The sequence below is a fragment of the Tursiops truncatus genome, chromosome 5 (genome assembly GCF_011762595.2).
Source record: "Tursiops truncatus isolate mTurTru1 chromosome 5, mTurTru1.mat.Y, whole genome shotgun sequence".
In the NCBI taxonomy this organism is placed as follows: domain Eukaryota; kingdom Metazoa; phylum Chordata; class Mammalia; order Artiodactyla; family Delphinidae; genus Tursiops; species Tursiops truncatus.
The window spans coordinates 7,622,162-7,694,250 of record NC_047038.1 but is presented as its reverse complement, the minus strand read 5'-3'; positions in this window follow the sequence as shown (position 1 = coordinate 7,694,250).

The window sequence follows — 72,089 nt, the reverse complement described above, 5'->3', positions numbered from 1 at the left end:
GAGGATCTCAAAAGGCTGCAGTTGGTCAAGGTATAGACCAGATTATATCATCATCTGGAGCTCAAGGTCCTCTTTGAAGCTCTAAATAAGCTTCCTAGTTGTTGGCAGAATTCACTTCTTTTTGGTTGTAAGACTGAGGTCCTTAGCTCCTAAAGGCTGCCCTTCTCCATAAGCAATTCACTATATGGCTGCTTGGTTGTTAGTTTGTTTGTTCATTTGTTTGTTTTCAATTTTTATTGGAGTATATTTGATTTACAATGTTGTGTTAGTTTCTGCTGTAGAGCAAAGTGAATCAGTTATACATATACATATATCCACTTTTTTATTTATTTATTTATTTAATTAATTTATTTTTTTTGCGGTACACGGGCCTCTCACTGTTGTGGCCTCTCCCGTTGCAGAGCACAGGCTCCGGACGCGCAGGCTCAGCGGCCATGGTTCACGGGCCTAGCCGCTCCGCGGCATGTGGGATCTTCCCGGACCGAGGCACGAACCCGTGTCCCCTGCATCGGCAGGCGGACTCTCAACCACTGCGCCACCAGGGAAGCCCCCACTCTTTTTTAGATTCTTTTCCAATATAGGCCATTACAGAGTACTGAGTAGTGTTCCCTGCACTATACAGTACGTCCTTACTAGTTATCTATGCTCTTTTGAGGCCACCTGTTGAGTGGCTCCCTTTTGGAGAACTCAGCTGATTATGCTCAGACCACCCAGGATAATCTCCCTTTTGACTAACATAGAGCTAACAGATTAATAATAACCTTTATTATATCTGAAAAACCTTTTCCATTTTGATATGTAAGATAATCTAAACAAGGGAGTCTCATCCATTACTTCTGCCATACGGTGACCCTAAATCACAAAAATAACACTGGGGCAGAGATCATGGGGCCTACTATGATTCTGTCTGTCACACACAGGTTCCTCATTTTTATTTAACTTCTCTAAATATTTTTTATGAATCTTCTTTGAAACCTATCTTCCTCCACTCATTAAATATCCAAGTTTCTACTGAAGTAATAGGGAATGCTGTCCTCTAACTCAATACTCAGTTCCATACCATTCTCGTATGAGTCTTTGGAATTGTTTACCACTCATACATAAAAGCCTCACAAATTCAAATCAGTGGACTAACTTGTTCTCTGATCTTTAGCCCCAAATTTCTACATTAAAAAAAAAAATACAGAATATGTACAAAACCAATCTATGGCCTTTTTCTCGTCCCCGATTTTGATGATTCTCTACCATCCTATTTCTCAGTGAATGGCTACCAGGTTTTATAAGTCACAAAGTTAGGAATAGTCTTTGACCTGCCTTTGACCTTTTCTCCTATAGAACAAATCTCTAGGTTCTATTGATGTTTCAGCTGTATTTTATAACTCTCCACTTTCTCCATTTGCACTGCCACTAGCCTCTACTTCAGGCTTCCATGCCCTCTTCTCAAACAACAGAAACAGTCTGCTAAGGGGCATAGCTACACTTGCTCTTATTTTTGCAGTTATCTCTTCCTCACATCATCCACAATATTTTTTCCACAATGAAAATATGATCATATATCTCTATGTTTAAAGTTCTTTATCACTTCTCATTGTCATCTGTTTTGGAACCTAAATTTCTTATTTGGTTTCTATATCTAAATACAGGAAGTGTTTTGTCTCTGACTAGTTCTCCAGCCTCAATTTGCTCAGATCTATCACTAGAGGTTGGAAGCCTTATATGCTCAAGGTATTTGAACAAAATCTTTCACCAGCCTTTGTCAATTAAGCAATGAGGATGCAGAAGTGGCCCCAAGGAAGCCAAGAAAAAAGAAAAATAAAGCCGAGTAGAGTCATTAGTAGATGCCCATTGTAGGGAGACAGACTTCACAAGTGGTGGAGACAAGTTATTTCTGGAAAGAATAATAGCCCTCCAAAGTTGACCGTATGCCAATCTCTGCTACCTGTGAATAACAAAAGACACCTTACAGATGTGATTAATTTAAGGACCTTGAGATGGGACGATTACACTGGATTATCTGCATGGCCTTACATAATCAAAAGAGTCCTACTAAAAGTAAGGAAGGAGGGTCAGAGTTAGAGAAGGAGAGGTAATGACAGAGTAGAAGTGAGAGAAAGAGAGAGATAGTGAAGGTGCTGTGCTGCTGGCCTTGAACCTGGGGGAAGGGTTCAAAAACCAAGGAATGCAGGTAACCTCTAGGAGCTGGAAAAAACGCAAGTAAACAGGTACACTTTTAAGCCTCCAGAGGGAGTACAGCCCTGCTGACACCTTGATTTTAGGAATTCTGACTTCTAGAGCTATATTGTTTTAAGCCACTAAATTATGGTAACTTATTACAGTAGCAATAGGAAAGTTATACAGATTTTGGAACCTGAGTTTGGGTTGCCAGTGTAACAAATACTGATTCAACATGAATTAAAAGAAATATAAGGAAAATTAACAAATTTATGTTAGCACATTAGGCGACTTAGATTGGGACACATTTCTAAAAAGGTATGAATCACCGAACTGACTAAAGGTGTTATATGTATATATATACATACAACACTTATAACACTATATCAAACAAGGGAATTTGTTTAGCATTAGTTCTATACTGGAAACTTCTTTTAGAACATTAAACAAAAAACTGATGTATTGAGCAATATAAAATCAGTAGGAAATACATTCTAAATAATGTACACTTTATAAAAAATTACCTTAAATATTCTGTATAGCTTCTTTTCAAAATCCTCAATGAGACCTTAAGCAGATTTCACTGATTTCTGTTCACTTAGTTATTAAGCCTCAGTTGAGTTTAAACACAAAATCTCACACTAGATGATTTGCATCTTATTTTCTCCCCTCTCCAAGGGCATGTTTAAGTTCTAGTTTGGGGACCTGAAGTGGGAACAGTGACTGAACTCCTCTTTTACCCTTTACTTCTAACGCTTGGCAACAAAGTACAAGGAGGCAGTTTGGTTCAGGATATCTCCTTACCTTTCCAATTCTACGTCTAACTCTTCTGTTGATGGGAGCTGGGGAGGACAGTTGGCAGTTTTCAAAAAACTCCGTAACTTCAGTATTACAAACCATCCTCCCTTATGCCCCCATTATATAGATGAGGTTTATGAAAGTTAAGTAAGTTGCCTAAGGTGACATAATTAGTAAGTAGCTGCATAAAGCCTACCTCTATTTGACTCCATACTCAGACTCTAAATAACTAGAGTAAACTGAAAAATGTACAAAAGAATATGAAAACTGTCAACACATATTTATAATACAGCAAGCACACTGATGAGGGAAATAAATTGTAAAACTGGGAGATGCATTTTTATTTATATACTTGAAAGATATTTTATAATAAAAGAATATCCAATGTTAGATGTTATAAATTTAAATAAGTATGTCTATAAAATATTTGGAGCATTGTAAATTATTAGAGCTTCTTTGAAAACAATTTAGCAATGTGTATCAGAAGTCTCAAATAGGTTTTCATCCTTTAATCCAGTAACTCTCCTACTTGTGATAGTTTTAATAACATTTTTAAAAGATATAACATCATATAGGTATTCATTGTAGCATTATATATAACAATGAAAACATAAATGTAAAGAATTAGCAATCATTAATCATACTGTGAAATGTACTATTGCAATAATATTATATAGTGATTAAAAATGATGCTTATAACATTTTAAATGAGGTAGAAATGCTTTTTTTACTTACATAAAATGATGTCAATCTATATCATATGTTTTATTTTCTCAATTATGTAAAAATTTTTAAAATGGACAGAAATTTAACATAGTGTACATATTGTTTCTCAAAAAATGGTTTACATTCTTTTCTTCATATAATTGTGTGCATTTTCTAAAACATTAAATCGCACAGATTGGGAAAGAGCATTACCGCTTTCACTAAAGTTAAAAACAAGACTATTAAACTGACACAAGTTCTGCAGAAGCTAGATTTAGAAAAGATAATTATCTATCCAGCCATGCTACAATGACAGTCTTGAAAAATTTACATTTTTGTCTTCTCCTGTTTCATTCCTTCTCCCCTTTCATCTTAATAGCAAATTCAAAATGAGAGAATTGACTCATTTAGATTAAAAGAATGTTTGAAAAAAAGATGTAAAGTTTCTATAAAGACTAGACTGAGCAATTATTGTGCTAAACAAAACTAAACACAGAGTTTAGGTGAATGTTAGTGCATGAGATAAATGTTAGGCAAGACAATCAGTGCTTTGATTATAATAAGTATTAATATGTGGTAGAGAAAATCTCCCATCTTATTTCCTTCAAATGAGTTATTCAATCTTGCTTGACATTCTCCAAGTCTTTTTATTTTTCAGCTCTTGAAAGGTCCTTTCATTATTTCTTTATCTGTATTCCTAGTGCCTAGCCACAGTATCAAGAACTGTGAAGTATCTGAGATTGTATCTTGTTTGCATGCTTATAAGTTAGCCTGCCATATTTCATAGATGCAGCCAGAAGACATGAGAATTCTGAGTCAGACAAAGAACTTTATTACTTGTTGCACTACCTGCTGTATGAACTTCGTGTTTGCTCTGGCTCCCCAGGGGGCTCCCATGAGGGTGATACAGGTGGACATAGAAGGGTACTGTTCAAGCAGTGCTTTTATGTCCCAGCTGAGAAACTTTAAGCTTAGAAAACCAGTTTTTCATAATGGAGCACAACCACACCTTCCCAATATTTGTCTCAAAGACAGGTGTTTTCTTCATTTTACAACACACAAACAAACCTGCTCTCTGTTCTATATGGAAGCACTGACTCTATCTTCCAAGGATGTTTGCTATACAAATATCCTTGAAATGATAGTCCAGAACAAAAAGTTGTCAGTATATCTTATTGTAAGATGTTCAGAAATGAGAGAAATGCATAGAGAATTCCTTCCCAACATTAAAAACCATGTCTTCATAATTTATATGAATGAAGGAATAAATAATTTAATCTTTGGTTATAGTTAATGACATTTATAAAAATTGATTTAAACATATGTGCAGTTTAGCTTTTTTGGAAAATTCTCATAAATATGCTATTTAAATTCAAACAAGAATTTGGCACACTGTATATCTGAATGGTTAGTATATTTACAATCATTTTTGGACATGTTGCAAAAAGGATTTCTTAGAGCAAAAGTGTCTAACATGATTATGTATCTATTAATGATATAAACCTGATACATCGTTTCTTTTTTTATGCAGTTAGACACAAGCTGCAAAATCAATGCTCCATCCATATGTGAAAATTATACATGAAGTATATTTTTCAATAAGCAATTAAATAATTACTATTTACTGAAAGTACATGAGTAAACTCTAAATGATGACATGCATAAAATATAAAAACTAAATGAATGGTGAAAAAAAGGATAAATTTCCATAGTGCATTTGGGTGATCTGTGCTTATGTGGATGCTTGTTTGTTTGTTTACTTAACACTGTCTTCCTGTTGAGTCTAACTCATTTCACTGATTGGGCAGTGAGTCCCTCACTGACTCTGTTACTAAAAGTCTGAGGTTACTATAATTCACGTCCAGTCATTTTAGCTCTACCAAGCCCTGGTGGTCTCTTCAGTCTGATATGACCCGATAGAGTACTCACCTGAAGCTAATGGAATCACTACTAATCCTCACAATTTCAGTCACATCCTCCATTTGATCCCAGTCTAGACTGTATATCTCATAACCTATGCTGTGTGATCACCCTCTTCTTACCACAGAAACCCCATGGCAGGTTCATTGATTCTTACATCTCCGTGATGTTCTGTATCCAGGACTGGAGAGCGACTGGGAAATTCTGGGACTTTTTGTATTTTACTGGAATTGGTCTGCCTGAGACATGAAGTGCTTTAATTGATCAAATTACCAATTTTACCCTGCTTTTCCTAAAGTTGGTCTATCAAACACTGTAATCTATGTCCCAGAGTCTTTTTTTTTTTTTTTTTTTAGCAGCTTAAACACCACTTTATTATCTTACGGTTTTGTAGGTCTCAATGGGTTTAAAATCAAGGGGTCCACAGAATGGCATTTCTTTTTGGAGGCTTATAGAGATCTGTTTCTTTGCCCTTTCTTTCTTTTTTTTTTTTCTTTTTTTACATCTTTATTGGAGTAGAATTGCTTTACAATGGTGTGTTAGTTTCTGCTTTATAACAAAGTGAATCAGTTATACATATACATATATTCCCATATCTCTTCCCTCTTGCGTCTCCCTCCCTCCCACCTTCCCTATCCCACCCCTCCAGGCGGTCACAAAGCACCGAGCTGATCTCCCTGTGCTATGCGGCTGCTTCCCACTAGCTATCTATTTTACGTTTGGTAGTGTATATATGTCCATGCCTCTCTCTCGGTTTGTCACAGCTTACCCTTTCCCCTCCCCATATCCTCAAGTCCATTCTCTAGTAGGTCTGTGTCTTTCCAGAGTCTTAAGAGGTGGAGACAGAGCATGATTGGTTTTTTTTTGACTTTTATTGATGTCATCTGGGATTTTTCTCCCTCTCTTTCCTACCATGTTTCAATCCATTAAGCACAGAGAATGAGAAGATTGATGACTGCTTTCTTGCGTCCACTCTCTTAACTCTTCTAACAGAAAGGACTCAGACAAATCAACTTTGAGACTCAAATGTGTTTAGGTGGTTGTAAGTAGTTACTTTCCTCTTGAGGGATTAATACCATTTATTCAACAGTGTTGAACAAGGATATTGCCAAATATTTCAAAAGCGTTTTAAAGTTTTTCCAGTTATATTAATGTAACATTTAAATTTTAAGTTACTTTATCATATCATTTGAGACTTAGCAATGGTGATTTCTTTTATAGGTCATATATTTGCATTTCACCATAACTTGGCATTACCTAATAGAGTAACACAGACAAACAAGGAGATGATTTGTTGCAATTTGCTGAGTTTTAGAGTTGAACCTTCTCAAAATTATTATACACTCAGGAATTTATAAATCTTTGTGTAAAATAGAAAGTTATTAAAACTTTATGGAATATCTTTGTCATGTAATGATGATTTAATACGGTTATAGAGAATTATTTAAAATAAATGTTTTCCTCTTCTAAAAAGGTTGCTATTTAATTTTTACAATCACCCTCACCTCATTAAGAAAGCTAATATACTAAATTGGTACAATGTGTTTTAATATGTACTTCTAAAAATCTCAATGCACTGGATCAGGTGATTCACTGGAAATGGTAAGCACTGAGGGCATTATTCCATCATCATAAGGGTTTCCAATTTTGCCATAAAAAATTAAATACCTGCTTGTTTATTATAGTCAGCAGGATCTCCTTTAGTTAATGTCTTAGTGGAAATACTAGAAAATAGTTGTATATTATAATCAGAGAATGAGCTGAAAACTACCTACTTCTATATAAACTCAACTTTGTTCTGCTGAAATGTGGGGCAAAGAAATAAAAAATGGAAAATTCTTATAATAGAAGGAAAATTCTTGCAAAAGCCAGTTTGAAATTTGCTGTACTTGAATTGAGACACCTGTGAAAGTTTAAAAACTCATTTGGTCATGAGTTGGAAGGTCTTGCGGCCTGTACTTCACTTTGGAAGAAAAAATGTTTTAAGAAATTGTATTTTTCAGTGTATATGTATCTTATCTTCTTACGCTCATTCTAAAGCACCAAATGCAATTTAAGTGCAACGAGTCGTCTCTCACCATGTCAAAAATCCAACTATAGTGATTGATATCCTATATCAACTAAATTGAAAAAATTTAGTTATGTGATCCTCTTAGATATAACTTTGGTTAATTAACAATAGAAAATATTTGCATTTTTTAACGTATTCCACACCATCAAAAAGAGTTAGAATCACAACTGCACATCTAAATAAAATATCTAAAGGTGAACACTCATATAATCAATGAACACATTAAAAAACAATAGAGCATCACCAGCATGGCAGAAGTTCCCTTCTTGCTAATGCTGTTGGGGCTAGGTGGACAAAGTTAGTATCTTGCCCTTCAACAAAAAGGGAATCCTGGTAAATTTTATACACTGGGGGCCCAAAACTTGTCACCAAAGGATTAAGGGTACACTTGAAATGAACCTGCTTTCATAGGGACTTAAAACCTAGTTTTAAATCACTTCAACCCTTAAGATGGAATAAAGGTATAAAAAGGCTTTTTTAAAAAAAAATTATTTCTAGTTACTTGAAATACAGGCTTTTCCAAATTGTTTGTCTATTGATGTAAACCCAGATAAATATTTTCCAAATAAATATTATTTTAAAATTAATTCTAACATTTCTTCCTTGTCTGTATCTATAATAGCAAAACAACAAAAAAAGTCATAAATGCCCATCAATGGAGAAATGTTAAATAAATCATGCTTAATTAAACTTTTTAATACTATGCAAGTAACTTCTAAATTCTACATTCAGCAGGCTGAAGGACTTTCCATAATGTATTAGGTAAGAAAAACCAGTTGCAGTGTAATACTGTCGTCCCTTGGTACCTTCCAGGGGATTGGTTCCAGAACACCAACCCAAATATCCCCCCACTCTCCCAAACACCAAAATCCAATGACACTCAAATTTCTCATATAAAATGAGGTAGTATTTGCACATAGCCTAGCACATCTTCCCACATACTTCAAATCATTTCTAGATTATTTATAATACCTAATACAATGTAAATACTATCCAAATAGTTGTAAATGCGATGTAAGTGCTATATAAATTGTTGCCTGTGCAAAGTTTTGCTTTTTGAAACTTTCAAATTCTTTTCTTCCCTGAATAATTTTCATCGCAGTTGGTTGAATCCGCAGATGCAGAACCTGCAGATATGAAGAGCTGACTACATATCTGTAGGTTCACAATGTCTTACTTGCATTTCAAAACCTCTCCGCTACAAAGTTCTGAAAAGTGAATTTTTTCCAACAGTGTAATTTGCTGTAAACTCATTTGGTGATGAAACACAACCTGATCATTACTTGCATCACACCACCCTTCTGAAATCTGAATAAAATTCTTAATCCTGAAACACATATAGTCCCAAGGTTTCCAGATACGCAATTGTGGAACTGAAATATGATTCCTTTATATTTTATAAAATAACCAATAATCCAGAAATATGTATTTCAAAATATTTTGTGCATATATGTATAAAAATAGAAATTATATAAATAGATATATATAATGTTAACATTATTTGCTGTTAAAATTATTTACTTCAGGAATGTTGGAAAGGAGATAGGTAAGGTTAGAGTTTTACATTCTAATTTATAAATATTGCATTATTTCATTAGTTATGATATCTTATATAAATTTTGTAACTTCAGTGTTGTAAATAATAACTTACATGACAACCATTTTCCTTACTATATATTTGATTGAAACAAACAGAATATTTACTTCCGTGAGCCCTAAAAGTTCTGCTAAATCTTGTTCTCAATCTTGTGCCTTCATTGAAAACTTCTTGCAGTAAATTCTACCTGTCTCTCTTTCTTTCTGGCCTCCCTCAGCCATATTTTGGGGTCAATTCCTTTCCAACCAGAAACCTGTTCTCTAATCTCATCTTCCAGAGCTGTCAGTTGTTTATTTCAAAATCATAATTTGTTATATAAAGAATTTAAGTTTTCTTAGTTGAATCCCCACCCATCCATATTATAACTGAGGAGTCATACATTTTATATTAAAAATGAAGCTTAGGGGCTTCCCTGGTGGTGCAGTGGTTGAGAGTCCGCCTGCCGATACAGGGGACGCGGGTTCGTGCCCTGGTCCGGGAAGATCCCACATGCCGCGGAGCGGCTGGGCCCGTGAGCCATGGCCGCTGAGCCTGCGCGTGCGGAGCCTGTGCTCCGCAACGGGAGAGGCCACAGCGGTGGGAGGCCCGCGTACCGAAAAAAAAAAAAAAAAAAAAATGAAGCTTATATATGTTCTCCTGGTCTACTTCTCCTGGGGTATTTTTATAACTATCAATTTGTCAGAAAAAAATATTCTGCATACACATGTATATAAGTTGGATAAGAAAGAAGGAATATAATAAACCATGAGAAACATGTCTCAACATCATTGCACCATAGCAAGAATTATAAATAACCTTAGTAATAGAAGGAGCACAGTAATGGAATGCAATTGAAGCTCACACGACACTACTAATACTATGTAAATATATTTTAAGTGTGTAATTTTTATACTTATTCATATATCAATACTTATGTACTCACATACATCATTTACATATATGTAAATCTCATAAATTACATATGCATGTATCTGAAACATTCAAATAGTAGTTTTATTATTGAATAATCATGTTTTTATAAGTAAACTAGAACTTTAGAAAACTCAGGTTAAAAATGTATATTTACTATTCTAAATAATGAGATTAGTCATAGTTGTATAGTTACCTCATGATTATTTTATATTTTATGTATAAATTTTATTACATAATCACTTATTTGTTAATATTTTAGGTTACTGAAATCTATTGGATGAGTCCTTTTAATCCCCAACATTTGTAAGAGAAGATTTAAAAACCAGGGGAACCCACTGGAGTGTCTTATGTTTGTGAAAATAACTATAATGTGCTGACTGGGAGAGAAAAACAGCTGATCAATTGATACAAAGGCAAGTTCTTCATCATCTTTGACTTCAATCTATGGTAATGTACTCAATTACTAGAATTCAAATAATACTCATTTAAATTAAGTGAATAAATCAAATTTTAATGCCAAACACAGTTAGTTTTTGGATTATTTAAGTTTCTGGTTTATTTAGTTGTTACTCCCTTTTATTAATGTAGAAAAACTTAGATTATTCTATGATTTCTTATTTGAATACTGAATGTGGTATTAAATAGCCGGATAAAGTCTTTGAAATACATTTTGGAAAACCTTTTCCTTTTGGAATCAGATTAACTGTAATTTGAATCTATTTAAAGAATGCCATTAGAGAAACTGTGTATTGTTATAAATGTACATGGATATTTAATTTTTAGTTTTTGTATTAAACACCTAAACATCCTCTAGGCTTGATCCACAAAGATATCTCCTGGAATATTTAGTATTTTGTTAGTGGAAATCAGATTAAATGCTTTATTTTAAATCATGAAGGCCAGATTAAAGTTATTGTTGGCAGCTTTACACAAACCATAAATAGATTCATGGTCTCTGATGGTTAGACAGTCCTACCTACAGCAGCAAAACACTCTAATGAAACACCTGTTGCCTAGAAAAATAGAATCCACCAGGAGGCATGCTCAAATGGAGTTTTCCAAAATGCCTTAATACAAAAATGTATTAAATGTTGTCTTAATTTCCTCAATGATGGACATGCATTTATTTTTAATTGAATAACTGCCCGGACCAGAATTATTCATTTATTTGTCTTATTTGTGATAACCCCTTAAAGAAGCATTAATATGCAGCTTTTATGACTTGAGTTTAGAAATGTTATGTATCTGAACTAAATGACAGTAACAATTGTCACACACAGTGGCCATATATCAAGGAATTGCACTAGCATTAGGTAGAACAGCAGGTCCATTTGTTCAAATGCTCACTGAACATATGAGTGATTTTCTCTAACAAGGTCCCCAGGGAACCAACTTGCATCCATCACTGTCTGCATTCTAACTGGAAGATAACTATTTTAAACTCCTGCTAAAATATGTGATGTTTTAGTATTGAAATCAAGTATATGTCAGGAGCCAGAGAGAAATATACTGTTGGAATGCATACCAGATAAAATTTGATAGAAACCAGTAACTGCTGATCTAATCGGATCTTCATTTTTGTTCTTATGTTTTATGTATTATAAATATACAGTGATTAAAAAACAAGAAACAAAACTCAATAGCATTATTCCTCTCAGGAAATCAGACACTTGGGTTTTCCTCAAACGTGTATATACAATTACAGTTTTTAAGGTTCAAATAGATATAAAACACACACATAATACAATATGTTAAGACTTAGTATTTTGCTGAATTAATTGATTTCTTCAACAGAGTTTTTTCTTTCATGGGGCTTATGCTCTAGATAAGAGGAAAACCTTTAACTGATAAATATTATGGCAGCCCACCCTACAGTGACCCCTAGTGAGTCAGTTTTGTAAAATCCTCTCCCTTTGAATGTGGGAGGCATCTGTGATTTGTGTCTAAAACAATAGAATATGACACAGATGACGATAGATCACCTTTGATTAGGTTGTATTATGTGAAAATTCATGTCAGCATACCAGAACACTAGAGGTTTTCTTTGCTGGCTCTAAAGAAGCAAACTGTCATGTTATGAACTAACCATGGAGAAGGTGGAGAGTGCCACATGGTAGGGGACTGCCATCTGACTCTAGAACCTGAGCAGCCTCCAGTCATAGCCTGCAAGAACGTGGGGACCAGAGGATCCATGGAAAACTTGAGATAGCAAATGCATGTTCTTTAAGCCCTTGAGTTTGTGTAGCTTGTTATTGAGCACAAAAAAAACTAATGCAATATAGATTTATTCATTCAGAATTAATATTGTATATTGGCTTGAGCATCTTGGAGTGGCATTAATGTTCTGAGAGTTTGGCTATAAATCTTGGACTAAATATTTGATGTCAGTCTATGAGGATGAATTGTCAGGACTTCCTTGAATAATGTAAAGGAAGAAGTCCAAAGATTTAGGGAGATGGGCATGTCAAATGTTTAAATTGCTCAGCCATTTCTTAACCATACAAGTCTGAGAGGTACAGCTGGACACTTCCTTCATCAGGGTATTGATAGATGTGGAGTTGAGCATTCTTGGAAAGCTCTGTGATGGCTGCCTTCAAAGTAGATAATGGCAGGGGATATTGACATGGAAACTGGGTGCTCTTGCTTCAACGAGATTATTGGGATTCAAGTAGTACAGAGGTTGGTGGTGATGCTTAACATTCACAGATAATGTGGACTCATTACCACAATAAATCAATGAGAAATGAGTAAATAAAGTATATTGATGGATGGGCAATTTAGTAAGAAATTGCTTGGCATATTTTGATGGATAAATTCTAGGTCTGATGAGCAGAAACCTAATGTGACTTGATGTAGAAGGAATTTATGGCTTCTTAATTGTTTCAGATGCAAGTCTGTTTACATTCTCAGAATCCCTCAATAAAAGGAAAGCTTAGTCTCTTCTGAAATGCAGTCGATAGTCTATACTCTGACTCTTTCCCCAAGCTTCCTTAAAAGTACTTATAACCATTTAACATTGGAGAAAATGGAATGAAATACTTTATTGGAATTAATAGATACTGGCTTTGAAGTGATATTAGTCTCTGGTGATTAACATGTCACCACAATCCAGCAACCACAACAGTGGGTTATGATATGATAAAGGTGTTTTGATAATCCATTGTTGTATAACTCCAAAATATAGTGGCTTACAACAGCAACAATCATTAATCTTATTTTATTCACAAATCTTCAATTTGGGCAAGACCCAGAATTGTCTTGTCTCTGCTTCATGTAGCATCAGTGTGATAAGTTATATAGCTCTACTTGGGCTGGAATAGCCACTTCCAAGATTAGTGACTCACAAGGCTGGTAAATTGGTGCTGGCTCTCAACTACGAGTTTATGTTGGGCAATCTTCCTTAGGTCTCCATACCTTGCTATGTGAGTCTCTCCACAGGGTTTCTTGGGCTTCCTCACAGTGTGATGGCTGGGTTCCATGACCTACTATTATAAAATTACTTAAGAGGAGGAGACAGAGACCAATCTATCAACAGTGGATAGAGAGAGATTGCAAACCTATCCTTGACTGATTTCCCAACTGTTAGAATTCTATAAGATTAGCAATGAGTAATAACTGATAGGATCCCTACCTTATTCTTTTGAACAATTATTTTGGAATGATGAGTTAAGTGGAAACAATCTCAATTCCTACTTCTTCTACCTCCAAGCAAAAATGGTAAGCAAAAAAGGGGTATAATATCAGAAGAAGAATTACAGAGATTATTGTCACAATACAAGACTATTTGCAGGGACTGTATCCTCATTTTATAGTTTACTGCTTTGGGTATTGAAAAAGAAAAATGTGTTATAGAGAATACTGTGTAGTATTTAAATCACAAATAAATACTGGTAATTCAAAAATAGTTTGCATTCAACAACTGAGATCTAGAAAATATACAAATGGAAAATACTTTCTGTCTTAGTTCACTCAGGCTGCTATAACAAAATATCACAGACTGGATAGCTTAAAACAATACAAATTTATTTCTTACAGTTCTGGTGGTTGGAAAGTCCAAGATCAAGGTGCTAAAATGGTCACATTCTGGTGAGAGCCCTCTTCTTGGTTCATAATCACACCTTCTTGCTGTGTCCTCACATGTGGACAGGGCCAGGAGCTCTCTTAAATGCACCAAACCCATTCATGAGGGCTCCACCATCATGACCTAAATGCCTCCCAAAGGGCCCACCTTCTGATACTACCACATTGGGTTTAGGATTTCAACATATGAATTTTGGAGGGACACAAACATTCAGACCACAGCACTTGCTAAACGAAATCTAAGGTTTACAGGATAAATGTTTATGTAAAACTATCATGTAAATATCAGAAACATATTAGCATAATGGAATTAATTAATTATTTAATTCAGAAATAGTTATTGCTTGCATCCATTGTGTTAGAAATACTGTAGAGAGCAAGAGAGAAAAAGTCTTTGCCCTCAAGGAGTTTTTCTTGTAATTGGGAAAGTAAAAAATAAAGAAATATTAATTGCTAGATATTGCATATTCTACCTGGCATCATATTTTAAAAACAAAATTTTCTAATTAAGGAGCTTATATTCCTTTAGGTCTTTTAAGATGGAAGGCAATGGAATAACATAAGAAATTCTCCTCAGAGTATTTTAACACAAAATAAGTACCTGTTCTGCATGTGATTGTCCAGAAATAAAATGTTATGGCTTATCGATATTAAGTGTTTTTATTAAAACACAGTGACATGTATTACATATAGGTTTCCTTGATGATATGCATTTGCTTTTACTTGAATAATGGTTGCAGTGGAGCAGGCCAGAGGGCACAAGGCTTATATTTCAGGAGGCCAGAGATAGAAAAAAAATGAAGAGGCTAATCAAAGATATCCCTTAGCTATACGGTAGCTGACACCACTGTGTTAAAGGCTGCAGAATAAAACCTTTTTGAACATGTGGGTATAATTTAATGATACAGAATAGCACTATTCTGTTCAGCAGAGTTCTTCTGAACAGAAGCTAACAGATTATCAGAGGTTTTCAGTTCTGTGACTACATTATTAAAGTAATGTCATAAATAGGGCTAATTCTTATTGTTTTATTTCACATCCACTATTATACAATTAAAGCAAGCATAAATGCTAATATGTTTATTTTTATCCTTTCCAAAATTCCTTTTTTTGTTTAACCATTTAATTATACATAAAAGTTTTTCTTTTCTGTAGGAGGATAATTTTGAAACAATTTTGGTACGTAAGGAAGTAAAATGTATAATAACAAATATCTTACTTAGTACTTCAATGGATTGTTTTTCCATATATATTTAAATTAACAGGCTTTTTTCAATACCTATCCTTTAAACATTCATAATAACCATGTAAATGCTATTGAATGAGCAAAAATATAAATTCTAAACAATTTTTATCCACACAGGAAAAATTTAAATTATATTCCTACTTATCACTGCTTGCATACAAATCTTCCAACATATCTTACATTCCTCCTCACTTTGAAAATAAAGAAAAAGTGAATTACAATTATTATAGTAACTACTTTCCTTATATTTAAATGCAGAATTCCGAATTAATGACAAGGCCTCAGATTGGTTAGCTGACGTAATGTGCAGAAGTATAGAATGAAAAATCTGCAGCATAATTACTGGCAGTTGAATAATGAATAACTTGTGCACGCTCAAATAAGTCTATTAATGTAACACATAAATTTATGAACATTTATGAGCAATTAATATTCTGAAAGTTAGTGGAACTGGATAAATTATCTTCCCTAAGGTAGAGCTTTTTACATGCTGTGACCAGGTTAACTACTCCTGTCTTCATAGCTTTTATTGTTCTAATAAATATAATTTTTATATTTTTAAATCACAAATGAACTTAGTGTCCATAAATTGAGATATTATATTTTTGTTTGAAACCACAGGCAGTCATCGTATTTAGTATATCTCTGTTACCCATTAGACTAAACTAACTTTAAGTTTCCTTATCGATGATCCTTAATATCCCCAAGGAAAATAATTAGATTCTTAAGATAATATATTTTTGTTTAAAAAAATGCCATCTCAAGGAATTTATACCCTGAGTTGGAGCAATAGCAAAGTAATATACGAGAACACTTTGTTGCTTCAACTCACTGTGTTATTTCTTTGAGATAGAGTTTTTAAACAATAATATTAAGTTTCAGAATCTAATTACACCTTATTTGACAACCCTTAGTTTTCATGGTTGTTTCTGTAAAATATCATAATCATTTTTTAGAATAAAATTTGAATCAGGAAGAACATTCTTGGAATTAGTTTGATTCAATTTTAAATAGTGTTCAGCAACATTTTTAACTATGTCTTCATATGTGAATTTAGGTGAATAGCCCTCCAGAGGACAATTTTATTGATTTCAATTATTTCTAGTAAACTTTATAAAATTCCACCATATTGTAGACTTTATAGGATTTCAAATAAAGGTTTTAAAAGAGATTGGTTCCACTCTTTGATTAAACATGACATAATCTCTATGTAATAGGTTTTTTTTATTTCTTTTTTTTTCTTTTTTTTTTTTTTTTTTCTTTACGCGGGCCTCTCACTGTTGTGGCCTCTCCCATTGTGGAGCACAGGCTCGGGACACGCAGGCTCAGAGGCCATGGCTCATGGGCCCAGCCGCTCTGCGGCATGTGGGATCTTCCCGGACCGGGGCATGAACCTGTGTCCCCTGCATCGGCAGGCGGACTCTCAACCACTGCGCCACCAGGGAAGCCCAGGTTTTATATCTTTGAAACCAATGGTTAATCTCACTTCAAGAGCCATATGAGTTTTATTACCAAAACTACAAATTTATTGGAAATACTGTTTTATTATAAATTTTTCCATTATCATCTAGTAGTAGCAAAGTTTCATCTACTATGAAATGAAAGGCATTGGACACACCACAAGATTTTTGTCTAAATTTCAAATTAACATTTCAGAAAAGTCTCAGTTGAAAAAAATTAGAAAGATCAATATATCATGAATAAAGTCATGCTTTAGGAGAAAATAAATTTAATATTTATTTCAGAATATATGATTTCCCCTTGCTTTGTTCTGGTAACAGAGGCACACACACACACACACACACACACACACACACACACAATATATATATATATATATATATAGATGGTTTTCATGAGTTGACATTTGTTGATGGGGTAGGGGGAAGGGGGTAGTAGAGACGTGATAAAATCTATAACATGGAATAACTATTTAATACATCGAGGCCACATATGTTTTAGGCACTAAAACATAATATGTAGTAAATTGATTTTGGAAATAAGAAATAAAACAGGAGACATTTGGGTATAGAAATTAACACAGAACAATTGCTAAAGAGATGAAATATTGTTTGGCCCAAAATTTCCTTTTGTTTTTAAGTAGAAATATAAGACACATTTTTCATTTTCACCAAGAACTTTATTGAACAATGTATTCACCATTTTGTTCCACTACATTCTGCCATTTTCCAGGCAACTTCATAATTCTATCTTCCCAAAACTTTTTATCTTTTTGAGCAAAGAACTGTTGTAGGTGCCTTTTACCATCTTCCAGGGAATCAAAATTTTTTCCATTAGGAGAATTTTGTAAAGACCGAAATGAAAGGAAATCCGAAGATGCAATGTCTGATGAATACGGTGGATGAATCAGAACTTCGAGCCAAGCTGTAACAGTTTTTGCCTGGTCATCAAAGAAACATGTGGTCTTGCCTCATCCTGATGGAAGATGATGCGTTTTCTGTTGACTAATCCCAGATGCTTTTCATCAAGTGCAGCTTTCAATTGGTCTAATTGGGAGCAGTACTTGTTGCAATTAATCATTTGGTTTTCTGGAAGGAGCTCATAATAGAGGACACCCTTCCAATCCCACCATATACACAACATCACCTTCTTTGGATGAAGTCCAGCCTTTGGTGTGTTTGGTGGTGGTTCATTTCTCTTGCCCCACTATCTCTTCTGTTCTACATTACTGTACAGTATCTACTTTTCATCGCTTGTCACAATTTGTTTTAAAAATGGAACATTTTGTTACATTTAAGTAGAGAATTGCATGTGGAAATACGGTCAAGAAGGGTTTTTTTGCTTAACTTATATGGAACCCAAACATGAAAGTGATTAAGATAACCAAGCTGGTGCAAATGATTTTCAACCCTTGATTTGGATATTTTGAGTATGTTGGCTATCTCCCACGTGGTATAATATTGATTGTTCTCAATTAATGTCATAATTTGATCACTATCAACTTCAACTGGTCTACCTGACCATAGAACATCGTCCAGTGAGAAATCTCCATCACGAAATATCGCAAACCACTTTTGACACGTTTGATCAGTCACAGCACCTTCTCCATATACTGCACAAATCTTTTTTGCGTTTCAGTTGCATTTTTACCTTTCTTGAAATAATAAAGCATAATATGCTGAAAATGTTGCTTTTTTTCTTCCATCTTCAATATTAAAATGGCTACGCAAAAATTCACCAATTTTGATGTTTTTCTTTAAATACACGTGGATATGACAGCTGTCACAATACAGTCTAACAAAATTGTTTCAAATGAAGCTAAAGACAACTAAACACTACCAGAGCCATCTTACGGGAAAACCGAACCGAACGAACTTTTTGGCCAACCCAATATTATTTATGATGCTTGTTTTTGTTGACTCCCTGCTGGCTGAATGGGTAAAGTGTACAAAAGGACATAGAACATAAAGATGAAGGGCAGGTAATAATAAGAATCAAGGAAACAGCAAAGAAATTTGAGTGGTATAGGAGGTAGCTAAAGTGGACTGACTAGAAGATAATACTGTTCTTCAAGAATTATAAAAAAGGAAATTGGGGAGACAGTTTGCAAAGAACTCTAGATATTTTATAATAACGATGATGATGATGATAAAAGCTGGCTATTGTTCTGTATTGATGCCATATACAGCAAAGATTTTGAACCCATACTCAATAAATATATGATGAACAAGACAAATAGCATTTGAGAATTTGGGAAACATGATTGAGATAATCGGATATAAAGTAAGTTTGTAGCATTGTTATGACACTGAGCAAAGAAAGGAGAAGAAAAGGGTAAGATCTAACTCAGAAAATGAGGTAACAGACAAAGAGTAAAAGAAAGCCAAATAAATGAGAAAAGGAAAGTTTTTTAACACTATATGTGCTAATCTAATATTTCAAACTTTTTGAATGTAGGAGGAAACACAGATGAAAAATAATAAATCAGGGCATCTCAAGTCCACTGCTATCACTTCAATATCGATATCAAGGCAAGGGTTTTTGGAGTGAAAGAGTAACATGATTATAATTATCATAAACTATTATACATAAATATGGAAAATATGAAGAATCTCTGAAAGTAATGCTCATAATGGAACAAGACTCACAAAATGAAATGAAAGCACTTTAGAATTAGATTTCCCTTAAACATACTAAGGAAAAGAAAAAAAAAACTTTTAAAGTCCACCTCAGTGCTTGAAAACAGAAATCCAAACATCATAGAAAATTCTCTGCAGCTTGTCCAATCAGCCTCCATAAAAGAACATGGCCTCCTGGAGAGCATGAGGACTTTTATAGTTATTAAAACATGTCTGAGGTAATAGACTGGGTAGATTTGTCCTTCCCAGCTAGCTTATAACCTAAAAGCTTCCAAAAATTCCTGAATAACAATATCATCAATCTTGCGGGTATGAGCTACTGAATTCCAGTGTATATCATATCAACAGAAAGACAGCAGAATAGGTGGCTGTCAGGTTAGCAGTATTTAGTGAGGGACAGGAGCATAAATTCTCAACAGGAAATTATAGACCAAAAAGTTGGGAAAATTAATTGAAGGCATATATATTTTTTCATTTAAAGTATATATACATATATATTTATACTCATATAAACACATATATCCTTTTATGAGTTTATCTCATATGACATATAATACTAAATATTTTCAACTTCACTAAAAAATTTTATCAGATTATTCTGTAAGTTTACATAGTCTATATATAAACTCACATTTAAAAAAATATCTGTCATATCTCTTTCATAATAGCTTGATATAAATATAATCATCAGATACTTTTCTAGATTTTTACTAGGTCCTCTGGGGAATACAAATTAGGTATCAGAAACATTTATGAGCTATAATACTGTAACTGTATGCTATAAATGATAGAATATTTTACATGGGTAACTTAAGTTATAATAGTTAAACAGGAATGTAACATTAATCAATTGGCTTCGAAATATCTTATTTTCCATGAGATAATGATGAATGTATTTATTTATTTTGCCTCCAATAGAAGAAAACACTCTGATTTTAAAGTGCTCATGTAATTATGATATTAGGCTCATCCAGATAATCTTCCTTTCTTAAAGTTAACTCTGCTTATAATGTCACATAATCACAGAAGTGATATCATATCTGGAGGTTCACCCACACTCAAAAAGGGTAGGAGATTTTATGAGATTCATGTTCATTGGGGGTCATTTTAGAATTCTGCCTACCAAAGTCACATCATCATTAATTAAATCTTTTAAGATAAAGTGATGTCTGTAGTCAAGTGTCTGGCCACTGAAGGAGTGCCCTCAACATCTGTAGATAATTTACAATGCGGATAATTTATGAATTGATAAACATGCTTTGTGTGAAATGTGTGTTCTCTCTCTGCACCAAAACTACCAAAAGTAACATGTTGCCTGAGACAAAACCACTGAGGTCAGGACATTTTAAGCATTTATCTAACACAATTATTGGAATATAATTTATCTTCAAATATATTAATGCATTTATTATTGCTATGGAGTGGGAATTTGGAGATTTGCCATGTAGATCCAGCTTTCCTGTTTTTTTTTAATTTCTATAATATGCTTTTTTTAAAATATAAATTTATTTATTTATTTTTGGCTGCATTGGGTCTTTGTTGCTGCTCTCAGGCTTTCTTTAGCTGCGCCGGGTGGAGGCTGCTCTTCATTGCAGTGTGCAGGTTTCTCATTGTGGTGGCTTGTCGTTGCAGAGCACAGGCTCTAGCCACGTGGGCTTCAGTAGTTGTAGCACATGGGTTCAGTAGTTGTGGCATGCGGGCTCTGGAGCACAGGCATAGTAGTTGTGGTGCACGGGTTTAGTTGCTTCACGGCATGTGGGATCTTCCTGGACCAGGTCTCGAACCCATGTCCCTTGCATTGGCAGGCAGATTCTTAACCACTGTGCCACCAGGGAAGTCCAGTATAATATGCTTATTTTTAAAATAGAGAGATTATGGCTTTTAGGTACTTTAAAAAATATACATCTCTGTAATTGTGCTGCCCTCCCATATACACTCCCCCTTTTAGATCCTTAACAAGTTCAGATGGTAGGGTTCAGCGTTGCCTTTGTTCCTCTACTGAGAACTCCACAATTCGGCATTTGTTGATGTAAAAATTTTTGAAAAGGCTGTAATTATTTAGAAATGACAAAACACAGAGAAACAACTATTTGGAGAGTTAAGGAGATTTACTAGCCTATTTATTAATGTATTCTAATTATAATAACCAAATTTGAAGAGCACATATTTAAAATAGAACACATAAAATATTATATTTTAAATATTTTATTTATAATGCTTTAAATATTTGAAATAAAAAATATTAAAATATTTTCACGTTTGTGAAAAGCCTTTTGGACCAGACTATAATATTGTAATATTTTTCTTTATGGCCCAGGGAACCTGCTGAGCTCCCAGGCTGGTCCCCCACCTTACAAAGCCCCCTCCAGGCTGCGTGGGCCCTGAGGGCATAGGAGGGAGGCTTAGGAGATCAGGAGAGGCAGGTGGGAGGGGACCTCCAGGACCAGAGGAACAAGAGAGGATCAGAGGGCATTTGCCCCACCCACTCGAGCCCAGGAAGACTGCTGGGCTCCCAGGTGGGGTCCCTCACTCTCTGAGACCAGAGGTGGGAGGCATGCCTGGGCACCTTCTGTTCTGTTGAGCCTAAGCCACACCCCCCAAACCTCCCAGGGCCATTTCCAGCCCTGTGGGTCCAAAGCATCCAACCACCGCCCAAACCTCACCCTGCCTAGGCCGCACACTCTACAGCCAAGGCCTTTTCTACCTTTTTTTTTTTCTCCTCTTTTTTACTATTGTGGTTCTGTTTTACATTTTGGTTGTTGTTTCATCTATATTTTTGTTTTTATATTTTTCTAACATATCTGTTAGTTTCCTATTCTTATTTTATTTTTTATTTTATAATTATTCTCCATTTTTCTTCGTTTTCATTTTTTTTTTTTTCCCACCCCACGCAGCTTGCAGGATCTTGGTTCATGGGCTGGGGTTTGGGCCAAAGCTTCTGCGGTGGGAGATCCAAGTCCGAACCACTGGGCTGACAGAGAACCTCAGACCCCAGGGCATATTCATCAGAATGAGGACTCCAGAGGTTCTCATCTCAGCACAAAGACTCAGCTCTACCCAACAGCCTACAAACTCCAGTGTTGGAAGCCTCAGGCCAAACAACCAGTAAGGGAAGAACACAATCCCACTCATAAAAAAAAAAAGAAATGGAATGAGATGGCAAAAAAATATGTCACAGAAGAAGGAGCAAGGTAAAAACCTACACGACCAAATAAATGAAGAGGAAATAGGCAATCTACCTGAAAAAGAATTCAGAGTAATGGTACTAAACATGATCCAGAATCTCAGAAATAGAATGGAGGCACAGAGTGAGAAAATACAAAAAATGTTTAACAAAGATCTAGAAGAAATAAACAACAAGCAAACAGAGATGAACAACACAGTAACTGAAATGAAAAATACACTAGAAGGAATCAATAACAGAATAACGGAGGCAGAAGAACAAATAAGTGAGTAAAGGCAGAATGTTGGAAATAACTGCCGAGGAGCAGAATAAAGAAAAAACAATGAAAAGAATTCAAGGCAACCTCAGAGACTTCGGGGACAATGCTAAATGCACTAGCATTTGAATTATAGGGGTCCCAGATAAAGAAGAGAAAAAGAAAGGGTCTGAGAAAATGTTTGAAGAGATTATAGTGGAAAACTTCCCTAACATGGGTAAGGAAGTGTCACCCAAGTCCAGGAAGCACAGAGGGTCCCATACAGGATAAACCCTAGGAGAAACACACTAAGACACATATTAATCAAACTATTAAAAATTAAATTCAAAGAAAAAATATTGAAAGCAGCAAGGGGAAAAAAAAAACATACAAAGGAATCCCCATAAGGTTATCAGCTGATTTTTCAGCAGAAACTCTGCAGGCCAGATGGGAGTGACAGGATGACAGGATACACTTAAAGAGATGAACGAGAAAAACCTACAACCAAGATTATTCTACCCAGCAAGGATCTCATTCAGATTAGATGGAGAAGTCAAAAGCTTCTCAGAAAAGCAAAACCTAAGAGTATTCAACACCACCAATCAAGCTTTACAACAAATGCTAAAGAAACTTCAAAAGGCGGGAAACACAAGAGAAGAAAAAGACCTACAAAAACAAACCCAAAACAATTAAGAAAATGGTAATAGGAACAGACATATTACTAATAACCTTGAATGTAAATGGATTAAATGCCCCAACTAAAAGACACAGACTGGCTGAATGGATCCAAAAGCAGGACCCATATATATGCTGTCTACAAGAGACCCACTTCAGACCTAAGGACACATATAGACTGAAAGTGAAGGAATGGAAAAAGATATTCCATGCAAATGGAAATCAAAAGAAAGCTGGAGTAGCAATGAAACACAAGCTTTTAATGACACAATAGACCAGATAGATCTAATTGATATTTATAGAACATTCCACCCAAAAGTGGCAGAATACACTTTCTTCTCAAGTGCACATGGAACATCCTCCAGTATACATCACACCTTGGGTCACAAATCAAGCCTTGGAAAATTTAAGAAAATTGAAATTGTATCAAGCATCTTTTCGGACCACAAGTTATGAGATTGGAAATCAATTACAGGAAAAAAAAACTGTAAACAACACAAATACATGGAGGCTAAACAGTGCACTACTAAATAACCAAGAGATCACTGAAGAAATCAAAAATAAATTAAAATATACATAGAAACAAATGACAATGAAACCACAATGACCCCAAACCTATGGGACGTGGCAAAAGCAGTTCTAAGAGGTAAGTTTATAGCAATTCAATCTCACCTCAAGAAACAAGAAAAATCTCAAATAAACAATCTAACCCTACACTTAAAACAACTAGGGAAAGAAGAACAAAGAAAACCCAAAGTCAGTAGAAGGAAAGAAATCATAAAGATCAGAGCAGAAATAAATGAAATAGAAATGAAGAAAACAATAGCAAAGATCAATAAAACTAAAAGCTGGTTCTTTGAGAAGATAAACAAAATTGATAAACCCTTAGGCAGACTCAACAAGAAAAAAAGAGAGAGGATGCAAATCAATAAAATTAGAAATGATAACGGAGAAATCACACGGACATGGCAGAAATACAAAGGATTATAAGAGACTACTACAAACAACTATATGTCATTAAAATGGAAAACCACGAAGAAATGGACAAATTCTTAGAAAGGTACAATTTTCCAAGACTGAACCAAGAAAAATTAGAAAATATAAACAGACCTATCACAAGTAATGAAATTGAAACTGTAATTAAAAATCTTCCACAAACCAAAGTCCAGGACCAGATGGCTTCACAGGCGAATTCTATCAAACGTTTGGAGAACTAACACTGATCCTTCTCAAACTCTTCCAAAAAATTGCAGAGGAAACAACAGACCCAAATTCATTCTACAAAGCCACTATCACCCTGATACAAAAACAAGAAAAAGATATCCCCAAGAAAGAAAATTATAGACCAATATCGCTGATGAACAGATACAAAAATCTTGAACAAAATACTAGCGAACAGAATTTAACAACATATTAAAAGGATCATACACCATTACCAAGTGGAATTTATCCTAGGGATGCATGGATTCTTCAAATATGCAAATCAATCAATGTGATACACCAAGTTAACAAAAGGAATAAAAACCATATGATCATCTCAATAGATGCAGAAAAAGCTTTTGACAAAATTCAACACCCATTTATGATCAAAACTCTCCAGAAAATGGGCATAGAGGGAACCTACTTCAATATAATAATGGCCATATATGAAACACCCACAGCAAACATACTCAATGGTGAGAAACTGAAAGCATTTCTACTATGATCAGGAACAAGACAAGGATGTCCACTCTCACCACTATTATTCAACATAGTTTTGGAAATCCTAGCCACGGCAATCAGAGAAGAAAAAGAAATAAAAGGAATACAAATTGGGAAAGAAGAAGTAAAACTGTCACTATTTACAGATGACATGATGCTATACATAGAAAATCCTAAAGATGCCACCAGAAAACTACTAAAGCTAATTTGGTAGGGTTGCAGGATAGAAAATTAATGCACAGAAATCTTGGGCATTCCTATACACTAACAACGAAAAATCACAAAGAGAAATCATGGAAGCAATCCCATTTCCCATCGCAACAAAAAGAATGAAATACCTAGGAATAAACCTACCTAAGGAGGTGAAAGACTTGTATTCACAAAACTATAAAACACTGTTGAAAGAAATCAAAGATGGCATAAACAGATGAAGAAATGTACCATGTTCTTGGTTTGGAAGAATCAATACTGTGAAAATGACTATACTACCCAAAGCAATCTACAGATTCAGTGCAATCCCTATCAAACTACCAATGGCATTCTTCACAGAATTAGAACAAAAAAATTTACAATTCATATGGAAACACAAAAGACCCTGAATAGCCAAAGCAACCTTGAGAAAGAAAAACAGAGCTGGAGGAATCAGGCTCCCCGACTTCAATCTATACTACAAAGCTACAGTAATCAAGACACTATGGTACTGGCACAAAAACAGAAATATAGATCAATGGAACAGGATAGAAAACCCAGAGATAAACCCACACACATATGGTCACCTAATTTACGACAAAGGAGGTAAGAACATACAATGGAGAAAAGACAGCCTCTTCAATAAGTGGTGCTGGGAAAACTTGACAGCTACATGTAAAAGAATGCAATTAGAACACTACCTAACACCATACACCAAAATAAACTCCAAATGGATTAAAGACCTAAATGTAAGGCCAAACACTATAAAACTCTTAGAGGAAAACATAGGAATAACACTCTTTGACATAAACCACAGCAAGATCTTTTGTGACCCACCTCCTACAGTAATGGAAAAAAAACAATAATAAACAATTGGGACCTAATTAAACTTAAAAGCTTTTGCACAGCAAAGGAAACCATAAACAAGATGAAAAGACAACCCTTAGAATGGGAGAAACTATTTGCAAATGAAACAATGGACAAAGGATTAATCTCCAAAATATACAAACAGCTCATGGAGCTCAGGATCAAAAAAACAAACAACCCAATCAAAAAATGGGCAGGTAACCTAAATAGACATTTCACCAAAGAAGATGTACAGATGGACAAGAGGCACATGAAAGGATGCTCAAAATCACTAATTATTAGAGAAGTGCAAATCAAAACTACAATGATGTATCACCTCACACTGGTCAGAATGGCCATTATCAAAATATCTAGAAACAATAAATGCTGGAAAGGATGTGGTGAAAAGGGAACTCTCCTACACTGTTGGTGGGAATGTAAATTGATACAACCACTATGGAAAACAGTATGGAGGTTCCTTAAAAAACTAAAAATAGTACTACCATAGGACCCAGCAATGCCACTACTGGGCATATACCCTAAGAAAATCATAATTCAAAAAGAGGCATGTACCACAATAGTCCAGCACTATTTATAATAGTCAGGACATGGAAGCACCTAAATGTCCATCAACAGATGAATGGATAAAGATGTGGCACATATATACAATGGAATATTTCTCAGCCATAAAAAGAAACAAAATTGAGTTGTTTGTAGTGAGGTGGATGGACCTAGAGTCTGTCATACAGAGTGAAGTTAGTAAGAAAATGAAAAACAAATACCATATGCTAACACATAGAGTCTAAAAAAAAAAAAAAAATGGTACTGATGAACCTAGCTGCAGGGCAGGAATAAAGAGGTAGACATAGAGAATGGACTTGAGGACATGGGGTGGGAGGGGGAAGCTGGGGCTGAGAGTAGCATCGACATATATACACTACGAAATGTAAAATAGATAGCTAGTGGGAAACAGCAGCATAGCACAGGGAGATCAGCTCTGTGCTTTGCAATGACCTAGAGGGGTGGGATAGGGAGGATGGAAGAGAGGCTCAAGAGGGAGGGGATATGGGGACATATGTATGCATATGACTGATTCACTTTGTTGTACAACAGAAACTAACACAGTATTGTGAAACAATTATACTCCAATAAAGATCTACTAAAAAAAGAATAGCTTCTATAGCTAACATCATGTGTTTAAAAGAAATTTAACTAATGTTTGTCTCATTAAACAGAGGATTTAAATATGACAATTTTTAAAGTAAATTATTTCCTAAAAACTACTAGACACCCTCCATTTACAAATATGATTTATAATTATTGACCCTGTGTTACTGCTTCATTCTTCTATTCTGGATATATCCCTTAAAATAATTTGAAATATATTCTAAAACAAAGTTTTAGACATATGATAATTTTCTTTACTTTTTATGAATCAAAGCTAGAAAAATGGTATCTTGCTCTTCAAAATTTCACCTTACTGAAAAGTAACATGAACATGGCAGAATGCCAGAATTGTCAGAACACTGAAACAGAGCAGATAAATGATATCAAGTAATAGTGAATAATTATTGAAGAGGAAAGAAAGGTTGTCTTTCTTCTCATAAGGATAGTCTGGTGATTTGAAATCCTCCTATTATTTTCAACAGAATATTGCAATGACCAGCCATTCAAAATCTGACCTACTGGAGAATGGACTTGAGGCCATGGGGAGGGAGAAGGGTAAGCTGGGACAAAGCGATAGAGTGGCATGGACATATATACACTACCAAATGTAAAACAGATAGCTAGTGGGAAGCAGCCGCATAGCACAGGGAGATCAGCTCGGTGCTCTGTGACCACCTAGAGGGGTGGGATAGGGAGGGTGAGAGGGAGACGCAACAGGTAGTAGATATGGGGACATATGTATATGTATAGCTGATTCACTATGTTATAAAGCAGAAACTAGCACGCCATTGTAAAGCAGTTATACTCCAATAAAGATGTCTTAAAAAAAATGTGAAAGAAATAAATCAACATATTGTAAAACAATTTCAATTCAAAAGCAAAATTTTTTAAAGTTACAAAGATACAGATGTGCTGTATCAATTTTAACGAGGCATCTGTACCCATTTCTCTGATATTTATGGAAGTATTTTCATTCATATTTTCACAGTTTCACTAAAGATTCTCATTGTCACACTGTAGCATCTGTTAATGCATGAAAATTACAATGTGCTCTACTCAATAAACTCCTTGATTTATAATTATTTGACTTTAAATGAAAAATGAGTAATCCTAGTTAGTAGTGTTTATACTTATATTTATTTTAATGAACTGTAATAAAATAAAGGTAAGCACACCATATTATGTATTATATGATTTTCCTTACTTTATTTTGACAAATACAAAGAACTCTTAGGAAACTAAGTCTGTATTTGTAGCTGTGAATCAATTTTTCAAATGCAGTGTATCTTGGATACAAGCTATCTTGTTTTCAAGGAAAATTAGACAAGACTTAATAAGCTTTATTGTCTACTGCCAAGTTTTTAAAATTCTAATTAATAGAAGTGAGAAGAAAGTATATCTGATGGTAACTAAATCAACATATATGGAATTGAATGTGGTGGGGTTAGGATGTGTGCATGTGTGTATTTCGTAATTAGGTCCAAGGTGTTTTTTTTTTTTTTTTTTTTTTTTTTTTGCGGTACGCGGGCCTCTCACTGTTGTGGCCTCTCCAGTTGCGGAGCACAGGCTCCCGACGCGCAGACTCAGCAGCCATGGCTCATGGGCCCAGCCACTCCGCGGCATGTGGGATCTTCCTGGGCCGGGGCATGAACCGTGTCCCCTGCATCGGCCGGTACTCTCAACCACTGCGCCACCAGGGAAACCCTAAGATTTTAAATTTATAACTAAGGAATTTCAACTGATTAAAAACTGATAAAGGAAAACTTGACCCTTTTCAGGAAGCTGTTATAAGGATATAGCACATCTTTTTTATCAGAGCGCTATTAACTCTCCTACATTCTCAAGAAATTTTTTTAGAGTGTCTCTTTCAGTACCTGGAAGTAAAACAGGCTATCTGAATATTTAAACCTGTGATCACTCTTAATGAGAAATGAGTTCTACAAGTTTACCATCACCATGGAAATTTACTTAACTACCACTGAGAGATATTTGTTTTGGATTTGTGGATAATAGAACTCCCATTTTACTATGTGAAGTGATTGCATAGCAAAATACAGAATTATGCACACATGGAATTTAAATAATAAAACAGACAAAATATAATTACTTTCATATTCCTGGTCAGTAGCAGGAACTGCTTTTCAGTTAAGATTCAGTCAAAAACTTGCTTTCTCATACACTGGAAATGCTCATAATCTTACTCTGTAATTCATCATGGGGAAAACCCAGAAGCACAGAGGAGACATAGTTACATATCCAAGATGACCCTACAAAAAAAATAAAGTCTAGGGGCTTCCCTGGTGGCCCAGTAGTTGAGAGTCCGCCTGCCGATGCAGGGGACACGGGTTCGTACCCCGGTCTGGGAAGATCCCACATGCCGCGGAGCAGCTGGGCCCGCGAGCCATGGCCGCTGAGCCTGCGCGTCCAGAGCCTGTGCTCCGCAACGGGAGAGGCCACAACAGTGAGAGGCCCGTGTACTGCAAAAAAAAAAAAAAAAAACCTCAAATAATAAGAGCTTAAATCATGTATTATCAGAAGAAAGACCTTTTGGTGAAGCTATTAATAATCGTTCTACTTCTAGAAATTCAGCAAACAAAGATTCAAAATAAGCTGATATAAATGAAAATAGTATGGGATACCTAGGAAGAAAACCACCAAGTGTAGGCAAGGAAAGGCAAATTCTGCCTGCACCAGAGCAGAACCAACCTAACAGTTTCTTTCTGGCAAGACATTGGAAATCAATATCAGAAATGCATTATATATTATTTATAGTCATTCTGTGTAACTATGCTTAGTTAACTGCTTGATGGAATGTATATATACAATTTTGACTCCTTACTTGTTCCCCAGAAACCTACACTTAAAAGCCAAATTAACATCTCTGCTTGAAGGCTCAATATACCTCTCACACACAACAGTTTCAAACAGAACCTGTGGTCATTTTCTTGGTTATAAAGCCCATTTTCACTGCACCTAAAACTAAAGTAGCAATGTCATAATACATGACTATAATAGCAAAAGCTTCCCCCATCATTTCCTGCCCCAACTTTTACTTATGGTTGGCTCTGATGCCTAGCAACTTGCTAAAATTTTTCTTGATTCCGTCATCGCCTGAAATTATTTTATTTCTTTACATATTGGTAATAATATTCTTTTCCTTCTGAATTGTGTGTTCTGTATTATATCCTGCTTCCTTCACTGTGGTTCCTTTTTGAGTGTTTTGGTGAACTTTCAACCCATAATGGTGACAGAAGTTATTTCAGTGACAGTGCTGACACTGAAATAATGGATAAAGGAAAATTCTACTGCTGCATGATAAAATGCAATGTTTACTATGGCGTTACATGCTTTCAAGAATATGTTAAAGAAACATCAGCAGTTGATCAAGGATTGGTAAAGTCATTTGTAAACATGAAAATCACAGTAAAGCCTGGCCAACAAGTATAAGAATGGCACAGGAGAATTGGCTAGAGAATTCAAGAGATTTGAAGAGAAAGGAGGGACATTTATCAATATGGGTGTCTAGAAACACATCTGTATCAATCAAATAGGAGTAAGAAGTCACAGCAATTATCTGAATGAAGAAAATATACTAGTGCATTGTTAACTGGGAACAAGTTATGACTGTAAGACAAAGAAGCAGACACTAAGGTATCATGGAGGTCACACTGCTGGCAGAAGGAACTATCCCTAGGGTTGAGGAAAGAGGAGAGTAGGCTAGAAGTATTGAAACTTAGAAATTTAGAGGAAGGGCCTGCGGAGCTTGGCCTCAGACCTCAGACCACAAGGGAAAGGGCACTGCTCATCTGGACTTGATGTCTCTGAGCAGGGAGGAGGGATCTGTAGGGCCAAGACCCCATCTCTGAAAAAAGGTACAGTGAAGCTGGTTCTGCAAGTGTTGGAAAAATTAGAAACCATATTCTCTTGCTGCTATGTAGAGGAACTGCTTCTTCTGGAGTGAAGAAGTGTGTCTGTGTGGCAGTCATAGGAACTGCAAGCAGAAATAAACCAATAGGAAGCCGGCTGGGAGAAGCAGGTCTGTTGTTATTCTTCCATCCTTGCAGCCTCCCTCTAGCACCTCCTATTGGCAAAATCTAACATAGAACGGTGGGCAGAGGAGAAAAGTGGATTGCAGAACATCAACCCCAGCAACAGAAAGCTGACTCTAGAAGGGTGGGTTTAAATTACACGGTCAGTGACTTAATACCTGTACAGCTCTGTAGGGGGACCTCATATAATGCTGATTCACTTCAGGTTCTCATTTTCAGGATCTCATATCCATGCTAAATGTGTATGTAACCATGCAAATGACTTCTGGTAGTATTCTGTGTCTTAGATAATTCATATTACATGAGCTTATTTACTCTTTGGAGATTTGAAAGAGTTAAAAATAAATAATGTGACTTGTAGACTTGGAAAAATGGAATAGAAGGTGAAGGATTGGAGATACATTATTAAAGGCTCGATTCTTCATTGTTGCCCTTCCTTATAAGTCAAGATATTTTTCAGGGCTTTCTTTCTTTTTCCCTAGACGATACAACTGGTGATTTTGTGTGTGTGTGTGTGTGTGTGTGTGTGTGTGTGTGTGTTATGTATTTTCCAGATTTTCTACACTAAAAATTACATATTACTTTTACATTTGGAAAAAGACACACTTGTACAAGAAAAAAAATAGCTAAAAGATAAAATGACAGTGAAAAATATTTGTAATACATATAAATGACAAACAGTACTTATAATGTTATTTTGATCCCACATAAAGAAAAAAGAAAAAGAGAACTATCTCAATATAAAAATGTGCAAAAGACATAAATATGCAACTTACAGAACACAAATAATTAATCAAACTTAAAAAAACTGACCTAGTCTCATGAATAATCAAGGAAATGAAAACTCAAGAAGATACTAATTTTCATCCTTCCTTTCATTTATCACTGGGTCCATAACTTATGTAATTATATGAATAGTACTGGGTGTCCTACTAATGTGTGTGTTTCTGTGTAATCAAACAGATATTTGTGCAGCCTTAATAGTAGAGGCAATATCTTAAAATGATTTTCTTCACTTTTCTCTAATGGATACTGTGTCCCTAGCTACTCAGTTTTTTACCTAGGGAAAAATGCTGACATGTGGTAAACAAGAAGATCAGTTTCACCTTTAAATTTTTTTTTGTCCCTTACAGAGAAGGAGTACATATGTATATGTGCAGGCAATTGTTGATATAAAGTGAGTACCAAAAATAAGAGAGCAATTATATATCTCCCAAGTTTCTAAGATTATGGAAATAAGGTGCACAAATAATGAGAAAGAGCCATAAGGAGAAACCAATGAATTACACTTTGAGTAAAATGATACAAATATGATCATCACAATTAGACTACTATATCACACAGTGTCATGTACTATACTACACTAGAATGTTGTACTACAGCATTGGATGAATAAATCATTCTTAGTCCAACCTAATCATTTTGCTCCGCAATTGAAAGTAACAAAAATTATCAAATTATTCTCCTAGCCAAGGAAAGGTAATCTTGAGGATGAATGTTAAATGAAATGTCAAATAAATTAAATGGCAATAAATGACATATTTATTCAGCATAAAGATGCCCAAGAGGTTTTATACGTTTAACCACTGACTTCCTTAGATTTTAACTAGGTTTTGAGGGGCAATTAATTCCATAATAAAATAATATAGACTTTCTTCCCCATCCCTTTATGTAAAATAAGTAACCAAACATTATTTTATATCCTATAGGAAAGTATTTATGTTTTAAGAAAAAGACATTGATTCATGTTAACATAATTCATCAAATTATTTTAAATATAATGAACTTATTAGTGCTAAATAATTAGAAAATTGCAACACATCATGCATTTATATGTATCTCAAACCAGAAGTATATACATCACATTAATAATGCAGAATCTGGGGATTCCCTGGTGGCGCAGTGGTTGAGACTCCACCTGCTGATGCAGGGGACACGGGTTCGTGCCCCGGTCCGGGAAGATCCCACATGCCGCGGAGCGGCTAGGCCCGTGAGCCATGGCTGCTGAGCCTGCGCGTCCGGAGCCTGTGCTCCACAACAGGAGAGGCCACAGCAGTGAGAGGCCCGCATACCGCAAAACAAAAATAATAATAATAATGCAGAATCTTATTAAGTTGAGACTCGTTAATGAATAGGTAAAAAAGACAGTCAATATATATGGGTTCAAATTGCCATCTTAAGTTTCATAAAATGGGAATAGAAAGTCCCAGATAATTAATAGTCTAGGAGTGATTACTTTTTTTCCCCACAATCCAGATAGTCTAAACTCCAGTTTTCCCTTCCTAATGGTGCTTCTTTGACAGCCACCTGCAATGCTCTTCCTCCAGATGTGATGGTCTGCCATCTACACTAATCTACACATACATAAGATTGATGATTTTGTTTCATAGTTTTCAATTCTGCATTCAGCCTGTCTCCTACACTTTCAAGATATATTTGGAGGTAAGAGCTTATCTTCACACTATTCCTCTTTTCACTGGTAAATTGACAAGATGTGAAGGACAGAATGAATCAACAGGAACAAGACCTTCTCTTCTGAGATTAATGTGGTGGTAGCAAGTATTTTTGTCCCTGTGTCCATTGAGCAAATGTGTGCTTTCCAGAAACCTCAAATCTGAATCTGAAAACCATTATCTTGAAATGTGTTTATCATAGATCTGAAGTATCATTTTCTTTATCTAACATCGAACAGTTTTGCATTTTCTTAATTGGTCTGTCCTTAACCAGTGTGATGAAAGTAGGTTCTGGCAGTTCTGATGAGATAAGGGCAGTCTACGCTTTCTTTAACAGTCTGGTTACAATGATTTTCATATAATTCCAAGTCTTTATTTTCCTTTCAGTTAAAGTATCTTATTCTAATCTTTTGCTATGTTTCTTTCACTTACATAGTTGACAGTTCATTTTGCATTCTTTCAGTCACATTGGACTTGAAAAAAATCAGTGATTTGAAAAAATAATAATCAAATTAAAAATAAATATGTACATCCAAACCCAAATGTAATTAAATTCAAAAGTACAATTCCAAAATTACAGAATTATTTTAAAAGTTAAACAATAAATGGCCTTTTCATAAGATGATTTCTAAGCAGAGTATATTCAGTATAGCCTACATTTAAAAGACAGTCCATTAGGGACTTCCTTGGTGGTCCAGTGGGTAAGACTCCACGCTCCCAGTGCAGGGGGCCCAGGTTCGATCCCTGGTCAGGCAACTAGATCTGGCATGCATTACACAACTAAGAAGTCCTCATGCCACAACTAAGAAGTCCACATGCCCCAACTAAGAGTCGGCATGCCACAACTGAAAAAGATCCCACGTGCCACAACTAAAACCCGGCACAACCAAAATAAAAATAAGTAAATAAATAAATATTGAAAAAATACGGTCCATTAGAATACAACAGCAGAGGGTTGATCTAAATTGGATGTTTATGTCATTACATTGTCTTCTGTTTTGTTTTTCTCATGCCCTTTGCATCCTGCTCTAAATCCTTTGCTCTCAGACTGTTCAATTATCTCAACTGTGGGATACCCCATACTCTGAATTTTTCTATGCTACTTCACGTGATATTTATCCATTCTTATTCCCAGCATTACACCAACTAACCTTGGTATACACCAGTTATATTTGCTCAATTTCCTAAGAGCCATGTATTAGATTCAATAATAGCAAATTAACAAAGTAATCCATAAAGATGTGTTTATTAACCACTAACACTTTTTGTCGTGATAATGCCTTTACATCATAGAAGTTGTTTGAATGATTGAAACTGGAATCCTTCAAAATCTATCAACCTAATATACGTGATACGTGGATAAAAGTAAAAAGGTATATATGGTAATATGTTTAAAATAATTAGAAACTGACACTGTTGAGCATATAGATAAATTATAACTGTGAAACAAGGGGACAGTATTCATGGTAACTAGAAGTGATGTGGATATGTAAGTCATCTGATAGCTTTGAATATTTGACGAATTTGTGATTGGGCAAAAGAAATATTCTTTCTATATTGCAATATCCTACTGTATAAACATTTTCTACTATACCTATTTTATTTTCTCTATTTCCAACTAGCTGTTGCCACAGGCTGGTTTGGAAGCCTTATGAGATCTCATAAATAAATAAAACTCTGCTGGTATTCACTCTGTAACCCAGAGTGGACCATGACATTATCAAACATGTGAGACACCCCTTTATTTGGTTGGTTTATTTAAACCAACAATATGATGTTTCTGTCTTTGTGATTATAGACAGTAAGCTGAAATATATTTCAAATCACTAATTCTCTCTTCACCTGTTTACTCAGCTATGAAGCCATCCTTTAAGATAATTTCTTTACTATATCATAATTATAAAATATCCATTTTTAATTAATTTTTATTAGAGTATGGTTGCTTTACAATGTTGTATTAGCCTCCACTGTACAGCAAAATGAATCAGCCATACACATACAGATATCCCCTCCCTTTTGGACTTCCCTCCCCTTAGGTTACCACAGTGCATTAGGTAGAGTTCCCTGTGCTGTACAGTATGTTCCCATCAGTTGTCTATTTTATACATAGTATCAATAATGTATATATGTCAATTCCAGTCTCCCAGTTCCTCCCACCCCAAAATATCCATTTATTTTTATAGTTTACTATTTTGTATAGAAATTTTAAGCTCAAATTTCATATTAAGTATAGTAAGCTTAGTTATTTCACAATCTCTGCTTGATAATGCCATCACTTGGATATCCTGTGGGCCTGTCTGTATTGTCTCCTGTTTCTTGTTTTGTAATTATGTAATTTCATTTTTATTGATGATTTTTGGTTTTTTGAACTCTGGATTTGGTATGATAAATGGAAGTAAAATTAGAGGCCTAAGCTTATGTTGTTTCACTCCCAAGAGAGTTTATATTTGCTTCTGTTCTTTAATGTGTCCCCTTGACCTCAGAAAAAGTACTGCTTAGCTTCTCAGCTTCTCAGAAATCTCTCCTGAGCAGGCTGCAAATGTGAGCCTCATCTCTAATTTTTCATCTCATTTTAGGTAATCATTCTATTATTCTTCCCTCCGACCATTTCCTTTTTTAAAGATATAACTCTTGGCAATCCAATTTCTTCCAGCAGATAATTTTCATATTTTGTCTAATTTTTATAGTTTCTATTCACTAGGATATTTTCTCCAAATTTCCTTTAAAGTCAATAACTTGATTTATAAAAATTTATATATTTATGCATTTCATGGCATTTTCAAAATCAGCACATGTAGTATGACCACAGAATTAAATGATCAACTAATTTATTATGTTTACATTATAATTAGACCCTTGTTTCTAATAGTGCCTGAGTTATAATGGAAGAGCAAGAATCAATAGCAAAACAAAAAAACCCAACAGTGTGTGTGTGTAGTTTAGACCATTTGGAAATTAAAAACTTAATATTAACTTCTCACTCTTGTTTTCTATTCTGTCTGATTAAGGATAATAGTGAACTTAAATATTTGTCAAAACATAACAAAGATATATTATGACTTTAATGATGCTGCTAAACCAAAGATTGAAACTGTATCTAATGAAATAATCAGTACATTGTTTCTTTAGAGACTTAAGAGAAGAAGAACAAATACCTTATTGGAAATGCAAAAATCTCTAAAATATAAATGCACAGATTAAATTCATTTTTGATATTAACAATTATAAACATCTAGTTAATTAATATTATTTATTTCAGATATTATAAATTTAGGGTACACAAAAATAAAACTTTGACCGTTTAAAGGAAATATAATGCTGATAAACTAAGCTATTTGAAATATGATATTAATAAAATAAAATATGCTGATGCTATTATTGTGATTACCTATTATTATTAGGTAAACTAATTGTAATACCTTGTTTCCTTCAATGTAATATAAATGACAGTTAAACTAATATTTGCTCCCAAAACCTGAAAAGGGTATTTTATCTTTAGAATATTTATACCTAAATATTTGTGGCTTTGACTGTGAGATTTTTGCCCATGCAAAATTATAACACTGCCAACTTGTGGGTATAAATAAATTGGAATCAGTCATGAAAAAATACGATAATGAATGCTGACATAAAGACTGAGATGAGATTTACTAATCATATCACTTAACAACAGCTAATGAGGAGGCCATCATGCCAATTTATCCCCGAAATTATATAATTCTGCTGAAGTATCATAGGCAAATTAACAGCTTTGATGATTGTCCAAAGGATAACACAGCAATGTAAAACTGCCCAGTTCATCTTAGAATTGCGGTTTGGTACAGAAAAGTGACCCTAGAATTGTAAATGATGGTAGCAAAATAATATAATGAAAAACTAGTTTGAAACCTTAGAGGGAATCAGGAGTAATGCGAATTCAATTTCATTTTTGGTCCCTTAATCATGAATTCCCATAAGTGACCATTTTTTCTGGTATATGTTTTTTTAATTATCTAGTATCTATAATATTATCCTTGTTAAAATATTGGCTATACAATGAAATTTACTAGTTTTTGCTAAAATCCTGTCAAACTTAGTAGCTGTTGAGGAATTCTTAAATATTTTAAGTAGAAAAATTGTGTACTCTCCCCTCTCACCTGTTACAGAAAGGTAAAAAGCGAGTTAGTATATTGTGAGTCTCTAAAGATACTAAAACTCAGACAGTAAACCAAAGACACATTTCAAGAAAAATTTTTCATCTGTTGTCACTGATGGAAATAAAGTGTATATTTAGCTATTAAGTGCTAATGATGAAGAAATTGGCATTTCAACACATACTTTGAATTATAGTAAGCATAGAAATAATTTTTAAAAAGAGCCATGGGAGTTAATTTACATTTTCTTTTAACTATGTCCATGGAATTCATATTTACACTTCTGAAAAATAAATAAGTAGCAGTAAACAAATTAAGCCTTTTTGCCCTTAGAATATTCAGTGTAAGTTCTGTGTCTCTATTTTTGAAATAATGATCTGCACAAACTGTAAGTAAATTTACATGTGTTGATTTTCTTAAAATAAGATTAAGGTGCCAAGTCATACCTAACTGATATTAAATTATATTTTAATGTAAAAATTTGTATGGAATCAACATTTGAACCTATGTGTATTGATAGACTAGATCAATTTTGCAATTCTAAGAAAAAAATGGAAAACTAAAGTCTATTTATTGAACAATAGTTCCAGGTATTTTTAAACTTATTTAATGATATGTTTACATTGGAGAATAATTATTTTTTTAAGTCATGTAGAAGTTTTAAACATAAAATTCTCACCAAGTTTATGTTATTCAAGATTTGTGGTTCATAGCAACAAAATATTGACAATTCTGCAGTTGTTTTATAGAAAATAAATGTCATATTTGTATTTAGTCCCATATTCTGTATTTACACTTTGGTACTTTTAGTGTGTCATATTTTAAGAAAAAATAACGGGCACGTGTGCATTATAAATTGCATTTTTCCATTAACGTTTCCCTTGTAGAAATGTGATTATGCTACAAAAGAAAAGGATGAATAGAAGAAATCAATATCGATAGTAGACTGGACTAATGTATACTACCAAATGTAAAATAGATAGCTAGTGAGAAGCAGCCGCATAGCACAGGGAGATCAGCTCGGTGCTTTGTGACCACCTAGAGGGGTGGGATAGGGAGGGTGGGAGGGAGACACAAGAGGGAGGAGATATGGGGGTATATGCAATTGTACAGCTGATTCACTTTGTTATACAGCAGAAACTAACACACCATTGTAAAGCAATTATACTCCAATAAAGATGTTTAAAAAAATAAACTGTGGGCTTCCCTGGTGGCGCAGTGGTTGAGAGTCTGCCTGCCGATGCAGGGCACATGGGTTCGTGCCCCGGTCTGGGAAGATCCCACATGCCGCGGAGTGGCTGGGCCCGTGAGCCATGGCCACTGAGCCTGCGCGTCCGGAGCCTGTGCTCCGCAACGGGAGAGGCCACAACAGTGAGAGGCCCGCATACCGCAAAAAAAAAAAAAAAAAAAAAAAAAAAAAAAACTGTTAATATGAAAATAGGAAGAATGTGAGAAAGAGGAGCAAGTTGTGTATAATACAGCTAAGAATATTTAAATGGAATCAAATTGGGCAATTAGAAAAAGGCAAATAAGAATTAATCAGCATTTTATAATTAACTGACATTCTTGTCAAAATATTGATGCTGTGGTTGAAGATACACTTTACTCTGAACACTACAACATGTTGCACAACTAAAAAGTGTCAATATGATATATATGTATCATATAGGTGTGTATATGTATGCATACATATATATGTGTCTGTGTGTCTGTTTATATATGAATGAATATGTAGACAGAGACTACATTTTCTTTATATAGAATACTCATATGATATGAGAGAATATGTGAGTGAGTTAACTCATCTCAGTATACTACACTAGAGAGAAGAAAAAACTGATGTTCAAAACCCACTTCGTAAAAGTACTTTCCCTTATTTACATGACTTCTTCTGCAAATTTCACTAGCAAGTTCTTCCCTGAAACACTATACTAAAAAGGGCCGCTATAGAATTCTGAGTAAAGTTCAGTTGTTTCTTTTTCCCCTGATTCAAAATCCATTAATTTCCTCTTCACTCTGTGGGATCTGCTGACCTTTATAATAATGTGAAAAGTATACCAATAATGAAGGGTAAAGATAAAATGAGGTTCTAACCTAGAAAGAAATTTGATCATAATTTTTCTCAAGTGAAATCAAAGCACAGTGATTAGATGCCAACAAAATGCTTTTAAATGGGGGTATAATTCAGGTGAATGAGAACTTTTTGCACCAAGTGTTTTTATCATTTTGCCATTGCTTTAATTAAATTCAAATGGATCTTTAATTAAATTCAAATAAAACAAACATTTATATATTATTTACTCATTTATTTACCTATGCTATTCACTTTAATGCATATTAGCATGGCAATCATATGAAACATTATTAGGAACATTAGCTAGGTGAGAAAACTGAGTACGAAAAAATCTAAATTATGTTCTAATGATTTCAGCACAATATGACAATCAAATCAATATCCTTTGACCCCTACCTAAGTGTTCCCAAGAACACTGATTCCTAAGTTCTCAGTTTTATTACCACATTTTGTGTTTTATTGTGATTTACTGTTTTCTGAATATAACTCATTGGTCTGAAGTTAACTTAACATGCAAATGAAGGGATCCAATTGGGTGAATTTAAAGATCTTAATCAAAGGGGAGCTTACTGTGATAGGCTAACATTTGAAGAGCTACTTCTATGTATTAGCCCTATTCATACATTATGTCTTTTAATAATATAAATTACAACATTAAGTATTTTCTTCTTTTCCAAAAGATAAGGTGGAGATTATGAAAAAGGAAGTAATTTGCCTAAGTTCACATAAACAGTGAGTAGTGGAAAGAGTGAAAGCCATGTATAATTGACCTCAAAATCCTCATTCTTTCAACTAAACCACAATAGTGGCTTAACAATCGTAGCATAACATCCCATCAGACTTCTCTAAAAATTTCCTTTTATTCAAAAGAATTTAAATGGAAAACTTTAAAATGCAATGTCCACTTTCAATCTTGGATCTAAATAATGAAAATCACTTGTGCTTGTTGTGCTTAAACCATTCAGAAACAATTGCCTGCAAATAAATGCTTCTTAAGTGGAAACATTAGTACAAAAAAAAAAAAACAAAACCTTTAAAGAAAACCTGTATATAACTACTAGTAATACAAGTACAAATAACTGTATTTTCTCAAAAATTAGGATTTCCTTAAATTTTTCTAACCTTATAAACAAGTCTAGCTTGTCATTCATGATCTGTGGAATTCAGTGTTACAGATGAGTTAATATTCCACTTTATCCTTCAATATGCTACCCATTGGTTTTAATAAATAACTTTTACTGTATATGTAGCAGCTAATCACTGATGAAAATTAACATAAAAATTAATTTCAAATTCTACTCTATGATTCAGCTGCTTTTAGAATAATTTGAATTATTTTATCAAGGAATGTAAATTTGGCTATAACTAGATTTGACCTCTTTACAAAAATGACTGAGTCCTTTCAAATGTGTTGTCTTCATGGGCGTTTGCTTTGTTGTCCTTTTGAATGAACTTACAGGACTTACTGCTGAGAATCAAAGTAAACTACATGTGGACCTGTAAGTTGTACTGGCATTGTGCTACTTCAAGTTATTTTGAATTAGGGAGATGAAGTTATACTGTGTATTGGGCCTTTGGTGAAGCTAATTTTTCCACCCTCATTCTTTTATCTAAGAGGCAATTGCATGTTTTACTATAGAAGTTCTTGAAGACACGTTTGGCAAATTTAATTGGATTCATCTCAAAATTTATTAATACTTTTGTTTTATTATTTTTAGTAAGCCAGTGAAACAGGCTATAGATCATTATGTATGACTGCATAAAATCTTAAGTTATTTCTTGAGTTCAGAATTTGGGATCTACTAATTACTAAAAAGCCAGGATGTCACAGAGGCATTGGGGTTGGCAGAGGGTGAGGGCCTTGATCTGTGGTGGTCTCTGGGGTGGTAGCGTGTGGCCACTGGAATATGGTAGAAGAGACTCATCATAGTGATCATTTTGTGATGTATAAAATGTTGAATCACTATGTTGTATGTGTAAAACTAATATAATATTGTAAGTTATTATACTTCAATAAAAAGAAGATATAGAGAATTAAACTAACAAAGAAAAGAAAATATGGTGTATATATACAATAGAATGCTATTCAGCCATAAAAAAAGGAAATCTTGCCATTTGCAACAACATGAATGGACCTTGAGAGCATCATGCTAAATGAAATGTCAGACAGAGAAAGACAAATACTGCATTATCTCCCTTATATGTGAATTTAAAAACAAACAAACAAACTTCATAGAAATAAAGATCAGATTTGTGATAGCCAGAGGCTGAGGATAGGGTATGAGGGTCAGAGGTACCAATTTCCAGTTATAAGATAAATAAGTCCTGGGAATGTAATGTACAACATGATGACTATAGTTAACACTGTTGTATGATATATTTGAAAGTTAGAGTAAATCCTAAAAGCTCTCATCACAAGGAAAAAAAATTTTGTAATGATATGAGGTGATGGATGTTAACTAAACATACTGTGGTAATCATCTCATTATGCTGTACACCTTAAACTTACACAATGTTGTATGTCAATTGTATTTCAATAAAACTAGCAGAAAAAAATAAAACTAATGGCCAACGTAAAAAAAAACGAAAGAAAGAAAAAGAAAGTTCTATGTGAATACATAACAGAGTAACTAAGCTCTAATTTCGAAGGTTCTAGAGAAGTTCGTTTCTCCCAATAGGAAATAATCATTGAGTTGAATCCTGAAGAAAGCGTAAAAGTTAGATGAACAAAGGGTGAAAGGCAAAAACATTCTCAGTGTAATCAAAGACCATGATCAAGGGACAAAGATGTCATGTAATCACTGAGCAATGTGAAGTAGTATTTGTGGGTGTAGTCAGGCATTGGTTAGTAGGGAATTTTGGAGTTGACTACCTCTTAAGATTGAAAAAATTACCCAGTGACTTAAAGAATATTTTGAGGGACAATGGCATGATCAGAATTGCCTTATAGAAACATTTCTGACCTCACCATGAATAACAGATTGGAAACAAAGAAAGCTAGAGCGGGTAACCATTAAGATACTGTAAGAACTATGGATGGGAAATATGGATTGGCTGAACCTATGAAATAATGGATGGATTGTTGACACAGGAATGGTAATATTAGATTTAAAGTGGACGGTAGTAATAATATTGGACGTAATGTGAACCTTTAGTTAGTAATAATATTTAGTTCTCTTAGTTTACAGATAAATAGAACGTGTCAGGGATGTTCAGTAATTTCACCAAAGTGATATATCTAGTTAAAGGCTAAGACAACATGAGTCCAAACAAATGTTCTAATGCTGACTTTAATGTTAAATGGCCTAATTTATCTGAGTGTTCAACACAATAGAAATGGGATACAGCTTCTGAACTGTAGAGGCTGAACTGGAGGCTCAGAATTCTCCCAGGATCTCGGGGGAATAAGAAAAATCTGAGTTTTATTCTCTGTGGCATTCAATGAGATCAATTGAAAAAGCTTCTGTCAACTTACATCCTGGAATTGAGACAGGTTTTCTTGGATGTCTAATGGGACTTGTCAGGGAGACTCACAAAGGAGTTCTCTAAGAGGCGCTGCCCTCTCTGTAGGTGTGTGAATTTTGGAGAGCTTCTTGATTCTGATGAACCCAGAAGACGAGAGGGACTAAACTTGTGTACTGAATTGTTCCTAGTTTGTATGTTTGAAATAATACTGCTGCTCCTTGGCTTTTGTCTAGTGAGGCCTATAGAAATAGAGGTGGCTAAGGTGAGAGTCTGAAAAGTTAGTTCATGCAGACTAACAAGAGTAAAAATGATGCATTATCTACCCTCTGCTTGTTAACCACTGCCCCAGAAAGTCCAACAGCCTGATTTGTTTAAATAATAGGCAATGGTATTTATTTTTAATATTTGCAATTAACAATGAGAATTAAATAGTGACACTGCAGAATTCAAAGTCAATATACTAATTCAGAAAAAAATGGAGGTTTTTATTAACTATGGGGAAATTTCAATGATCAATTAAGTAATGTTGCCTTGGTTCTTTAGTAATTATTAGAAGGAAATCGTTAAATAAAGAAGTTGCTGTTTTCACTGTTAGGAAAACAATTAGACATAGAGCACCAAACCTCTCCCTCTCTCTTGTCCACAGAACCATTCACATCTCTAACCCATTCACCATGAACAGAGGACCATCCTTTGATTCTGACTCAAGTCTTTGATGCTTCAGTTCACTATTTGAAGAAGGTAGGCTTTTTTATCTTGTGGAAAAGTGTCAGAATTTCCAAAGAACTCACAAAGAAAATCTGATTATAGGGCTTAAAATAGGTTGCTGCATAGGAACTGGTGGAAAATTGTGTTCTGAGTTCAAGAGAAGGGAGAATTTCCATGTGGCATTTTGTTCTTCTGAAAGTTCTTTTCCTCTTATATGTAGTAAAGAATGAGAAAGTTAAAAACATCTGTCTAGGAAGGATGATTCCTTTATGGAGGCAACTGTCTGACAATAGATTTGGGGATGAATTTAACCATGTCATTGGACATTGATCAATGAATATACTTAGCATTAAAGAGTCAAGAAGAAGAAAAGAGGCACATAGTCTCCACTTCTTCTTTAGCATGGTAACACACGTACAATCTATTGGTCATATAGTGCGTTTTCCATTCCTATGGATAAATACTGTTTTTCTTGTTATTCTCCCTTGATATAGGGCAGGTATGAGAGCCATCTCAGTAGGAGAAAATATAGACTTCTTGAGTTCCAAGAGTTTGGAATTTAAGTACAAGCCATATACAAAAGATATCTGAAAACATGGAAAAATCTAGATAGCTGTGATTCCTCTAGCCAAGGGTAAGACGTCTTCAATCCTGTAAACATTTAGGTGCACTCTTTTCCTAAGGAGAAGGAATAAACCTCTGATTCTTTGGCAAACCAGAATACGCTCAAAATCATTTTTGGAAAATCCTGCTTGTCACACCACAGAATCACAACTTCTGGCAATGTCATATCTATGAGCTCTTATTACCTTTCCAAAAGAAGGAAGAAATACATGCCTTTGGATGTTGAACCCTTTAAATTAGCTTAAATATACCTCATGAAGTTTTTCTGGAAAATGCAATACTAAAGTAAACACATTTGAAAATTTGTTAAAGGGTAGAACAATGGCAGGTACTTTAAGTTCGTATGGCTAGGGCTTTTAGAAGCCTACACCTGTCTTTCCTCTACAAACTTTATGTTGGCTTACAGAAGTGGCTTACAGAAGTCAACATATAGCAATAGGGGAAAGAGGAAGATGACCAAATTCTGGAATGTCATCCAAACACCCTGTGGGCTCTTGTCTAGGAGTTACACAACTGGATGGTGTTCTGGTCCTAGATGCATATCAAGAATATTTATTATAAACTAATTTACAAAATCTCTATCTTGCAATACTGAAACATCTATATAACTTGTGGCAAATTAGTGTATTCCTTTGATGTTTACTATAATCAAACAGATAAAATTCTACATTTTGTAACCTTGGATTGGGGGCAGGAGACAGTCACCTAGATATTATTCTTTTTCTGATTATTAATTTTCTCATCTCTAAAACTAAGGACAAGACTAGATCAATTGTTCCCAATGTGAGTGACCAAAACTCATCAAGGGAGCTTTTCTAAAAATCACAATTTTCTAGCTCCAAGTTCAGACTATTGATTCATGATTTCTAGGAAGCAGACCTGGGATAGTTATCCTTTTATGAACATTTTTCACTGAGTCCAATGACTGTTTAAGGGTGGGAATGACATCACTAAAGATTCTCCCATCTCTAAATTTCCCTGAATTAGTCTATTTTTTTCTGCAAACCATACAACCACATAGCTGACTTTCCTGCCAACACTAGAGACCTTTCTTCAAAAGCAATAACACTCAGAATCTCATGTTATTAAAAATACATGAGAGGGCTTCCCTGGTGGCGCAGTGGTTGAGAGTCCGCCTGCTGATGCAGGGAACACAGGTTCGTGCCCCGGTCCAGGAAGATCCCACATGCCGCGGAGCGGCTGGGCCCGTGAGCCATGGCCGCTGAGCCTGCGCGTCCGGAGCCTGTGCTCCGCAGTGGGAGAGGCCACAACAGTGAGAGGCCTGCGTACTGCAAAAAATATATATATATATATTTTTTTCTGGTTAAAGGGAGACAGAGAGTGGAGGCCTTGTTCCACTATCAATTTGTGTTTCTAATGCACTCAGAGAAAAAGGCACACTTCTAGAATACCCAGGACAAAGCCCAATTTTAAATTGTTTTCTGAGGTCTATCCTGATTTTATAGATGTGTAAACAAAGGTGGTTAGTGGTAAGATCAGAATTGTGTGATTTCTGATTCTACACTCTTTCTGCTGAACCAAATAAAAAGGGTAGCATCCTAGCCTATTAAGGTTAATCATTAATAGTAACCCTAAGTAGTTTGGAAAATAACAAAACACGCTCAATATATCGTGCATTCTTTATCAAAAGTAAGAGACAGATAAGGCAGATTAGACTAATGAGAGAATAATTTTTTATTCAGGGGAAAATACAGAAAGAGTGTCCACTCACTCTTCATTCTTGCAATTAGATTGTATTATTTTCACATCTGTATATCCTTTTGACTGGTAGTTTAAATATCTGAGCTTCTTAACAAGTCACAGGGTATTGTATTAGATTTAATTTTTAAAATAAACGAACTTGTGCTTTGGTAGTTTTTTGTTACCATGCTGCATTAATTACAAATAAAAGTTATATCACATTCTAGTTCTCTTTTTTTCTCAGTTTTAACATTTATTTTCATAATCTTGGCATAACATTTGAAATAAATATACAATGTACTAAGAGTAGCCATCATATAATTATACACTTTTATTACAATTATATATAAAGATATAATTCTTTAGTGATGTAATTGTCTATGTTAGTAGAGAAATCTTCCATATTTCCTGGGTGTAGTATGAGGAATAATGTAATTCTTACTGGAGTATGTTCTAGTAGAAGTAGCAAAGACAGGATTCCTACATTTAAAAAATTCTTCCTTACTTGGGACCAAATGAAATATTCCAGGAATAGAAAGATAAGCCCAAAAATGGTCTGGGAAATATTAAAATATTAAGTGAAAGATTATTATTATTATTGAAAAACTACATATTAAAAGAATGTTTTACTTAGTTAAAAATTTCCAAGTTTGGTACTGCAAAATTTCCAAAGACCAGGAAGTAACTGGTGACCTTCAATCTGGTGATATAGTTTATTCCCATTCATGTAAAACCTGAAATCCAATAACTTCTAATCTGAAAATGTAATGAAATGTCCCTTTACATTAAATTATAATTAGTGGAGTATTTTTATTATAAGGAAGAAGTCTTCATTTTTCTTTCAAATATTTTATGTTTGATTCAGGCAGTATTCTATTTCAGCCATTTAATAAAAAGTTCTCCAATTGAATAACTTCACATACTGTGTGAAAACAAAAGCTAAATAAGTATTTCCGCATTTTCTGTGGCAGTGTCATATTGAAAGGAACCCACATAACCTTGAATTGCAGGAGATATATCTCAATAGTATTCTTAAATTAACTTCAGTAAAATCATCTTGAATTCTGTGTTAGGATGTCTTTTCTTGATTAATAATAAATACCTAGGTCGATACTTGTTATAACAGTCTACAAATAACATAACATGTTTGTTCTGGTAATCATTTTTATGACAAAAATAGTAAAAGTTCAAGAGAGCCATTAGAATTGCCCATTTATTTTCAGCCTATTTAACCCAGAAAAACTTAAGACGGAATCCCTTGATCTTTCTACTACTTGACTAGCTGCTGTCATATTTTGGGGTGATGACAAACCTCATCTAACAGGTCTTTTTCTATGACATGTAAGTCAAAGAATAACCACAATTTAGCAGAAAACAATAACTCAAAGAATAATCCCAAATTAGGAGAAAAAGCTACTTTTGTATTCAGTTTGACATTGCTCAAGAAGAGTACACATCACTGCTCAGATGTATCTCCAACTCATGGTGACACACTGGAAGAACTGCCAAATTCCAGTTGAACTGATACTACTTTATTTTTTCCCTTAAAACTCTGTAGTTGGGACTTTTATCTTGTGAATCGTTCAGTGCATTTGACTCCTTTTTGTCTTTCACAATGCCTTCCCCTTTATTAGGAAGTCTGGTTGCAGTCCCCAGGGGCTGAGGTGGGAAGTTCTTGCCTGCTACTAGTCTGTGCCTCATGCTAACAGACTGCCCAAGTGCCTTCTTTTCTGTCCTAACCATTGTCTACCTAGGTTACTCTGTGATAAGCTACCCAGATCCTCCTTCAAGTACTGAAGGACTTATTTATCTAGGAGCTGGGTGTGACTCGCAGGTTGAATTCAACCATCAGCCTGCCTTGACTGAAGGGAATCCTCTAGCCCAAGCTCATGTTCCCTTGCTGGGACAGTCCAAATTCATGGCTGATAGATTCCAAGGATTTAGTTGGTTAGCATGATTATAAAGACTTTACCTCCTGCCTCAATTCTGAGGAACTATGAAGGGCCATTCCAGCTTCCAAGCTCTTTGTTAGGTCAGTCTCAGCCTCCATTGACTCAGCCTCACATATCAACATTTTTCTCTGACAAATCGTCTTTTCCTTCTCTTGCTATCCACAAATGTTGATTCAAACAGCATTCCCTAACAAGTATTCTAAATCCTAATATCTCGGAATTTGCTACCAGGCGAACCCAACTTGAATTACTCCCAAAGGTTCAAAAGGCAGTGTTTTTTGCCCCTTTATTCAGTGGTGTAACCCTGGTACCTAGAGTACTGGTTATAACTATGTCTTCTTATATCTGCTCCAATGCAATCTAGAGGTTCTTATGTCACTGGTGTGGGTAGGATATATATGGAAACTAAACCCCACAATAAATGTGAGACAAAATAGTGTGGAACAATATCCCCCTTACATAGCATAAGGCAGAGATTTCATATAAATTTTAACTCTTTATGTTATTTGACAATGCATTTTCCATTAAGTACCAAATTAAAACACCTCTTCCCCAATAGAATTTCTATATGCAAAAACATAGTACAAATAATTTTTCTTCTCTGTAATATGTCCTCACCTATAAATATTTGTGTTCTCCTATGACTATAGTTTAATTAATTGGAAATGAGAAATTTGGTGGCCAACTTTATAAAGAAGAGGTAAAGCACAAGTAAAAGCAGAAGCTGAGGTTTATGTAACAAAATTTTAAGAAAGAGAGATGGGATGGGAGACAGGGACTACTAGTGACAAGTTATTTGAGATGTTCTATAGACAAACTGCTTGATTTTATGTACTGGATTCCCACAGAGTAACTGTATATCAGGGAAAGCTACTTAATTGTTCTGGACTTTACTCTTCTAATTTGTTAAATAATTATAATAGTACCTACCACAGAAGTTATTGTGAGAGTTAAATATATTGCCAAAATTCTTAGGTGAATTCTAGCCTAGACTGAACTTTGGGATATTGCTATACTTAAAAAATATTAATGCCTATAGAAGATTATCCTTATCTTTCTGCTGATTTCTCCAAAAGAGTTGCTGAGGAATAGCCAGCGAGATGGAGCAGTGTTCTCCTAGGAACTATCTATGCATCTAGTTGAAAACCCAGTACTTGTTTTCCTGCCTTCTCTACTTCTGACAAAGAGTTCCCATTATGCTTGAAATTTCTTTGACTAATTTCTAATTTAAATTAGTCAAGATCTCTTTGAGGATCATAGGGTATTTGAAATTCTTAACATATTTTCCCTATTAGGCAAGCTACAAAAATGTTCACTTAATAGGACTAGATCCCAGTGGACAATCCATAAAAAGACTATAACAGTCCCTACATCACCTTTTCTACAATGGAGATTTCAGATTCAATTGACATGTGCCTGGGTTCATTGAACTGAATAGTTTGAATCATCAGTAGGTTTCAAACATTCTGTTATTCTAAACCTAGAGGCTATGAACAAATAAATAAATTCAAGCTAGGTAGGTGTTAGTTATGGATATAAATAGTTTATATTTATGGATATAGTTTATAAATAAATAGCTTCTATGAGTAATGTTTGCTAATATATGCTTTAGACACAAATATCATGTTTGTTTGCTTTTCTGTACTGTGCATTAATATCTTCAGCCAGAAGAACTACCCCCTAATTGGTCCTAATATTTGTTTCTTCTTCTGTGTTTAGATTCATCATATAGTGTATATGGATCTATGGGTTGGTATTTCTAAGACATTACTATCTCCTGTACAAGCTGTTCATGGGGCAATGTACCTGAATCAATACTCTAATAATGAATGATGATTTCTGTCTTTTTTGGAGTGGTAATGATATAATTATCTCATTTTGCCATAAAGATAGCCATAATGTTATCTCACATGCTTTTTTTTTTTTTTTTTTAATGCAACCTTCCCCCTCCTACATCAAATGTTGAAATCCAATTCCCTCTCCTTGGCAGGCCTGTGAGTTCTTTGACCAATAGAGTATGGCAGAAGTGAAGGTATGAGACTGCAAATGCTAGATCAGAGAAGGCCAATGCTGCTTCCATCTGGTTCTCTAAGGATTTTTGCTCTGGGGGAGGGTAGCTGCCCTGTATAAAGTCTGATGCTTCTGAGACCAACATATTGAGTGTGCCACATGGAGCAGTCAGTAGCCATTATCAACTTTCAGCCACGAGAGTGAGCCAAGTTAGCTATCCATTTCCTCTTGAGCCTGCGGACAACTGGAGGCTCTTCTGAGACCTTTCCAAATTCTTGCCCCACAAAATCATCAGCAATATAAAATGATTGTTTGCTAGTTTGGGGGGCAATTATTTATACAGCAATAGTAACCAGAGCAGTCTCACCATCAGACAGCCTTCTAATAGTGAATTATATGGCTTATTTTTCTCGGAAGTTTTCTAAATATAACACTATCTAATATAATAATATTACCACTTCGCAAAGTCTGTTGTATGTGAATTTGAAAGATTAACATTAAGTTATTAGATCACCATTATTCTTAAAGTGTGCATATAGGCTTGACACCACCATTCCTGAGCAAATGAACAAGCCAGGGTCCCTGAGCCACAACTGGCACTACAGGCTGTGACCATGTGCTTGGTGGTGAGAGGTTTTAGAACTGGCCAGGAGTAGGAATGCAGAGAGTCTTGACAATACTGGACTAGTCATTGACAAACTGCCTATGGTATGCTCTAAGACCCCAAATGTATTTAGTTCCCTAAATTTTGTAAGATAGAGCAAGTAAAGGAAGGCAGGAATCCAGACGGGGCTCAATCTCTGCTATGATATCACTGTCCCATCTAATTTACTGAGGTGCCGCAAAACTGACACTTGTCAAGTGACAATTTCAACCTCAGTTCCTTAGGGCACTCTGGCAACCTAAGGGATCACCTGTCATATTTTTCAATACCTACCCTCAACAGAGTTTGAAAGCCTAAATAAACCAGAATTTCCAGGTAGTTCATAGTCTTAGTTACTGTCTTCTTTAGCTGAGGGAGATACTTTATGATGTACAACTGTAGTATTTTTTTCAGGACTACTTTTGCACTGTCATAATCATTGAATATAGTAATTCTAGGTCTTATCTTAGTGCAATTAACTAATCCTTAATAATTTTGTTTAATAATTGATTTCAAGTGTGACAGTTTTGATAGAATTTTCACTAACGTGTATGATCTAGAAACTTTTCTCAGTGAACGTTTCCTGTTAAAGAACTCAACCATAGGGGGGAAGAGTCAAGATGGCAGTGTGGGAAGACGTGGAGTTAGCATCTCCCCACAACTAGGGCACCTGCCAGCTGCTGTTGGGGGACTCTGACCCCCAAGGAGACGGGAGGAACCCCAAAGTGAACCGGTAGGACGTAGGGGGACCAAGGAGCGAGGAGAAATGGAAGCCAGACAAGATCAGTGTCCCTGAGGCTGGGGAGATCAGGAGACGCAGGTGGGAGGGGCCCTCCTGGAGGAGCGGGAGAAGAGCAGAGGGCAATGGCCTGGCCCACTCCAGGCCTGGCAGCCTGCTGAGTTCCCAAGCTGCTTCCCCCCCATCCAAAGCCCCATCCAGGCCACCTGAGTCATAGGAGGGGGCATAGGAGAGGGAAGCCAGGGAGATCAGGAGTGACAGGTGGGAGGGGCCATCCAGGAGGAGTGGGAAAGGAGCAGAGGGTGATTGCCCTGCCCACTGGGGCCCAGGGAGCCTACTGAGCTCCCAGGCTGGTCCCCTGCCCCCCAAGGCCTCCCCTTCCCCCCTGCGCCCCCTCAGCCACATTGGTCCTGGGGGCATCGGAGGGAGGCCAGGGAGATCAGGAGAGGCAGGCAGGAAGGACCCTCCCCAACCTTTGACTGGAGGAGTAGGAGAGGAGAGGACGGCATTTGCCCCAGCCACTCGAGCCCTGTAAGCCTGCTAGGCTCCCAGGTGAGGTCCCCTGCGCTCTGAGACCAGGGGTGGGGGGCATGCCTTGGACCCTTCCTACCTTGAGCCTAAGCCCCACCCTGTATAGCCTTTTCCAAACCTGTGGGTCCTGAGCATTGGCCCTGCCCACCATCCAAACCTCGCCATTGCTTAGGCTGCATTCTCCACAGCCAAGGCATTACCCCTGCCCTTTTTTTTTTCTTTCCCTCCTCCTCTTTTTTACTATTGTGGTACTGATGTACCTTCTGGTTGTTGATTTATCTATATATTTATTTTTACATTCTTTCTAACATATCTGTTAGTTGCCTAGCCTAAGTTTATTTTTTACTCCGTTATTTTTCCCTTTTTTTTTTTCCACCCCACACGGCTTGCGGGATCTTGAATCGTGAGGCTGGGGTCAGGAGGAAGCTCCTGCAGTGGGAGCTCCGAGTCCGAACCACTGGACTTACAGAGAACCTCAGACCCCAGGGAATGTACATTGGAGTGAGGTCTCACAGAGTTCCTCACCTCAGCACCAAGACCCAGCTCTACCCAATAGCCTACAAACTCCAGTGTTGGAAGCCTCAGGCCAAACAACCAGTAAAAGAGGAACACAATCCCACTCATAAAAAAAAAAAAAAAAAAAATGAGATGGCAAAAAATACGTCACAGATTAAGGAGCAAGGTAAAAACCTACAAGACCAAATAAATGAAGAAATAGGCAATCTACCTGAAAAGAATTCAGAGTAATGATAGTAAAGATGATCCAGAATCTCTGAAATAGAATGGAAGCACACATTGAGAAAATACAAGAAATGTTTAATAAAGATCTAGAAGAAATAAAGAACAGAGATGAACAACACAATAACTGAAATGAAAAATACACTAGAAGGAAACAATAACAGAATAAGAGGCAGAAGAACGAATAAGTGAGCTGGAAGACAAAATGGTGGAAATAACTGCTGAGGAGCAGAATAAAGAAAAAACAATGAAAAGAATTGAAGATGATCTCAGAGATCTCTGGGACAACACTAAATGCACCAACATTCGAATTATAGGGGTCCCAGAAGAACAGAAAAAGAGAGGGTCTCAGAAAATATTTGAAGAGATTATAGTGGAAAACTTCCCTAACATGGGAAAGGAAATAGTCACCCAAGTTCAGGAAGCACATAGAGTCCCATATAGGATAAACCCTAGGAAAAACACACCAAGACACATAATAATAAAACTAACAAAAATTAAATTCAAAGAAATCATATTAAAAGCAGCAAGGGAAAAACAAAAAATAACATACAAAGGAACCCCATAAGGTTATCAGCTGATTTTTCAGCAGAAACACTGCAGGCCAGATGAGAGTGGCAGGATATACTTAAAGTGATGAACGAGAAAAACCTACAACCAAGACTACTCTACCCAGCAAGGATCTCATTTAGATTAGATGGGGAAGTCAAAAGCTTTTCAGACAAACAAAAGCTAAGAGAATTCAGCACCACCAAACAAGCTTTACAATAAATGATAAAGAACTTTCAAAAGGCGGGAAATACAAGAGAAGAAAAAGACCCACAAAAACAAACCACCAAAAATTAAGAAAATGGTAATAGGAACATACATATCGATAATAACCTTAAATGTAAATGGATTAAATGCCCCAACCAAAAGACACAGACTGGCTGAATGGATATAAAAACAAGACCCATATATATGGTGTCTACAAGAGACCCACTTCAGACCTAGGGACACATACAGACTGAAAGTGAAGGGATGGAAAAAGATATTCCATGCAAATGGAAATCAAAAGAAAGATGGAGTAGCAATACTCATATCAGATAAAATAGAGTTTAAAATAAAGACTGTTACAAGAGATAAAGAGGGACACTACATAATGATCAAAGGATCAATCCAAGAAGAAGATATAACCATTATAAATGTTTATGCACCCAACATAGGAAGCACCTCAATACATAAGGCAAATGCTAACAACCATGAAAGGGGAAATCGACAGTAACACAATAATAGTAGGGGACTTTAACACCCCACTTACACCAATGGACAGATCATCCAAACAGAAAATAAATAAGGAAACAAGCTTTTAATGACACAATAGACCAGATAGATCTAATTGATATGTATAGAACATTCCACCCAAAAGTGGCAGAATACACTTTCTTCTCAAGTGCACATGGAACGTTCTCCAGGAGAGATCACATCTTGAGTCACAAATCAAGCCTTGGGAAATTTAAGAGAATTGAAATTGTATCAAGCATCTTTTCTGACCACAAGTTATGAGATTGGAAATCAATTACAGGAAAAATACTGTACAAAACAGAAATACACGGAAGCTAAACAGTGCACTACTAAATTACCAAGAGATCACTGAAGAAATCAAAGAATAACTTTAAAAAATACATAGAAACAAATGACAATGAAACCACAATGACTCAAAACCTATGGGACATGGCAAAAGCAGTTTTAAGAGGGAAGTTTATAGCAATTCAATCTCATCTCAAGAAACAAGAAAAATCTCAAATAAACAATCTAACCCTACACTTAAAACAACTAGGGAAAGAAGAACAAAGGAAACCCAAAGTCAGTAGAAGGAAAGAACTCATAAAGATCAGAGCAGAAATAAATAGAAATGAAGAAAACAATAGCAAAGATCAATAAAACTAAAAGCTTGTTCTTTGAGAAGATAAACGAAATTGATAAACCCTTAGCCAGACTCATCAAGAACAAAAGGGAGAGGATGCAAATCAATAAAATTAGAAATGAAAAAGAAGAAATCACAACTGACACTGCAGAAATACAAAGGGTTATAAGAGACTACTACAAACAACTATATGTCATTAAAATGGAAAACCACGAAGAAATGGACAAATTCTTAGGTACAATTTTCCGAGACTGAACCAGCAAGAATTAGAAAATATAAACAGACCTATCACAGGTAATGAAATTGAAACCTTAATTAACAATCTTCCCACAAACAAAAGTCCAGGACCAGATGGCTTCACAGGCGAATTCTATCAAACGTTTAGAGAAGAGCTAACACCGATTCTTCTCAAACTCTTCCAAAAAATTGCAGTGGGGGAAACAATCCCAAATTCATTCTACAAAACCACCATCACCCTGATACAAAAACCAGAAAAAGATATCACACACAAAAAAAGAACCCAACCATAGAACAAAAACTCATTAGTCGTAGCACATAGATTTCCTTCTAATAGCATTTTACTTGATTCAGAATAAAAGAAAAATACTTAAAATAGCTTAATAAATAGGGTGGCCCACAGCTGTTTCTCAGGTTTAATCGTTTAAAAAATACCATTTTGAAATAATATATTTAAAATAATGATTATTGCTTCATCTTTAGCTTGGGTCAAGAATTTAAAAAAGTGATTGCTCATCAGTACAAAATAATAACTGTATAATTGCATTATATAATCCTGCTCCTTGTAATATTTTGAAATACAGAAATAAAGGAATTAAAATGATTAAAAATTAGAGCTATAACTCTGAGGATATTCATAATATATTTTGTATATGGAAAACATAATCCAGAAGAATATATAAGATCAATTCCATTACTGTAAATCAAAAACTAACAAAAACTCCATTTGTTTTCTAAGTCTGTGCAACTGAAATTTTTTAATATTTTCTGTTTGTATTTGAGTTATCTAGAATAAACATTACTTATGCAATCATAAATTAATAAGGTTATTATGTAAATCATTGGGACTCTTGCTTATAGTGAAAATAACGTAACAGTTACCAGATTTACTTTTCTGCCTGAAAAAAACTCACAAGCCTCAAAAAAAGCAAAATTCATTAAAGAGTGATTTTCAACACATTGGACACCAGGTAATGGAAGACAATAATCTCTTAAGAGATGGGAAAAATAGGTGAGTTCTATAATTGCCCCAACTTCCTGATTTGACCGTTTCCAGGTTGCAGTGCAGGCACAGTCTCCAGCAGAGTCCAGTGGACATTCTGGGTTGAAGAGGTGAAGCTTCAAGTCTGGGGATACCAAGGTAGTGAAGGTTCTCAGGAGAGAGTTCTGGAGAGGAGAGAGCTGCAGACAGAGAAACTGAGATTTCAAGGTGGTCCTCCTTGAATTTTCAATGCAGTACTGATCAACCTATATCTCTGAAGAAACTACCGAAGACTAGGGCAATAACCATGCAAGAGGATTAGAAGTAGCAGTAACCAGTGCTCGCACATAATCAAGAGCATTGTCTATTCTTACAAGCAAGATTGGAAAATGTACCACTATGGAATGAACGTTTGTTTTTCCCCAAAATTCATATATTGAAGCCCTAACTCTCAATGTGACCCTACTTGGAAGCAGGGCCTTTGGGAATTAATTATGGTTGAATGCATTCATGAGGGTAGAACTCTGGTCTGATTAACTTAGTGCCTTCATAAGAAGAAACACCAGAGAGCTTGCCCACTTTCTTTCTCTGCCATGTAAGGACACAACAGGAAGGTGGTCAACTGCAAGTAAGAGAAAGGGCCCTCACCAGTTCCTGGTCATACCAGCACCTTGATCATGGACTTCCAGTCTCCAGTACTGTGAGAAAATAAATTTCTGTTGTTTAAGCACCCAGTCGATGATATTTTGTTATGGTAACACGAGCAGACTAAGAAATTTCCTAATGACTGAAGTATTAGCTAGGGTACTCAGAAAGGTCTTTCCTCAGAAGTCAGAAATAATTAGCCCTAGAATGAGTAATGCTATTGTTCTATGTAAAAAATCTTAAAATCAGGATACAGAAAGACCAAACAAAACTGAGTAGCTTAGTTGCAAACCAGAAGAAAGCTAAGAATACCTATAAGAATACAAAAAATATCCAGCAGCCCACAAGGTAAAATTTACAGTGTCTGGAACCACATCAACAATTAACAAGATTACAAAAAAGCAAGGATGTACAACCCATAATAAAGAGAAAAATCAATCAATCAATCAAAACCAACTCTAATATTTATCAAGATAGACCATACTCTGGAACATAAAAATGTCTCAAAAATTTTGAAGGATTTGAGTCATACAAAATACATTCTCTGACAACAATGCAATTAAGTTAGAAGTCATTAATAGAAATGTCAACTATTTGAAAACTAATGCACTTATAAATAACCTGTGGATCAAAGAAAAATTCAAATGAGAACTGAATGTTCAACTTACATAAATTTGTGGGATGCCACTAAAGCAACACTTAGTGGGAAATTTCTAGCCCTATATGTATATGTTTAAAAAGAGGAAAGGTCTCAAATCAAAGGTCCCAATTCACTCTAAGAAACCAACGTTACCATGATGCCCAAAGCAAGCAAATACATTACCCGAAAAGAAAACAATAGGCACATAGCCCTTATGACTGCAGATTTAAAAATAGTAATAATCCCATTTACATATATATATAATCATTATACTGTCTATGTTGTATAGTTTATAGTATTAATGATTTTAAATATTAATAATGATTGTTCTTAAGCACTTGTAGCATTTGACATCAATCAAGATCTGAACTACAATATATAATGTAGATTTAAGGCAAAGAGGTGGGATAAGGAATAGGAAAGATACCATGTGTGACGCTTACTTTTATGTATCAACTTAGCTAGGCTATGGTACCCATTGTGTGGTCAAACTCTAATCTGTATGTTACTATGAAGTTATTGTGTAGGTATGAGTAACATTGACAATCAGTAGATTTTAATTAAGCAGTTTACCCTTCATAATGTGGATGAGCCTCTTCCATTGAGTTGAAAATCTTAAGAGCAATGTCAGCTCTTACCTGGTTTTCCAGGTGGTGGGCCTGCTCTACAGAATTTAGACTTGACAGCTCCCACAGTTGTGTGAGACATTACCTTTTAATAACTCTCTCTATATCTATCTATCTACCTACCTTATCTATTATATTTCTCTTTCTCTGGAGAAGCCTGACTAATACACTGTTTCTTTATTTGTGAGTTCTGCAACTGAAATAAATTAGATTCTTGAATATTTTTTATCCTAGATATAATAATACTTCACTAAAATAATCCCTATAATCCCTGGCAAAGATTAGGAAGGACAAAGATAAATTATTCTTACCACTGTAGACAAAGAAAAGAGCTGATGTTACTGACCATGGCAATAGATTAAGTGAACCAGCTTCTCAACAGAGTTTGCAGTTTACCAAGGCCAGCTACCATTCAGGAATGAGTGTTTTGCCACTCTGTTACTACAGAAGACACTGCAAATATGTTTCCTTGGTATCTATGTGAGTCTGGTATGAAGACCTCAAGCAATTGTAATCAGAGAAAAATAGAGACCATTACTGCAGCAAGAAGTAGGGAAGAGCAGAATAGACACAACAGCTACATCTCAAAATATCCAGCTTAAACTAAAGTAATGATTATTTGAAATGACAATATCAGGAAAATGGGAGAGGGAAAAAAAAAGCAGAAGGGAACAGGTTTTTTGGGGGCTATGAAATATTTCCTACAAAACTGAAATCATAGCATGTATCACAACATACACACAAACCTGATTCTATTGAAAAATATAGTCAGTCAATAATAAGATCAAGATTGTTGCCTTTTAAAGAAGAATTTATAGAGTATATTGTACAGTATTTTATGATAATAGTAAAAACTTTAATTTTATTATTCTCATAAAATACTGTGCAATGTACTCTAAACTCAACAGAATATACTTTTGTTCATTTTTAATCCACATTCTTATGGGATGTGTAATAATCATTAAGAAGGTGCTGAAATGTTTGTGTCAAGTAATGGAAACTTGCAATTATTTTAAGCAATTGGACAGTGCTTTTGAATTTAGGGAACTAAATATTTGGTGAATAGTTATTACTGTTAATGTGCTATTACATCATTAGATGCTATAATAAGCAAACATATTATATATCTTGACATTGGTCTAAGTAAATTGTATTGTATTTGTATATATGTTATAACTGAATTAACTGCTTATATCATATAATCTCTCTTAAACTTGTTTTGGTTTAACTATAAAAGAATTAATTTATAAACTAGGAATTGTATTTTCTACTACTAAAAAAATAAATGATACAAATTACCATTCTATATCTCTTTAAAAAAAACCACTACACTAGATTAACTAATTTATTGCAGTTATAGAATTGATACTCTTCCTTAAATATAATATAGGAAATAACAGTTTTGCTATCCTATACTACATTTATGTGGAAAAAATTGGTTCATTATCTAGTATACTATTTTCTCTGGACAAACACCAATTCAAGTGAATTTCCAGCTGCTAGGATAATGATTTTCTGACATTTTGCTCAATAGGAGTACAGCTCCTACTAATAAACAAATATCACCTACATACAAGAAAACACCTTGTTAAATGGAAAAAACAATAAGATCAGATAACATCATTTCTTTCCACATACACATTTTCTGCTTTAAAATGTATGTTACCTAATTATTCCTAACTAATTGCTCCTAATTAAAAACTTTTAGTTTAAGTTGAATAGTACACATATTACTTCTTTTGTCCTTATGATAAGCCAAACTTTGAAATTTATGTTGTTGAACTAAGTTTGGGTACCTGGTACCTGATTCTGATCCCATTATAAACCATGAGTGTGGCCTTGGACAAGATATTATGTGCTTCTGTGAGGATCTCATAAATACTATATATAAATAGAAGATGGAAAAAGGCAATTGAGTATGAGAGTGCAAAGTATAATGATTGCTATTAATTTAAATTCTGCCATTGAGTAAATTTGATCACCTCTTCAATGAAGCATTTTCTGACTTCCTAAGGAAGAACTAATTACTCTCCCTCTGTGCTTTATAAAAACATTTATTCTGTATTTTAATTAAACCACCCCTACACACACACACACACACACACACACACACACACACACACACACCCCATCAGACTGTCCTCAAGTGTTGGGACTGTATGCCTTACACACTATCTGGAAAAGAATATGAGGAGGAGAAGAAAGTTGAGAAAAGAGGAAGGATATCCTGTTTTGCAAATCATTTTTTATCTGCTGTTGGCAGCTTCCAAAATTGCATGAAAAAATATGAATAAACAATTAAAGGAACTTAATAATGGGTTCTGGTCTGCACAAAATTTGACACTGACTTTGTCAATGTTTTCTAGCCATGAATTACAGAGTAGCTATGTTTCCTTTCCCAGAGACATATACACACGTGTCATCCACATCCATGATTTTACCTTATTCCATTTTCAAGCTTTTTCCTATTTTGAGATCTTGCAGTATTTTCCCATTTTGATATCTTCTATAAAATTTTTCTTTAAAAACACTACTTCTGGGCTTCCCTGGTGGCGCAGTGGTTGAGAGTCCGCCTGCTGATGCAGGGGACATGGGTTCGTGCCCCGGTCTGGGAAGATCCCCCATGCCGTGGAGCGGCTGGGCCCGTGAGCCATGGCCCCTGAGCCTGCACATCTGGAGCCTGTGCTCCGCAACGGGAGAGGCCACAACAGTGAGAGGCCCAAGTACCGCAAAAAAAAAAAAGAGCTGTTACGTGAAACGGACTGGGACGCAGTGGGAAGAGCATTTGAAACTCATTTTAATAGATTTGTTCCAAATGTTCCCTTTCTCAAAGTAATAAACATCATTTTCCTTATGTGTATGTGAGTGCTCCAGAATCTCAAATGGGAATGGGTCAGGTGGCTCCTGAGATTATTTTGATATATCTGTTCCATCTTAATGCCCTTCGCCCACCAAACATCAGTGCACCAGTTGGTAAATTATATTTCATATAGAGCTTTAATTCATTGCAAGTGAATGGGAGATATGTAAGTGCAGGGGCTTATGTTGCTTTCTAAATCAGTCAGAAATTTATAGTATGAAACTATCTAGATGCAAAATGGATACAAAAGTAGGGACCTTGATCCTAAATTTGGAAGGGATAAAGACATCATTTGCATGATTTTCAACCCTCAAATATCTATTAATTCTTTAACTTGGGTCAGTTCCATAATATTCAAAGTTTGGCATTTAAGCTGGACTTAGAATATTAGAGCTAGTAGATATTTAGAGGTTGTTTTTCTATACCTTTAATCAATTTGAACAATATGGTATTTCCTGCTTTCTAGTTCACAAGCAGAGATTTTACCTTTTAAAACTTTACATAAAATTGTTATTGTTATTAATTCTTTAAAACGGTTGGATCTTTCAATAGTTGTCTAAAAGTAACAAGTTTTACTGAAACGAATAAAGGGCTTGGAAATGGATTATGTTTGAATTTTGGCTCTGTCATTTACTAATTCTTGGAAACAAGCAAAGGAATTTAAAACTCTCAGTATCAGTTTCCTCATGTATATAAGAACAATTATGCAGCCTTACATAATTCAAAAGGGATATAAAAATATTAGTACTAGCATTTTGAAAGTAGGTAAACACTATACATATGTTAGTGACTATCATTTGGCATGCTACAGAACTGAGTGTGGTTGAAGAATTGTATTCTCACTGGTTTTTGATCTTACTGGTCTGTTTGTGCTTCACACATCTAAGCCAGTTACTGTGTTGCTATATATCAACTATATTCTCAATGTTAATTTTCTCAATTTCTGACCTCTAAGGTGGTGCTTCCATGCCAGGGGCCAAAAGGCGAGAAGATCTAAGACAACTTCCCTCCCACTTAACATGCAGCTCCTAAAGTGGGGTTGCCACTCAGAGTAAAGCATATCATCGTACCCCTGCCCCTAGCTCCAGAGCTGTGTCTCAGAGAGTTTGCCAGGGGAGAGAAACAGGCCTTAAAACAAAAAGCTTTTAAACTTCTCCTAAAGGAAGTGACTTCTTTTACAATAGAGTGTGGAATAGTTCAAAATGAAAGCTTGTGGAAATTGTGGTTAAAGGCAATTGAGATGAAATTAATAGAAGTATTGATGATATAGGCTAAACTGTAGGCCATCTAGTTTGCAGGAGAGATCCAGGGACAGAGACAGCTGGGAGGAGACTCACTAGGGTTGAGAACAAATTTCAAACACTGACTTCAGGAACCATTTTTTTACAAAAGTCTGAGTTTGACTGGCTTTGTCTGTAGAGCAATCTGTGCCCCCAGTTATTGTTGAAAGCAATAAAACAATCAGCCACCAATTTAAATTGTGGAATTTAACAATTGTTTGTGGTCAGGAAAAGAAACAGTAATAGCAAGGCCTGTGAAAACCACTGTCCTTCCAGGATGATTGTGGACATATCCAGGACTGCAAACCTTGAGAAGCAACATCAGAGGCTTAATGCTCTGGGGGATGGTGGGATAGATAGATCCCACTAATAATTCAGACAGTAACTAAAAAATAAACAAGCAAATAACAATAAAAAGCCCCGGAAGACGGCATTGCCAAGAGTTGCAACAATACATTATCTAAAATATCCAACAAAAAATCCTGAAACATTTAACAAACCAGGAAAGAATGACCCATACACAAGGAGAAAAGCGGGCAAAAGACAGTGCTTGTGACAGTGACCAGATATCAGAGTTAACGCACAAAGACTTCAAAGTAGCCATTATAAATATGTTCAGATAACTAAAGGAAACTATAATTAAAGAGGTAAAGGAGGGTATGAGGGCAATGCCTCATTGATAGAAAATATGAATAAAGAAAAGTTATAAAAAACAAATGAAAATTCTGAAATTAAAAAGTACAATAACTGAAATGGAAGATTCACTAGAAGTGTTCAACAGTAGATTTGAACAGGTAAAAGAAAGACCTAGTGAGCTTGAAGACTGATTAATAGAGACTGTATAATAAGAACAGTGAGACAAAAGGATTTAAGAAAAAAATGAACAGAGCCTCAGAGAAACAGGGGAAAGCATTCAATGCACAAACATACATGAGAGTACCACAAAGAGAGGAGAGAATAAAAGAGAAAAAAAATCAAAGAAAACTTTTAAAATTTAACGAAAAAACATTAATCTGCACATCAAGGAAGCACAGTGATCTCCAGATAGGATAAAGACAAAGAGATACAAAAAGAGACACATTATAATAAAAATTCTGAAAGCCAAATACAAGGAAAAACCTTTGTAGCAGAAAACAGAAACTCCTCTCATTACAAAGAAATCCTCAAAATATTAATACCTAATCTCTCATCAGACACAGTGGAGGCCAGAGAGCAGTGGGAAAATATATTTGAAGTAAAAAACAAAACAAAACTATCAATCTAGAATCCAAATTCAGCATAGCTGTCTTTCTAAAATTAAGACAAAATAAAGTCCCAGAAAAACAAACATTGAGTGAATTTGTTGCTAGCATACCCAACTACAAGAAATACTAAAGAAATTTATTCAGACTGGTAGTAATTGACTCCAGACAGCAATTTGAATCCACATACAAAACAAACAGTATCCGCAAAGGTAAATTATGTAATTATAAAAGACAATTAAACACATGTTTCCTCTTCTTTCTTCTCTCAACTAATTTAAAAAGCAATCACATAGAACAATATGTATATAATATATTTTGGGGTCTAAAACATAGATATAGAATATTTGTCAATAATATCACAAAGGAGATGAGTGAGAGCAAAGCTATATTGGCCTAAATAAATTAGTGGAGATGGTGACTTGAATTCACAGAAGCAAATAAAGAGAACCAGAAATGATAAATAGGAAGGTTAATATAACAAAAGCTATAAATATATATTTGCTCTCCTTTGTTTCCTCATCTTCTTTAAACATCATAAAATTATGTAAGTAAAGTAATAATTGTAACAATGTATGATTGGGTTTGTAACATTTATAGGATATACTATATATGCAAATAATACAATAAGAAAGAGGAAAAGGGAATAGAAGTATACAGCAGGAATGTTTCCATATCTTATTGGAAGTAAGTTATTGTAAACCTGAAGCTGATTCTGATAAAAGTTAAGGTATATGTAACAGTCACTACAGCAATCACTAAAAAAAAAAAAAAATTAAATAAAATTTAGTATAAGTCAAAATTCTACATTAGAAAATATGCATTTAATGCAAACGATAGCAGTTAAGGTTGAATAGAATAAAATACATGAGGTATATAGAAAAATAAAATAGCAAATATTTCAACTCCAACTATATGAATAATAACATTACACTTGAATGGATTTAACAACATAATCAAAAGGCAGAGATTATCAGACTGAATAAAATACACGACCTAACTACATGTTGTTTACAGGATTGAAAGTATAAGTATGGAAAAAAGATATATCATGCTAACAGCACACACAAGAAAGCTGGAGTGGCTGTGCTAATATTGAACAAAATTATAAAATATTATGAAATATTAATAGAAATAAAGCCTTATAAAATATTAATAGAAATAAAGAGTGGCATTTTATAATAGTCTGTGTCCCTCCATCTGGCAGATATAACAATTAGAAACATATGCATCTAACAATAGAGTATCAAAATACAGAAAGCAAAACTAATAAATTAAGGGAGAAATAGAAAGCTCAACAATAATATTTGGAGAATTCAATACCCACACTTTCAATAATGGATAAAACTACTAGGCAGAAGTTCAACAGGGAGTTAAAAGACTTGAACAATACTACAAACCAACTGGATCTAATAGACAACTACAAAACACTCTACAGTGGAATATACATTCTTCTCAAATCCACATGAGCATTGCCCAGGATAGTCAATATGCTAGGACATAAATGGTTCTCAATAAATTTAAAAGGATAGAGATAATACAAAGAATGTTCTCTGACCACATGTAATGAAATTAGAAATTAATACCAGAAACACATATGGGAAACCAAAATATGTGTAAATTAAATAATACATTTCTAAATAACTAATAGGTCAAGAAGAAATAAAAAGGGAAATGAGAAAATACTTTGAGAATAATTAAAATGATGACACAATATACCCAATCTTATGGGATGAAGCTAAAGTCATACTTAAATTAAAATTTATAGCTGTAAATGCTTATATTTTAAAAAAGAAAGTTTAATAATCTAATCTTCCACCTTAAGAAACTGGAAAAAGAAGAGCAAACTAAATCTAAGGCAAACAAAGAGTGCCAAAAATTCATATGAACATTAATGAAATTGAGAATAGAAAGAGTAACAATAGAGAATATCAATGAAATTAAAAGCTAGTTCTTTATATATATTTTTTTAACATCGTTATTGGAGTATAATTGCTTTACAATGTTGTGTTAGTTTCTACTGTATAAAAAAGTGAATCAGCTATACGTATACATATATCCCCATATCCCCTCCCTCTTGCATCTCCCTCCCTCCCACCCTCCCTATCCCACCCCTCTAGGTGGTCTGTGCGATGCAGCTGCTTCCTACTAGCTATCTATTTTACATTTGGTGGTGTTTGTAAAGCTAGTTCTTTGAAAAGATGGAAGAGTAACAATTCTTCTATTTACTAAGGAAGAAAAGAGAGAAGATCAAAATTACTAGCATCAGAAATGAAAGAGGGAGCACTACTACTGACCTTACAAAAATAAAAAGTATTATAAAGGAATACAATAAACAATTGCATGCCAATAAATTAGATAATGTAGATATAATGGAAAAATATTTAGAAAGATACACAGTACAAAAACTGACTCTAGAAGAAATATATCATCTTAAGAGACCTATAGTAACTAAAGGGATTGAATTGGTAATCACACACACACACACACAAAACCCACAATGAAAAGTCGAGACCCAGATGGCTTCACTCCTGTATCCTACAAAATATTTAAGAAATTCTTCCAAAAGTAATAGAGGAAGGTTTACAAACTCATTCTATGAGGCCAGTGTTATCCTGATACAAAACCAAGCCAAGGGCTTCGCTGGTGGCGCAGTTGTTGAGAGTCCGCCTGCCGATGCAGGGCACACGGGTTCGTGCCCTGGTCCGGGAAGATCCCACATGCCGCGGAGCGGCTGGGCCCGTGAGCCATGGCCACTGAGCCTGCGCTTCCGGAGTCTGTGCTCTGCAATGGGAGAGGCCACATCAGTGAGTGGCCCGCGTACCGCAAAAAAACCCCAAAATAACAAAACTAAGCCAAGGCATCAAATCAAAAGAAACTCCAGAATCTAGCAATATATAATGAATTATACACCATGATTAATTGAGATTTATTCCAAAAATGCAAAGTTGGTCTAACATCTGAAAGTCAATTAATGCAATACACTGTCTTTACATAGAAAGTAATGAATAATCTTTTCAGTAGATGCAGAAAAAGCATTTGACAAAATCCAACAACATTTCATTATAAAAATACCCATCAAATTAAGAATAGAAGGGAATTTCCTCAACCTGATAAGAGGCATTTACTAAAAAAAAACTACATCTGATATGATACTTAATAGTGAAAGACAGGATGCTTTGCCCATAATATCAGAAAAGAAAACAGAGATGTCCACTGCTGCCACTTTTATTCAACACTGCACTGGTGATTAGAAAAGAAGTATAAATAAAAACATTCAAATAGTTGAGGAAGAAGTAAAACTATCTGTATTCACAGATGACATGATTTTGTATGTAGAAAATCCTAAGAAATACACTAAAAATTTTTAGAACTAATAAACTGGGCAAGTTAGCAGGATACAGTGTTCTTTCAGATTTTCTGCATAGATGATAACGTCATCTGTGAACAAGAAGAGTTTTATGTCTTTCTTCCCAATTTGTATACATTTTATCTCTTGTTTTTGTTTTACTGTATTAACAAGAACTTCTGGTACAATGTTGAAAAGGAGGGTGAGATGGGATAGCTTTGCCTTTTACCTTTTAGGGGGAAAGCTTTGAGCTTCTCACCATTAAGTATGATGTCACCTGCAGGTATTTTGTAGATGGTCTTTATCAAGTTCAGAAACTTCCCCTCTCTCCCTAGTATACTTAGAGCTTTTATCATGTTGGATATTATCAAATGCTTTTTCTGCAACTATTAATATGATGTGATTTTCCTTTTTTATTGTGGTGTTGTGATATACGATATTAATTGATTTTTTAATGTTCTACCAGCTTTGCATATCTGGGTAAAACCCATCTGGCTATGGTGTATAAGTCTTTTTATACATTTTTGCATTCAGTATTCTAATATTTCATTGAAGATTATTGCATTTATGTTCATAGGAGATATTAGCCTGTAGTTTTCTTGGAATGTCTTTGTCTGATTTTGGTATTAGGGTAATGCTGGCCTCATAGAATGAGTTAGTAAGTATTCCCCCCTGCTCTATCAACTGAAAGAGATTATAGAGTATTAGAATAATTTCTTTTCCTTGAATGTTTGGTAGAATTTACCAGTGAACGCATGGGGGCCTGGTGCTTTTTGCTTTGGAAGGTTATGAATTATTGGTCCAATTTTTAAGTAGGTACAGGCTGTTTGGATGATCTGTTTCTTTCTGGTGAATTTTGGCAAATTGTATCTGTGAGCACTTGGTTCATTTCATCTAGGTTATCAAATTAGTGGACATAGGGTAGTTCATAGTATTCCTTTATTATCCTTTTAATTTCCACATAATTTCCAACATTTCCTATAGTAATGTTCTCCTCTTTCATTTCTGATATTTGTAATTCACGTCCTCTCTTTTTATCTTAGCCTGGCTAGACACTTATCAATCTAATTGATTTTTTTCAAAGAATCAGCTTTTGTTTTTTTAGATTTCTTATTTTCATTTTCATTGATTTTTGCTCTAATTATGTCTTTTCTTCTGCTCACTTTGGATTTAATTTATGCTTGCATTTTTTAAATGATGAACAGGGATCAGAAATAGTAAGAGTCAAAAACTAGTAGAAGAGACAAAACTATTTTTTGGTTGTTAATTCAAGTAAGTCAACCATGCTTTGAAAAAGTACAAACACGAAAATCATATTAATCTAGAATAGCAAATCTGACTAGGCATTGAAAACTAGTTTGAGAACAAAGTAAGAAAATAATTGCTGGGATAAATGTTTTGAGTACCCTTTAATACTTTGGGTACCTCGTCATTCAAGTAGCATATGAATTAGTTTTTATTCCAATGGTTTTCAATGTTGTTTCTGTCCTAAAATCCTTTATACCAGGATCCTTAATCACAGAAATTTTTTACAGCCCTGTTGCCCCAGAAGACACCTGTGATCTTTCTCTAAGAATCACTGAACTCAGGGATTTGTACTGGGTTGTATTGTGCCTCTGTGTTCATCTAGGTATAAAAGACCAGATTTGAAAAATATGTATATGTATAAAATAAGACATATAAGACATGATACAAATGAATGGAATCATAACATTAAAATCAGTTTCTATTATGAATTTCTAATAGTATATTATATATGCACTATCATATACATCATCCTATTTTTCATGTGTTTATTTTTATGGATTGTAATCTCTCCCTTATTGCCCTATTCTAAACCATCATTTTATCTCATACAGTGTATATGGCATTGAATCCTAGCTACTATGTAAGATTTACTTCATTTTCATTAAAAAATATAAACTTTTAGTTCTTATATCCAACCAGGCAATGTTTTCCTTCTATAAATCTGCAGTCATTTTATAGTTTTCCTAACACCGTCTGCGTTATTCTGACATGTAAATTTTTAATGTACTTATCTTTCTTACAAGAGTTTAAGTATACAAAACAGAAAAAAACATGTCAGATGAAAAATACGTCTGTATTCCAGAGGACATTGCCTTATATATAGCAGGTCCTGAATATACACTTGATTAATAAAGTAATTTTTAAATCCCTCAAGAATATGTATCTTTATTATTTTTTTCCTATAATCACAATCTCACAGCTAAAATTTGCTACTACTTAGAATTTTGACTCTTTACGTAGAATTATTAGTGAAATTCCTATGTATGTGAACATCACTCTAACTTTGAAATAAATTGATGTGTCAGGATTCTTAGCCCAGTGTAAGCTGAAAATAAGAGTTCCAGCTTTTAATTACCTTAGTTTATTTTATCAGTCTAGGAAATTGGTGAGCCTTTTTTTTTTTTTTTAATTTTTGTTTTGTTTTGTTTTGTTTTTTTTGGTGAGCCTTTTTAATTTGACTCATTTTATACTTTTAAAATTATTTTAATTATTGAAAAGCATCCAGGTGTAATATAGTAATTTATAAATAAATAAATACAAGATCGTTATCATTATGTATAATGCACTAATTACACAAAGCTCTATTCAGGCCAAATTTGATTACTGTGATTCTTCATTGCTATTTCCCTAGATTTAAAAGCCAAGCATTATTACAACCAATTTCTTTTAATTTTATGATGGACTCCTTTTATTTTACTCTTTCTATCTGTTGCATGGGAAAAAGCAAAATTGTACTGTGAATAAAAGTACATTTTTCTCCTATTTTGAGATAATTATGAGGTGTCCTTGTTTGTCTTTAAATTTAAAATGTGTAATTCAAAGTGTTTACATGAAAATGAATGCCTGGTATTATGGTATCGAATATTGCATGCTAAAAGGCAGCTTGTGTGGGAGAAGTATTACTTTGTATATGTAGCCCTGCTAACTGTAAAGTATAGAATGATGAGAACATTAAACTTTTAAAAGGAGAAAAAATGCTAGAGATTTAAAGATGGAGGATACTCCAACTAACTAGATGGAGTATTAGAGCCCAGAGTAAAAAATCCACAGAGATTTAAAATGGCCTTGCCTGGGTCTGTTTTGGAAGATCCCACATGGATTAATAGTGGAAACTTAGTTAAGTCCTCAGGGGATTTAATACTGAGCTTATATAAGCTTTATATGATGGTCTGAAATATGTTGTCACTTAAAAAGTAAGATAAAAACAATTGCTATCCATTTACTCTTACTGTACGATAGTTTTTACATGAGTTGATTTATATATACTATCATCTAGATCTCACAACAACCCTCTGGGTGGAAATCAGTATCCCAGTCAGAGAAGAGGAGACAGAAATAGATATAATTTAAAGCAGTTTTCCAAGGTAGCACTGAACATGCCAGAGCTTGGGTTTGAAATACAGACACTTGACTACAAAGCCTAACTTCTTTCTATGAAGATACATAAATAGGGGAAAAGAAAGACTGTGGACTAAAAGGTAGGATACAGGATGAGTTCTGTTTTAAGGATGTCTGGCTGGAATCAGTGAGAAAAGAAGCACAGATGGGGCATAGAATTTTAGGGTGTGAGATTAATGAGTTATCCCCATGTTTAGAGTCATGTACCAAAATGTTCACTGCAGCTCTATTTACAGTAGCCAGGAGATGGAAACAACCTAAGTGTCCATCATCTGATGAATGGATAAAGAAGATGTAGCACATATATACAATGGAATATTACTCCGCCATAAAAAGAAACGAAATTGAGCTATTTGTAATGAGGTGGATGGACCTAGAGTCTGTCATACAGAGTGAAGTAAGTCAGAAAGAGAAAGACAAATACCGTATGCTAACACATATATATATGGAATTTAAGAAAAAAAAATGTCATGAAGAACCTAAGGATAAAACAGGAATAAAGACACAGACCTACTAGAGAATGGACTTGAGGATATGGGGAGGGGGAAGGGTAAGCTGGGACAAAGCGAGAGAGTGGCATGGACATATATACACTACCAAATGTAAAATAGATAGCTAGTGGGAAGCAGCTGCATAGCACAGGGAGATCAGCTCAGTGCTTTGTGACCACCTAGAGGGGTGGGATAGGGAGGGTGGGAGGGAGGGAGACGCAAGAGAGAAGAGAGATGGGAACATATGTATATGTATAACTGATTCACTTTGTTATAAAGCAGCAACTAGCACACCATTGTAAAGCAATTATACTCCAATAAAGATGTAAAAAAAAAGAAAAGCACATCCCTAAATCCTGTAATATAAAGACTATAGTATGATACCAGAGACAAAATAGACTTCACCCTCTAATAATAACTAAAGAATAACCTCATGGTCCAAATATATTTAGAACCTTTTCAAGGACACACAATAATAATCCAAACAACTATCAACTTGATTTCTCCTGAAGCCAAATGGAGGGACAGTTTTCACCCATAGAAAATAATTTAATGCTATCATTGAGAAGCACTGTTAATTTAAAAAGGCAAATGTTCCAATATTTTTTTCCTTGTTTTCAGTGATTTCATTCAGGTATTCTCTCAGCAGTCCAGTTACCCCTACTGTGTGTACAGCACAATTTTAACTTGCTTTAGAAACAATGTCCTTTTAAGATTTTTATTTTTTAATCTTATACAAAAGGAAGATTTGCATTTAAAGTATTAAGCTCTTTAAAATCTTTCCTTTTAAATGAATGGTTGGTGTTGGTCTTACCTTGATGAATGAAAATGTGAGCAATGAATTAATCACTATTCTTTTTTTTAATTGAACTATAGTTGATTTACAGTATTGTGTTAGTTTCTGGTGTTCAGCAAAGTGATTCAGCTACATATATATATATACATATACATATATAAGTATATATATGTTCCTTTTCATACTCTTTTC